General features: G+C 38.1%; 6 protein-coding genes and 1 long non-coding RNA gene across 7 annotated transcripts in view; 3 read left to right on the top strand and 4 right to left on the bottom strand.

Moving 5' to 3' along the window:
• The window catches only part of LOC110904202 (aspartic proteinase-like protein 2), a 3,076-nt gene extending 1,071 nt beyond the window's left edge, over window positions 1–2,005 (top strand). Inside the window, exons 4-10 of the mRNA XM_022150030.2 lie at window positions 17–244; window positions 354–525; window positions 675–748; window positions 1,061–1,157; window positions 1,232–1,298; window positions 1,386–1,457; window positions 1,721–2,005. Of these exons, the coding sequence (XP_022005722.1) occupies window positions 17–244; window positions 354–525; window positions 675–748; window positions 1,061–1,157; window positions 1,232–1,298; window positions 1,386–1,457; window positions 1,721–1,878 (868 nt within the window). The 3' untranslated portion in view covers window positions 1,879–2,005. The remainder of the gene's footprint in view (window positions 1–16; window positions 245–353; window positions 526–674; window positions 749–1,060; window positions 1,158–1,231; window positions 1,299–1,385; window positions 1,458–1,720) is intronic.
• A 9,798-nt stretch (window positions 2,006–11,803) lies between these two features.
• Window positions 11,804–12,352, top strand: LOC110907544. The gene has a single exon (XM_022152509.1). The coding sequence runs from the start codon at window positions 11,804–11,806 to the stop codon at window positions 12,350–12,352; it is 549 nt and encodes a 182-aa protein (XP_022008201.1).
• A 15,086-nt stretch (window positions 12,353–27,438) lies between these two features.
• Window positions 27,439–32,150, top strand: LOC110904204 (serine/threonine-protein kinase SRPK). Its single transcript, XM_022150032.2, has 5 exons — window positions 27,439–27,806; window positions 28,648–29,610; window positions 29,695–29,742; window positions 30,291–30,686; window positions 31,856–32,150. The coding sequence occupies exons 1-4, from the start codon at window positions 27,594–27,596 to the stop codon at window positions 30,675–30,677; spliced, it is 1,611 nt and encodes a 536-aa protein (XP_022005724.1). The 5' UTR covers window positions 27,439–27,593; the 3' UTR covers window positions 30,678–30,686; window positions 31,856–32,150.
• Window positions 32,151–32,699: 549 nt separating this feature from the next.
• Window positions 32,700–36,442, bottom strand: LOC110904206 (magnesium transporter MRS2-11, chloroplastic). Its single transcript, XM_022150034.2, has 13 exons — window positions 35,972–36,442; window positions 35,315–35,387; window positions 35,016–35,086; window positions 34,648–34,733; window positions 34,445–34,535; window positions 34,276–34,344; window positions 34,085–34,165; window positions 33,842–34,004; window positions 33,708–33,753; window positions 33,543–33,623; window positions 33,382–33,464; window positions 33,242–33,285; window positions 32,700–33,160 (listed from the first exon to the last, which is right to left on the bottom strand). The coding sequence occupies exons 1-13, from the start codon at window positions 36,347–36,349 to the stop codon at window positions 33,065–33,067; spliced, it is 1,362 nt and encodes a 453-aa protein (XP_022005726.1). The 5' UTR covers window positions 36,350–36,442; the 3' UTR covers window positions 32,700–33,064.
• Window positions 36,443–38,664: 2,222 nt separating this feature from the next.
• On the bottom strand, window positions 38,665–42,706 carry LOC110904203 (putative phospholipid:diacylglycerol acyltransferase 2). The gene is made up of 5 exons (XM_022150031.2): window positions 41,633–42,706; window positions 40,547–40,769; window positions 39,830–40,456; window positions 39,499–39,752; window positions 38,665–39,399 (listed from the first exon to the last, which is right to left on the bottom strand). Exons 1-5 carry the CDS (start codon window positions 42,058–42,060, stop codon window positions 38,928–38,930), a joined length of 2,004 nt encoding a protein of 667 aa, XP_022005723.1. The 5' UTR covers window positions 42,061–42,706; the 3' UTR covers window positions 38,665–38,927.
• A 1,123-nt stretch (window positions 42,707–43,829) lies between these two features.
• Window positions 43,830–46,816, bottom strand: LOC110906046. Its single transcript, XR_002573612.2, has 3 exons — window positions 46,659–46,816; window positions 45,776–45,864; window positions 43,830–44,026 (listed from the first exon to the last, which is right to left on the bottom strand). It is a non-coding gene; the product is annotated as an uncharacterized LOC110906046 (long non-coding RNA).
• Window positions 46,817–61,274: 14,458 nt separating this feature from the next.
• LOC110907545 lies at window positions 61,275–61,970 on the bottom strand. The gene has a single exon (XM_022152511.1). The coding sequence runs from the start codon at window positions 61,968–61,970 to the stop codon at window positions 61,275–61,277; it is 696 nt and encodes a 231-aa protein (XP_022008203.1).
• Window positions 61,971–72,089: the final 10,119 nt, after the last annotated feature.

Genomic DNA, 72,089 nt, shown 5'->3' with positions numbered 1-72,089 from the left:
CTGATGTATGCAACAGTTGTAGTACAACTCAAACGGGAGATTTGACTAAATCTGACCGAGCCGTTAATGGGATCTTGGGGCTTGGTCAAAACGGGTTGTCGATAATTTCACAACTTTCATCACAAGGAGTTGCTCCTGATGCATTCTCTCATTGTCTTATTGGAAGTGATGATGGTGGTGGTATTTTGGTCATTGGTCAAATAGTGGAGCCGAATATGGTCTATACTCCACTTATCCAATCACAGTAAGCTTTCTTTCGGTTATAATGGCGTTTTTGTAATTAAATTGGAGTATGTAGTTTTGACTTGTTTCATTCCGAATTTTTCAAATGATAGAAATTTGCATGTTTTCAGGCCACATTATAATATTAATCTGCAGAGTATTTCTGTCAATGGTCAATCATTGTCCATTGACCCGTCGACTTTTGCGATATCAGACAACGAAGGTGGAAGTGGAACCATAGTTGATTCAGGAACAACTCTGTCATACCTTGCTGAAGATGCTCTTAACTCGTTTGTCGATGCTGTAAGTATAATAGGTGTCAAAGTTTTGTGAGATTACCTTATTTATTTGTTATTAGTGGTTGCAAAGTACTTATTTTGTCGTCGCTATCACGTTTTTGGATTTTGACTAATGGTCAAACTGTAATGTTGGTATCACTGTTGTTTCCGTAGATCACACAGGCGGTTTCACAATCTGTACAGCCGCTTATTTCAAAGAAAAACAAGTGTTATATAATTACCTCCAGGTTTTTCCTCCACATTTATACAATCTTAGCTATATATAATATGATCATTTAACCAATAAATCCGCTTATAAGTGTATAAGATCAAATATACTTATCATTTTTTAATGTGTTATGAAGCATCTAATAATGGTATCCTAGTCAGAACATATACAAATTTACTGCTATTATATGTCACTATTTTTTAAGCCTTGCAAAATGGGTGGGTCAGGTAATGGGTCAAAGCGGGTTTGGGTCAATGTTAGGTCGGTATTGCAGCATGTTATGCTTTTCTTTTTTGGTACTATAATAAGAAGCTTTTAATGTTATTTTCAGTGTCTCCGACGTATTCCCGCCTGTAAGCTTCAACTTTGCGGGCGGTGCTTCAATGCATTTAAGACCTCAGGACTACCTTATTCAGCAGAATTCTGTGGTATGCTATATGAAAACCATGTTAATTAACTATGATCTTTACTCACTTATTTGTACAAAAAAATGTGTTTGTAGGGTGGAGCTGAGGTGTGGTGCATCGGCTTTCAGTCAATTCCAAATCAAGGAATTACTATTTTAGGAGGTATAATTAACTAATTAGTCATAGAAATTTATAATCTCTTTGAACTTCTGACCATTTTTCGATCTTTGGTTTTACTTGGTGATGTAGACCTTATTCTTAAAGACAAGATTATTGTTTATGATTTGGGTGGTCAACGGATTGGATGGGCGGATTATGACTGTAAGTTCTCTTCTCCGTTTGATTATTTTCTAATTTCGTTCGTCAGGGCGTTTGGATGCGCGTTTTATAATGAATTCCAACTATCTTATAAACAAACACATAAAATGACCAAAAATGACACTCTTGAATATCGACGTGTATCGTGAGATGAGAGTAAGAGTCTCTTAAATTACGCTAAAAGAAAGGGCAATTATGTAACTTTGCTCCGTCCTTTGATGATCAGTTTTGTTGCATATGTTAATCCTCTCAAATGATGTTGTTAGGTTCATTGCCTGTAAACGTGTCTTTAGCCTCAAGTGGCGGCCGAAGTGAAGTGGTAAACGCTGGTCAGGTTGGGGGCAGCACGTCGACTCGTTATGAACTGATTACGATCTTTATTCTTGCTTCTTCTATATTACACTTGGTTGGTGCATACAGCTAGCTAATATTATCATCACTAGTTTCGTTATGACACATAGATTATACACCGTACGAGTATATATAAAGAAAGATATACTAGTGATCAGCTGTTGAAATTCATCTATTTTTGTGAGAACCTTTTCTATGTTTCTCATGGGTGTGATGGATAATGTTGGCACAAACAGGTAAACAACTCGTTGTCCGATTCCAATAAAACATTAGCTAGGATAAGAGAAATATTTATTAATTTATACTCGTAGCTAACTAAAAATATATAATGGCTACTTCAATTAATTTCTCATCCCTAAAAAAATTATTTTTTGAATTACACCAAATTTCCATATTATTATCAATTATCAATTAGCAAGTTTTGTGAGCATAATTGTGTTGTAACTTATGTTTTATGAGTTTTTCAAAAAAGTTTTGTTAGTAGGTCTATGGGACATTATATTTTATTATTATCTTTATTATGTTATGAATATATTTATTATTAATGTGGTTATCAACACCAAAAATAGATTAGCTTTCTCTCCAAGTTTTTTATACCTATATATACCACTATTGTATCTCATTGTAAAAGGACCTAATTAATGAAAAAGCAATCCCTTTCTCCCTTCATCTCTATTATATTGTTTTGCTATTAGGCTAGTTTCACAACACGTTATCAGCACGACAGTGCTCTTTTCAAAACCCTAGTTCCCTAGAGATTATAGCCGCCACCACCCCACCCGATGAATGTAATGCCTCGTTCGTCACACAATGTTCAGCAACTTTAATCCAAGATCTGGATACCAAAGACAAACTGCATCAATGGTATGTCTTCTTTCTTTAATTTATCTCACAGAAACATCATAGTAATTAATATTCCTAAATCTTGGTGCTATCAATTTTTCCTTTAATCCATTTACTTTTTACTCAAGTATATGTGAATGATAACACTTATAATTCCGCAAATTTGAGAAAAGAATTAAAAATTTCATGTGAACCTTAGCATCATGTACTACATTGTATCTTTATTTATGGGTTTTTAAAATTTTATTATAAAAGGTAAATGCGTGTAGATAATGAAAGAAAATATATATTAGAACTAAAAATAATTGGTATTTAGTAAGATTTAATATTGTTCTAATTGAATACTTTTTATAATGTGTGTGATCGTTGGTTGTTTCCTGTGATGTTGATTTTTTTTTTTCAAAATACAATGATGAAATATAAAAGTGAACATCTGACTAAAGAAGATTCCATTATCTCATATTCATAATTTGATTAGGAAGCTCTTTTTACCCATAACTTTGATTTAATTAGTTTTATTAAATAAGATTTTGAATTTGATAAAATTAGAGTGTCGTTCTATTGATAATTTCGATTAAGTTAAGTGCTTAGTTTTATGAGATATTTTATGATTAGTTGATTAGTTAAATGACTTTATGGTATATATAAAGTTCATATTCACTAGATGAATATTTTGATTTCATTAAGTACAAAGCCATGCATTCCCTGTGATTCACTTTCTAATTATTATTGTTATTCAACGAATTCATATATAGATATATATGTTTTGGAGTGATGTCCGTGGCTAGGTTTGTGACTGAAATAAAATAATAATCGAACAAGGATTAAAAGGAAAAAAAATGAATTTATTATAATGAAAGATACTAAAATTGACTTATTTTAGTTATTAAATATTGTCGTCTTAATTTTTCACAATAATCATAGTTATTTATTTGATTCTTTGAAGAATAAACATAACTTGTTTATATTAGGAACTCTAATACTGTTCATATGATCATGATTTTGAAGAATAATCATAACTTGTTTATATTATGAACTCTGATACTGTTGATATGATCATGATTTATTATTAGTTTTCCTGATATTAATTGTAATAAATATTTGTAAAGGTTAACCAGTTACAATATAAGTATTTCTTAAACTATAAAACGTTATAATAAAATTTGGTGATAGTGTATTTGGCTCTAAATAATGTATAGATTAAAATTGATGGTAATTGGTCCATCATTTTGCAACTAATTAATAGAAAGCTGCAAAAACAGTTTAAGTTTATGAGCTTATCTTATGTTTTTTATATTGATTTATTATATAATTTATTTAGTATGTAAGTTATATTGTTGATATTATCATGTGAAATTTGTTCATATCTAAATTGTAGCATCGTCAAGAACAATGAGTTTGTATGGTGACATGTTATAACGTTAAATTTTCAAGTATTAATTGTATTTAATATGCTATATATTTGTATAGATAGTATTCAATAGAATTTAAACCAAAGTTGTGGTTTATTGTCACTCTAAAGAAAGAGTATAAATATGGTTAGATATGCCACTCAAATTGTCATACTCTCTAAATCTCATTATCAGTTTGTAGAATGTTATATGATTTTAGACCAGGAACGCATATGGTTCGGTCATGTAAATATATATATATATATATATATATATATAGATTAGTTTATATTATATGGAAAGAGAGTTGTTTATAATGAAAACTAGACAAAAGATTTCCATTTGTCATACCTAAGATATGCTACTGAAGTAGGAATATTATTAAGAGAGTATGATAGATTGAAATGATTTCATACTCATGGGACTGAGTAAAGGATGAAAATTCATGAAAGTTTTTAGATTCTATCTCGTTCCTTGAAGTGAATGTGATTACATATTAATCATTGTAAAGTTAGTGATCATAGACATAATTGAGAAAGTTGTGATAATGAGATGGCCATTAGAATTGTAAATGGTCATGTTAATAATGAGATGGACCACTAAAAGTGGCAAACTAAGGAGTGACAATATAACATAATAGTTGAATTATAAAGTTACAAGACACTTTCTCGTATCTAAAGTTTTGTATTACATACGTGTAAGTAATACATATATGTTCATAAACCAGAATTTATGGATCATGTTTATTTACTTTATTGGCATGACCGGTTAGACCACACCGAGTCAATGATGATGTGAAACATAATGAAGAACTTGAAGATTCTTCTAGCTGATAGCATATTATGTTTGCTCTTAAGGGAAATTGCTTATTTGCCAATTAAGGGTGTGTGTCCCTAAATATTCTGGAAAGGATTAAGAGATATGCATATCTCAACATGATACCATTTAGTGTTTTAAATCGATGCATCGTCTAAATGGTTATCAAATTCACAACTTGATGTTTGTGTAATTTATGGTTTAGCTAATAAGATAGCAAGCATAATATTCCAGATTGCATGTATTTATTAGTAGTGATGATAAGTTTATATCCCTAGCTATTAATGATCCGACGGAATAAATGTTGAACTTCGTGTAGATTATGTTCATACACGAATTGCTTTTGTTAAGACGATCACTGAACATCTACGATTGATAGCAAAGCCAATAATCATGAGAGCAAGTTCATGTTTATATATGAGTACATGTAATTTTACATGAAATAAAATTAATTCACATCAAGCCAATATTTTGTAATAGTTTCTCCCCAATTATAGTTGGTTTTTGGTCAGGAACCAAATATGTCCTTTCTAAGATTTTGGTTGTGCGGTATATATTGAAATTGATCCACTGCTACGCACAAAAAAAATGGGCCCTTAAAATGTGGTTGGGAATATATGATAACGAATAGAGCCTTTCACGAGATATTTATTTATGGCTTAATTAATTGATATCCATCTAAATGGATTAACATTCCCAACATCAAGGGGAGATAAAAAGCAGTTGGAAAAGAAATGAGTTGGTATGAATTATCATTGATCCTAAAAAAATAAAAGTGTGAACAAGAAGTTCAAAGAACAACTCATTTACAAATATTAGCAAATATATTACCAGACGCATTCACTGACCTTAAAAAGATGACTATGTCACATATATCAACTGCTAATGCTCCAATTAAGATGAGTGTCCAAGAAGGACAATCACCAGATTTTTGTAATGAGTCTATTGCACATCTGAAGCGTGGTAGACCAGTTAATTCCAACAGTAAAATTCCTCGAAAGTTGGAGCAACTAATTAAGATGGTCAAGTCGAGGTTATATTAAAAAGGTCTCCTGAAGAGACAATAGACATGATGGTTCAAGAAGAACCTCAGGTACCTGTAAATAATGAGATCTCGATAAGGTGTATCATGTCTAAGATATGTATGGAATCGAAATAAAAATCGACGTCGTTATACTTTTGTATATAATCTAGCGCTCGAAATTATTAAATGATGAGGATCAAGATATGAGATTTACCTATGAACGTAAACATAGAAAAGATTGGCCAAAAATAGAAAGACGCAAATAAGGCAAAGTTGAATTCTCTAATGACATGGAAAGTACTTGGATCAACAGTCCATACAACTGAAATTGTAAAATATGTTGGATATAAATGGGTGTTTTATGTGAATTATGTGAAAATCAAATTGAGCGATATAAGGAAAAATTGGTGGCACAAGAATTTTCGCAAATACCTATGATTGATTATGAGGAGACATATTCTCCAGTGGTACATGCACTGACTTTCCAATATTTTATTAGTCTGGTAATATAAAGAGAGAATTGATATGCGTCTTATGAATGTTATGTATCACTTGATACTGAAAGTTTACATGAAAGTCCTGAAGGATTAAATAAGTCATGTAAAGTAAGTTCTCGAGAACAATGTGATAATTTATACATATTCGGATTTGTGCAGGTTATGATTATTTTAAATCTTGGATATAATTGGAACTCCTCATAAGTTTCTAAAGCAATTGAGTGCTTAAAAGATTAATTGAAACATCTTAACGATGTAATACTTGTGCACTAAGAAACATACATAGAAAACTTGTACCCGATGATTGTGGTATCTCAATAAATAGTGTACACGCATGGTACAATATGGATTTCAGAGATAAAAGCAAGTTTCATGACATTTTTGCATATGATATAGATATCTATGTGTTAAATGGGCAAATTTTATGTAGCAAAACTTCTAAAGAGTGAAAGCACGTGCATATTTGGATAAGATGAAACAAATTCACTCATGGATTGATAATGCTAGAAGCATTGATGTCAAAACCTCAAGAACATACCATATGAAGTTGACAAAATATGTATGGACTAAAATAATCGAGTCGAGTGTTGTACAACTCGACATATTCGCATAAAGAGAGATATAAGTTTGATTAAATTAGCCATGTTTTATCAACATTTTACTTTTAAAAGTTCACTATAATCGCAGTTTACAGTGATGATGTTTAGGCATCATCGAGAGAAACTGTCGAGCTTTTAGAGGGAGAATTTTTTTAATGACCTTGGCACGATCTAATTATTACTCGAACTGCAGTTCGAGTATATATGTACTTATATTTTATCAATCCCTCAAGTACATCTAGAAGATGATGTTGGGATATTTTCGTATGGACATAGTTGAACCTTAAAGTATATTAAAGGTTATTAAGTCATTTGTTATAAGAAATGCCTATTATCACTTGAAATGTTTTGCTAGCTATGTATGGTTATAATATCTTTCACTTGAGCTTATTGTCATGATATAACATTTGTCAAGCGAAGAGACATTGGAATTAGTTCAACGAAATATTTCAGGTATAAACGATATTTGATTATATTTTACTAATCCATCAAAACAAGTTTGGTTAGTTTTGTAGATGCAGGAATGTAACTAAACACAGTCCTGGACATATGATATTTTTGGAAGGAGACACCTAAAGTCTTGTTAGAAGATTATACAACATTGCTCAACATAAAGGATTGCACATTAAGGGATCAAGAGACAAATCATTGACCACAAAAGCTTTGATCAACTTAAAGGATACATGTTAAAATGAGGGGGAGACTTATTTAAGTTGCACTCTTTTTCCCTTGACTAAGTTTTGTCCCATTGGGTTTTCTTAGTAAGGTTTTTAATGAGGCAACATACCTGATCTAGAAGTATCAGGGGGAACTAATGTGCATTACATGCTGCACTCTTTTTCCCTTAGCTATGGTTTTGTCCCACTGGGTTTTCCTAGCAAGGTTTTTAACGAGGTAGCATCAAGCGTATTATGTTGATAACCAAGGGGGAGTGTTATGAATATATTTATTATTAATGTGGTTATCAACACCAAAAATAGATTAGCTTTCTCTCCAAGTTTTTTATACCTATATATACCACTATTGTATCTCATTGTAAAAGGACCTAATTAATGAAAAAGCAATCCCTTTCTCCCTTCATCTCTATTATATTGTTTTGCTATTAGGCTAGTTTCACAACATATTATTATTTTTTTATGATTTCTTTGTATTAGTTTTATTATTTACTAGGTTAAAACCTCGTGTATTACACGGGTTGTATAAGTGTAAATTTATATAATAAATAGTAAAAACGATATATCTTTAAAAAACCCGTGTATTGAACGTATATTTTTAAAAATGATGTTCTTTCTAAATGTTGATGCAATGTGCGATGAATGATGGGTGTAAACCAATTATAACACCACGTTTAACATTACAAAGGTGAAACTAATTTGTCTATTTGACATTTGAAAGAATTGTGTGACTATAATGGTGAGTCCAAACCATTATAGTGATGCATCTAAAAACACTTATAGTTTGATAAAAGCATATGCCGTGGACCTAGAATTATTTAATTCTAGCGAAAGGAAAAACAATAATGTAATCTAATCTAATCTAATCTAATCTAATTTTAATAAAAAATTCCAAATAATGTCACATGACGCTCTCTCCTTTAATTTAATAATAATATTATTAATAATGATATATCAGATTATTATTATTGTTATATCAAACTAATATTGTTAATATATAATCTTTATCTTTTATCTTTATTATTGTTATTTAATGTTATTTATTTATATATTTAATTATATTGTTAATGATAAGCCGTAAAAAGTTTTTTAGTATTGTTTACTTTTTATTATTGTTGTTATTATTATTAACATTATTATTATTTTTATTATATCTTTTATATAGTAAATGAAAATCTTTTATAAAAAAGGTGTATCCTTATCTAAATTTTTGTTTAAAATTATTTATAGAAAAACAATTATTTATTCTTATCTAATTTTTAGTTTAAAATTATTATTGTTATTTAACATAGATAAATAGGAAAGTAAGGTGAGAAAACATAAGGAAGTGACACGTGTCAAAAAAGATTTTTTTTTATTAGTATAGGAAGATTTAAATCATGTATGTATTTGGGTAATACACATTAATTGATTTTTTTAAATTTATTCGTCCCCAGACACGACGTAAAGTGCGTATGTGGTTCAATGTTTTTACATCTATATTTATCATATGATAGGTTCGTGACATTCGTCGCAACTCGCATGTCCTATATCGACTTAGTTATTCTTTTCTATGTTTTACATTTCGGTCTAATTTCTTCGTATTAACACGCTGCAAGGGGTGTGTGTGGGTGAATGATTTTACGTCCACGTTTCGCTCAATATTACTTTTTCCATTTTTATTTATTTTGATTTACGAGTTTTCCCGGTGTTGATGGTCGTTGGCGGTGGTATAGCATTGGTGCAACTTGGCACAGTTTTATGTTCCCCACTGCAACGCGGGGCTTAGTATATATATATAGTAACAAAGTGTACTACAAAATGTTTCTAACTTTTCTCAAAATGGTTGCAACTTCTCTTATACTTAAGGTACGTGCATGATTATGGGGTAACAACTTTTATTAATGCGTCATTTTCTACACGTTGTTACGGACGTGGGTGGTCTAACGTTTTTACGTCTTCTTTTTCAGTGTTGCTTGTCGTTGGTGATGGTGTGTTATTAATGTTGTTGGTACGGTTGTGCCCCCGCCGCAACGCGAAGGTACTTCCATCTAGTTATAATTTATTTTTATGAGAAATAAATGTTTATGGACAGTCATCTTGAAACGAATAAGGAAGGCTTGATCTCGTTTTCGAGCAAACCAATAATTTTTAAGCAGGTAATTATATATTCAAATAATTGCTTGATAAACTTTATGTATAAAATTAATAATTTTTGAAACAATTCAAATAATTGCTTGATAAACTTTATGAATAAAATTAATAATTTTTGAAACAATTCAAATAATTGCTTGATAAACTTTATGTATAAAATTAATAACTTTTGAAACAAAATATCACTTGCAATATATTTTATTTGACGATATTGAAAGAAGTATTTATCTGAAATTATATCCATCATTTACTTTCAACCTTTAACTAGAATTAAGCACCCGCGCGTTGCGACAGGGGGTAAGACCATGCTAAATAATACTAATGTCACACCACCACTAGCGAACACCAACATTGACTCGACCGGACCTACGTGTTGCAACAAACCTATAAAGTAGGAAAAAATAGATGTAAAAATGTTGAACTACACATGTACGTTGCGCCATGTTAACTTACAAAATTTTGAACAAAACATAAAAATGTTGAACCACACACGTACATTGCGCCGTATTAACCCGAAAAATTTAGAATGAAACGTAAAACGAAAATTTGCGAAAGATTAAAAGTATAGGGACAAAAGTTGAAAGTAAAAAGTTGGAAAGTTAAATTGCAAATAATGAAAAGTTTTGGATTAAAATTAAAAAAAATTCAATTATGTGAGGTTAAAATTACAAAAGGTAAAAACCTTTGAATTAAAAGTAAAAGTGTCATGTTTTTTAGAAAAAAACCCCTCTCCGAACATAAGGTATAACCCCAAACAACATGATTTCTTTACCATGCTAGATTAATTATTCTTGTATTAAAAAAATATATATTACGATTTTAGAAACAATACATCATACAGGTAACTTCTTTCATCAAGTGCTAATTTCATATATCAACTCTGAATTTTTAAATCCACCTCAATTTAGAATTTTGGGATGTGATTTATAGATATTGAAATTAGAGTAAAGTCCTTTTTGAGTTCTTGTGGTTTGTGTATTTTAACTATTTGAATTTAAAAACCAAACTCGTCTTGGTTTGAGTCTCTGTGATTTATATTTTTAACTATTTGAATCCAAAGTGTGTTGGAAGTTTTGGTGTAAATGGAAAGTCTCAAGTGGTAAAACCACTTTGTCCCACATTGGAGTGGGAACAAAAGGATAGGCAATTTATAAGGTGAAACCTTATCCAAGCCTTTGAAGTCTTATGACATGTTTTACCACAAGTCCTACCCGCGTGTGCACAGGGCGGGGTGCAAAAAAAAAAAGGAACCGGAATTAGTTGAACTCGCGTGTGCCCGCACGTCCTACGAACACGAATGCAGCTCCGAAAACCTGGGACCGCATGAGGTGGTTTTTGCACTCAAGACTCATAACCGTTTTTGTTTTTAATGAGTTTTAAAACTGAAACTGAAATGATTATTCAAGATTGATGGTCATTAAAATGTTATTATTATTATCAATTTCAAAACTGATGTAGTAATGACAATCATCCAGTTTTAATTCTCTGCAATGATGGCTAGAATTCGGTTATGCTTTTGTGACTATAAAACCAGATCAGTTTAGACACACCAACACGCAGCTTCTTCTCTTCTATATTAATCTCTGCAAACAGCATCTCTTCGGCTTCTTTTCAGGCAAGTGCTCAAGTCCGGCAGTGCGCGGTGCTGCTTCGAACCGACGTACCCTGGGAACAGACGACGAATCTGTTTAAGGGAATTGTGTTAAACACAAGCCTGGTTCACTCGTTAACTGTTTCTTTATTTCGGTTTCTAATTATTTTGCAGTTCTTTCAGTTGCAGTTTTTCTTACAAACTTAAACATATTTATTTTACTAATTGTTTCTGCAATTTTCTTTTCAGAATGGCATCCCAGTTGATGACTACTGCTGTTTCTGCTGTCATGACCAGTGCCGTTTCTGCGGTCATGACTTCCGCTGTTGCTGTCACTACCGGTCTAGTGACACCACTGCCTAATGCAGTGTCGCATGCTGAGAAACCATAGAAATTCAGTGGTCTGAATTTCAAACAGTGGCAGCAAAAGATGTTCTTTTATCTAACCACGCTGAACTTGGCAAGGCTCTTGACTAAACCCAAACCCCATGTTGATGAAGGGGATGTGGATGTTCAATCTGTGAGCGCGATGCATGCTTGGAATCATTCGGATTTCCTGTGCCGCAACTTTATTTTGAATGGTTTGGTGGACACATTGTATAATATGTATTGCAAAGCAAAGACTGCCAAAGAATTGTGGGAGTGTTTGGATCACAAATACAAAACAGAAGATGTGGGCACTAAGAAATTCGTGGTGGCTAAGTTCTTGGACTTTAAAATGATAGACTCCAAAACGGTCATAAGCCAAGTCCAAGAATTGCAGGTTATCCTTCATGATATTCATGCGGAAGGAATGATGCTCAGTGAAACATTCCAAGTTGCTGCAATGATCGAAAAACTGCCACCAAGTTGGGTTGATTTCAAGAACTATCTCAAGCATAAGCAAAAGGAGATGACCATTGAAGATCTTGTTGTTCGTCTTCGGATTGAAGAAGACAACAAAGTGGCCCTAAAAAGGTTGATGGTCCTGAAACAGTGAAGGCCAATCTTGTTGAACATGGCCAATCTTCAAAGGGAAAAAACAGTGGAAAAGGTGGAAAGAAAAGTCATGGGAAAAGCTCCAACCTTGGTCCTAAGGGAGGAGTTGGGAAAAAGAAGTTCCAAGGAACTTGTTATAATTGTCAAAAGCAAGGCCAGTGAATGCACGCTTCCCAAGGAGGAAAATGCTCGACAAGTGAACATGGTTGATGACCTGACATTCATTCGTTTCGAATGAAGAGTGGAAGTCGACAACCTGTTTGCTATGGTCACGGATCTCTTGATTTTGGTGATTGAAATTAATTTGGTCGGGCAAAATAACAAGGATTGGTGGGTTGATACGGGGGCTACCCGTCATGTGTGTTTCGACAAGAGTCTTTTCAACACCTTCAAAGAGATGACCAATGGCGAAAAGGTTTTTATGGGAAACTCCGCCACGACCGAAATTAAAGGTGAGGGGAACGTGGTTCTAAAAATGACTTCTGGAAAGGAACTCACCTTGTCAAACGTGTTGTATGTTCCAGAAATTCGTAAGAACCTTGTGTCGGGGTGGCAGTTGAACAAATTTGGGTTCAAAATGGTGATTGGGTTGGACAAGGTCGTGTTGACCAAAAATGGTGTGTATGTTGGTAAGGGCTATGCCCTTAATTGAATGTTTAAACTAAATGTAATTGTCGTGAATGCAATGAAAGAAAAAGCTACTAGTTCTACTTACTTTATTGAGTCTTCTAATCTTTGGCATGGTAGACTAGGTCACGCAAATTATAATTCCATTCGTCGTTTAATCAAACTTGATTGTATACCAACATTCGGTATCGACTCAATTAATAAATGTGAAACTTGCGTAGAAGCAAAACAAACGAAATCGTCATTCAAAAAGGTGGAACGAATCACCGAACCCCTCGAGATGATCCACACTGATGTATGTGATCTAAAGGCAATTCCTACTCGTGGTGGGAATAAGTACTTCATCACGTTCATTGATGATAGTACTAGGTATTGCTATGTGTACTTACTTAAGAGTAAGGACGAGGCTATTGACAAGTTTATCTTGTTCAAAGCCGAAGTTGAGAATCAACTAAATCGGAAAATCAAAATCGTAAGGAGCGACCGAGGAGGTGAATATGTTTCACCTTTTATTGACGTATGTGCAAAAAGTGGAATCATCCACGAACTCACGGCTCCTTACTCCTCTCAATCAAATGGCATAACGGAACGGAAAAATCGTACTTTGAAAGAAATGATGAATGCCATGATGATCAGTTCTGGTGTAAACCAAAACATGTGGGGGGAAGCAATCTTATCGGCAAATTATGTGTTGAACATGATACCCAATAAGAAAAAGGATGTAACGCCTTACGAATTATGGACCGGAAAGAAACCACCATATAAATCCTTGAAAGTGTGGGGGTGTTTAGCTAAGGTGGTGGTCACACCACCTAAGCGCCTACTAATAGGACCCAAAACGGTGGATTGTGTATTTATAGGATATACCTGTCTTTATGGTCCTTATCGTTTTCTTGTGCATGATTCTAAGAATCCTGGAATATGCAAAGGCACCATAATGGAATCTAAGGATGCATCATGGTTTGAACATATGTTCCCATGCTTAGATAAAAGTGAACCTAGTTCTTCTAGACCGGTTGAGGAAATTGTTCCCGAGGGTGAAGTTGAAAACGATGAACCTCGAGAACAATCTAATACTGAGGAAGTTGAAATCAGGAAAAGTAAACGGCAAAGTACTGAAAAATCCTTTAGCCCTGAGTTTCTTACCTATATGGTAGAAGATGAACCTCAAACGTACCAACAAGCGGTGCATTCCTCAGAAGGACCTCAGTGGAGAGAGGCAATCAAAAGTGAGATAGACTCTATGTTACAAAACCATACTTGGGAACTAGTGGATCTTCCTCAAGGATGTAAACCACTAGGATATCGATGGATCTTCAAGAAGAAGATGAAACCAGATGGGACCATCGATAAGTACAAAGCAAGGTTGGTGATCAAAGGATATAAACAACGAGAAGGCTTAGATTACTTTGATACATATTCGTCAGTTACGCGAATAACATCCATCAGGATGGTGCTTGCCATTGCCGCCATTAGAGATTTGGAAGTTCACCAAATGGATGTGAAAACAGCTTTCTTGAATGGAAATTTAGAGGAAGAAATCTACATGGAACAACCCGAAGGCTTCATGTCACACCCCCAAAATCCACACGCGGAGTATCACCGCTTGGAGGCGTGACATGACCAGGATCAAACCACCAATCATATTGAACAATGTATTTAAGATTGATAAAATCCAACCACACAATATAATTGGTGATCAAAAGTTAGTTAACCAAGTTCAAATTAAACAGCGAAAGCATAAGACGTGAAACCAAAACATAAGTTTAATAAGTTCATAAAGTTCAAATATTAAGCACGGGACATAATAGTCCATATCCCACAACGACCTCCTCCTCGTGCAAGCTCCATAAGCATCTAACGACCTGTAAGGCATGTAACAACGAGTCAACAACTAGTTGAGTGAGTTCACAGTTGGTTGTATAGTTTTAAGTTGTTTTCGAAAACATGGTTTGTCTTTTGCTGGCTTACTTGCCGTGGGGGTTACCCCATAGTTGAAAATATGATTAACTAGTTCCTTCTTTATTACCCAAACCATATCCATAATCAGTGGAGGCTTCCCCATGTGAACCACTAGACCGTTACCATATCGACAACTGACGAACAATAGTTGTGCCCTACGTCAATGTCTATCATCATTGACAGTTTGCCATAGTCCATTAGTACACGCCCGTCCGACTGGCACGGTGTGAGGTTTGTTAAACCTAATAGCGCTATTAACTAATGACCCGCTCGCCATTGGCCTCGGCGATTAAGTCGATATAAAATGAGGGACTTCATGATAGAGTTTTGTCTAGTAAGTTTTAAGGTTGTTGTCCTACCCAAGGAGGACGAACGTACGTATTCTACCCAAAGAGAATACGCATGATTTATATTGGCATCCTACCCATGGAGGATGGCGGGACATATCCTACCAAAGGAGGATATGTAGGTTCCGTTTTAATTCTTTAACCCATTCCTAACCACCGGGAATCCCATGCCTTAGAAAGTGTGTGAACTCACCTCGGTTTGCTCGGTTAGATTAATTACTCTAAAAATCAGGAAATCAAGCACGTCCTAATAAGGTACAGATAACAATCAGTTTCCCATGTATAACACGTATCATACGTACGATTTATCTACTCATTACTTCTATCACGTACCACACAATTCTAATGTCAAGGTACTTTGTTAAGTTATATTATTTTACCCTAAAATAATATAACTATCTCACAGAATAAGCAAATATCCACACAAGTGTTCTATATATTCTAAATATATATATATATATATATATTTAACCATTTTACTTGTAAAAATCAACCTCCGATACTTTGTATTTTTGTAACAAAACACATGGCGAAGTTCATTTTGAAAAACAAAGTTAAAACGTATATGTGAACACTTGTTAGAAATATAATTTCTAAGTGTTGGAATTTTTAGAAAATTTCGCCAGAGTTTCCTTTGTAAATGGAGGTGTCCATGCTAATAAGCATATCGTTTTCTTTTCCAAAAATCATTCAACAATCAACAATCATTCACTAAACAATATTACATTCACCAAGTGTAAAAACAATGCACTCTACGTAGTAACATGAACTTGAGTTTTCGTAAAAACGCGTAGTAACTTGGTAAGGTATTTAGTGGTCTTAGTTACCTCCCGAAGTGTATTTACTTTTTTGAAAATCTCTTTCTCGTGGTTTCTAGATGTTTACAACTTGTAGGTACTTTTTACAAAAATATTTATCTAGCACATCTTCTTGTTCCAAAAATATTACGCTTATTTTGTTACTAAAAATAGTGTAGGGTTACTAAAAATCATGATCTTTCAAGAATCACCTTTTCAAACTTGGTTCCTTTAGGAAGATCATTCACAAGTCTTGGATCTACAAGATTACTAGTTCACTTTGTTTGTTTTTTTACAAGAAATCATTTTATGTTCAAGTTCATGTCTAAATGTGAAGGTGATCATTTTATGTAAACCCTTAATCACCTCCTAACTTGTTAACACATGTTTTTAATCATGATTTAACAAGTTCCATGTGATGATCAACCTCATATTTCTAGTAATCATCAAGCAAGCCTCAACATATACCAAACAACATCATACTAGCAATATTTCATTATGTTTATGTAAAGCTTTATGTTCATGTTTCTTGTTTAAACCTTTTAGTGTTCTTGTGATATTCCTCATACTACATCTTTTACCTACTCAAACTAGAAGTGAACGAAGGTTAAATAAGGACTTACAACTAGCTCAAAGGCTAGGGAAGAACTCTAGTGAAAAAGAGAAGAGAATGGTGTGTAAAAGCAAGTAATGGAAGCTCCTTGATGATCTACAAACTCCAAGCTCCAAGAATCACCTTTTAGCACTTGAATGAAGCTTAAAAATGGAAAGATGAGGGTTGTAAGGTGGTGGTGGTGGCGGTTCTTGATGGAGCCGAGAGGGGAAAGAGAGGGATGAGGGAATGGAGTGAGTTTGTGAAGTGTTGAAATGAATATGATCTTGTAAGATCACACCATACTTATAAGATCTTATCTCGTATATTTTGGCAAGATACTAAAGCAAACATCTAATATAATAATCAACAAAATCTTGAGAGGTATGGTGATGATGATGGCCGATTATGGGCTGGGGGGGGGGGCTAAGTGTAATATTTGTAACTAGTTGGTTAGTTAATAGTTCAAAATCAAGTGTATGTTTAGTTAAGTTTGTTACTTGAGATTTTTGTGGGTGTTAAGGTGTTCGGGGATCATAACTAGCCAAGAAATAATTAAACAATGTTTCTTGCAATATTTTGGTGTCCCGGGTAATGTCCGGTTGTTCGGTTAGATACCGTTTCGTTAAAGTGCTAAGTTGTTCCGTTTAGTGTCTTTTATGTATCATTTTGTAACATTTTTAATTCCCAACACTTAGGAAAGCATACATGACTATTTAGTCAATTTTCTGCACAAGACTACTATGTTAACAAGCACATGTAAGTATGACGCAATAATTAGAAAGGAGTTAAGTAATTCAACACAATCATCAAGCACTTTAATTAACATTAATAAATCGTACGGATACATGAAATCATGAGGGTTGTCATATACTTCACAGCTATTGGGCAAGAAAAGAAAGTGTGTAAACTTGTAAAATCCTTGTATGGATTGAAACAGGCTCCAAAACAATGGCACCAAAGGTTTGATCATGTCATGCTTGATGCTGGGTTCAAAATCAATGAATGTGACAAGTGTGTGTATGTGAAAGACACATCTGATGGATATGTCATTTTGTGTCTATATGTGGATGACATGCTCATTGCTGGAAGTGATGACAAAATCATAAAATCTACAAAGAGCATGCTAAAAGCAAGGTTTGACATGAAAGACATGGGTCTTGCGGATGTGATTTTGGGGGTCAAGATCATGAGAACCCAAAGTGGACTTGTTTTAAGTCAATCCCGTTATGTGGACAAAATTCTTGAGAAGTTCAATGCAAATGACTCTAATGAAGCTAGAACTCCACTTGAGACGAATCAACATCTAGCCAAGAATAGAGGTGAACCTGTAAACCAATTGGAATACCCAAGAATTATTGGTAGCTTGATGTATCTTATGAGTTGTACTAGACCAGACATAGCATATGATGTAAGCAAGCTAAGCAGGTACACGAGCAACCCAAGTTCAATGCATTGGAACTGTATCGCTCGGTTGCTTTGCTACTTAAGATACATCCGGGAATACGGGTTGCATTACAACATATATCCAACAGTTATAGAAGGACATTGCGATGCAAATTGGATATCTGACACGAATGATTCCAGAGCAACAAGTGGGTATGTATTCACACTTAGAGGTGCTGCTATATCGTGGAAATCGTCAAAACAAATGGTTATCGCTAGATCCACGATGGAATCAGAGTTCGTCGCTTTAGATAAAGCAGGTGAAGAGGCAGAATGGCTACGTCAATTTGTTGAGGATATACCAAGATGGCCTAAGCCGGCATCGGCCATTTGTATACATTGTGATAGCCAATCGACACTTGGCAGAGCTCGTAGCACAATGTATAATGGTAGGAACAGACATATTAGACGTAGACATAATACGATACGACAACTACAGGAATTATCACTGTTAACTACGTGAGGTCAAAGGATAATATTGCGGACCCGCTAACAAAAGGCCTAAGTAGAGAGTTAGTGCAGAAGTCGTCCATGGGAATGGGACTGAAGCCCTTGAAAATATAAGTTCATATGATGAAAACCTAACTCAGTAGACTGGAGATCCCAAGAGCTGAGTTCAATAGGAAAACCTAATTGTATGAATTAGTAAGGTCACTGTGGGGGATAACCATACGTATATATATAAGGGAGTTTATTGCAAAGCTTAGTAAACTTCCTAGTCTATTCCTAAAAGTGACAAGTGTGAGGCTAAGCCTATGGCTTTTAATGATTCGACTAAGGTAACCATACATAGTGAATCACCTATGTGAGAGAGAAGTGGGGTCGCTTCGAAGGGTATTGTTGGGGCACAATACCTAATGGCTCTCACAGAACCAGGCATCATGTTCATGACCATAACGAACATAACTATGAGGACTTGACTTTGTCAGGGAGAGTCTTGTGTGAAGTGCATTGTCGTCTACACAAACGGCAGACGAGTTCAAAGACATCAAGTTCTACTCAGAGCTAGTGGGCTAAGTGCATTTCATGAGCGAAGGTTCAAAGGGTGACACCTACCTATCGTATGCAAAACTCAACTGCTAAAATCTAATTGGAATAATGTTGTTTCTGAGATCGACCTCCATTCATGTGGGGGATTGTTGGAAGTTTTGGTGTGAATAGAAAGTCTCAAGTGGTAAAACCATTTTGTCCCGCATTGGAGTGGGAACAAAAGGATATGCAATTTTTAAGGTGAAACTTTATCCAAGCTTTTGAAGTCTTATGACATGTTTTACCACAAGTCCTACCCGCGCGCGCGCAGGGGGGTGCAAAAAAAAAATGGAACCGGAATTAGTTGAACTCGCGTGTGCCCGCACGTCCTGCGGACACGAATGCAGCTCCGAAAACCCGGGCCCATGTGAGGCAGTTTTTGCACTCAAGACTCATAACCGTGTTTGTTTTTAGTGAGTTTTAAAACTGAAACTGAAATGATTATTCAAGATTGATGGTCATTAAAAGGTTATTATTATCAGTTTCAAAACTGATGTAGTAATGACAATTATTCAGTTTTAATTCTCTGCAATGATGGCTAGAATTCGGTTATGCTTTTGTGACTATAAAACTAGATCAATCTGATCAGTTTAGACACACCAACAACTAGGCATGAGCAAATGGTATAAAATACCGATCCCATCCCGATCCCGATACCGATAATCCCGATCCCGACATGTTTCGGTATCCGAAACGGTATCCACATTTTGTTTTTTCGGTATCGGTACGGTACGGTATCGGTAAAATACCGACTTTTACCCTCAAAATACCGATACCGTACCGAACCGACATGTTTCGGTATCGGTATCAAGTATTCATGAAATTTCGGGATCGGGACGGGATTGGTATTTACTCATCCCTACAACACACAGCTTCTTCTCTTCTATCTCAATCTCTGCAAACAACATCTCTCCTGCTTCTTTTCAGGCAAGTGTTCAAGTCCGGCAGTGCGTGGTACTGATTCGAACCGGCGTACCCTGGGAACAGACGACGAATCTCTTTAAGGGAATTGTGTTAAACACAAGCCCGGTTCACTCGTTAACTGTTTCTTTATTTCGGTTTCTAATTATTTTGCTGTTCTTTCAGTTGCAGTTTTTCTAACAAAGTGAAGCCTCATCCAACCCTTTGAATCCCTGTGGTTTGTATTTTTAACCCTTTGAATTCAACCTTTTTAGTCCATGATTTGGATGAGGTTTCTGTTTTGGATTAAATGGGTTAAAAATACAAACCACATGGATTCAAATCAAGACAAATTTGATTTTTGAATTCAAATAGTTAAAATGCACAAACCACAGTGACTCAAAAACGACTTTAATCTTGAAATTACTTTGCTCACATTGTAATACACACACATGTTTTAATAACATATGAATTTTCGATGTAAATTACATCCACTGAATTTATTATAGATTTTTCGTCTAATTTTCAATATGGTCCTACACATAATCTCGACCAATAATTCAAAATGCCGACACTGACTCTAACGGTTGCTATTTCGTAGCACCAATACATTGAAAAACGAATTAGGTATCAAGTCAATCATTAGATTGCGCTATTGCTTCACTCAACCTTAAAGTCGATTTGAAAAAGATATATAATTATATTGATTAATTTTTAAATTAAAATAAAACATACTTAAGTCCAGTGGCAGACCCAGGAATTTTTTTATGGGGTGTGGAACATTTTTAAAAATTTTAGGCCCCTAGTTATATAAGTAAAAAAATCGGTTCGTTTCAGGTCGGTTCAGGTCGTGTCGGGTCGGGTCATGTAAAACAAAAGAAATCGCGTCATAACGTCCCTACTCATGGTTCCTATCACAAACAAATTGATCCATAAGTTCATCGCTCCATAACATAATGTTTCAATTTTAATTTTCAACCCCTAGAAATCGTGTGTAATCACCCTAAAAATCATATATACAACCATAAACAACGTCCCAAGAGAGGGAGGGTGGAGGAATTCTAAGGGACTACTCATGGTGTCGGACGGCGGTGATTCGCGGAATCGCGGCTGCTGATGACGTGCTGTTGTGTTCGATGATCGCTGGCAGGAGACGATCCAAGAGAGGGAGGGCGGGAGGAATTCCAAGGGACTACTAGGCTAATTTTAATTATTATAGTTTGAACTTAGGTTGAGTTTGGTTAATGGGCTAATTATGTTTAATGAAATAGTGGATTAACGTATTGGGTATTTGGGTTAAGTTGGGTAGTATAAGTTTATATAATTTAGGTAGTTTTTTTAATTAGAGTTTACTAAAAAAAATTTAAAATATAAATCGGTAACATTTTTTACCTAAGGTGTGTGGACGAAAAATTCCAAGGGGTGCGGATGAAAATTCAAGAGGTGCGGACGAAAAAATCCAAGGCGTGCGGACGGGATTTTCAACGGAAAATAGCACTAAATTTTTTTTTCCCGGGGGTGCGCCCGCCCACCTTGGGCTAGGGGTAAGTCCGCCCTTGCTTAAGTCTCTAATCTCTATTTATAACTTTGTAAAATAGTAACCAAGTTTTAAAAGTGTTTCAATTAGGTCACTCAAGTTTTAAAAGTATTACAATCAGGCCACTCAACATTCATTTTCATTAAAATTAAGGGTTTTTCATCCATTTCAGAAGTAACCATGGTGATGTGGATTTTTGTTCGTTTTTTCTCTTTTATTCGATGCTAACTTCGAGTGATGACGTGGATTGTGTAGGAACCGTTCGCGTAATTAAATAAAATAAAACAAATTTTATTAAACGATTACAATACAGAAATAAGAAAGCTAAAATTCTAGTATAATTACAACTGAAATAAACCAAAATACAAGAAAGAGTAGAAACAGAATTGACTGAGGCACGTGTTCAACACGCTTCCCTTAAAACAAATTCCGAGTCTCCCAGGAGTACTCGTTTTGTTTCCCAGGGTACAACAACCGGAGCAGTAGTACTGCCGGAATTCGCCTACAACCCGAAGGTTACCTTGAGAACTGCAAGAAAAGAATCAGAAGTAGGAAGAAAGTTGTTTGCATAAGCTGTTGTCTCGCTGGGTTTTCGTAGTGTACTCTACAGCAAGGTATGGAGCTGTATTTATACAGCTCCCGGTTTGAAACAGCCAAAAACGAATTAAATGAGAGGTTTAAATTGCATTAAACGTCTTCAATGCAATTTAATACGTCATTTAATTCTCAGTCAAAGCCTATTAACTCGTCAGTTACGAAGCTGGACTGAAACTGCACTGTCATTCAATGCTGGAAGCTTCTGCGCGCGCGTGCGCGCACAAGTCACCCTGATGCGCGCGCGCCCAGGTCTGCAGGCCCATACGCGGTGCGTCCTCTTGGCTCACTGCCATGCGCGCATGCGCCACACTGGCTCAAGTCCATGCGCGCGTGCGCCACGTCACCTGTGAGCCTATACGAGCGCGCCACACAGTCGCGCCGTATTGGCTCACTCTGGTGCGCCGCGCACGACACAGCAGGACCTATGCACCATGCGCGCAACCGCGCGCCTCCATGCCACCTGTACTCGCGCGCGAAGTGAAAAGTGCGCCATCAAAGCGCCACATTGCGCCTCATCGCCCACGCCACGCGCGCGCGAGTACGTGCGGGTGCGAGTGCGAGTGCAAGTTAGGGCGCACCCTTCGCGAGGACACTGGTGTGTGCTTCCATGAAACAATAAGGATGAAGAGTTTCACCTTAAATACCTATTTAAGTTCCATCTCTCATTCGATGTGGGACAAGGTGCTACTTTCCCTTTTGTTTCAGCATTCAATGTTTCAAACACCCAACTTTGAGCATCGATATCTCATTCATCTTAGCTCGGTTTTAGACGTGGTTTAGTTCGTTGCGAAGCTCTTCCAACATAGAACACAAACCCACAAATAAATATATAAAACCCGCTCATTTTATTATATTTATTTCTAGTCCAAAATAGGAAAAAAAATCATTTTCCTGTATTTGTGAAAAATGCTATTTTCACCTATTTTTCCAACAGATTATAACTTGTTTTTTTAATTTTAATGTAATTAAAGTGTTTTTATTTTTAATTAATATAATTTTATATATTAAAATAATCCGACCCCAACATCTTATGCTTCATTTTTTCTTTTCACATAGAAAAAAGGACATGACTTGATTTGAATGTTAATGTATCTAACTGGGACAAAAACAATACGAGTGACCTAATTAGAACATTTTTAAAACTTGGTTACTATTCTGTGACATTTTCCCTTTATATAATTATAAACTTTAGTTGAACATATAATTAGATAATCAAACGTTTATATGTAAAGTTATATTTTGTTTTCACTGTTCTGTAACATTTGACAAATCCATAGAACGTGAAAAAAATGCATGTAATCATGTATTGTTGAAGGGAAAAGGAATCGCATATCATCAAGTAGAAAACTAGAAATACTCTGTAAACAAGCCGTGACGTTGAAGAAATATTTTCTCACATATTCCTTTTAACCGTGTTGATTAGTTCCGTCTAAACTCTAAATGATTTAGTAAAGACATGATTAATTGATTACTCATATGGTTTGCAGTTTAATAGGTTTTACTCGTATGGTTTGCAGTTTAATAGGTTTGAGTAACAAGTATGGTTTATTATTATTTTGACACGATAAGAGTGATATGAGTGCTCATCATTTCGTATTTGTATGATTCTTGTGCCTTTTATACAATTAATATATTTTTGTAGTTTTAGTAGCATGTTTGAATAGTTAAATTAAATTAATTTAATTCAAGTTTAATGTATATTATTACTATATTATTAAATAATTTATATATATTATGAATAATAACTTTATTATAACCTACTTTTGTTTTAAGTTTGAATTTCACTATTTATACTTAAACTAGTAAAGGAACCCCGCGCTTCGCGGCGGGTTAGCTATATCCACCTCACGAACACAACGTGGAAATTAGGTACATAGTGTAAAAATAAGTGCTCAATTTTAAAGCAAAACTACATCAGCCTTTCGAGGCAGACATACATATTCAAGTTTATACAAATGATGATACATTCAATGATTTCAAAACGTATTGTTGGAGGACATTTATATGCATGACAATGAAAGGAGGTGAAGCAAAAAAGTGATAGTGATTCACATGGATTGCATCCCGAAAAAACCATTACTTGAAAAGTAGACCATTGTTATGTAGTTGGCAAAAAGGTTAGCGCTAGTGACGTGCGTTCTGCATCATTGTTGCTTGGGTCTTGGGGCAGCGACCTTGTTGGGTTCTTCGCCTGCACATTACCAAAAGAATGAAAAGACGCTTTGTTAAAATGTTACTTTGAAGATAAATTTTAACAAAATATGTGGCACTAAACTAAATAAAATATGTTTGATGGCTATTATTTAAACAATAAAAAAGCCAACATCAACTCTAAATTAGAGGCCATCAATTAGACTAAGCGGTATGGGGCCAGCTAAGGCCCGGCGAGCTCCGGCGTCGGTCCCCCACACCGCCCCCCTCATCCCGTTCCGGCTAACCAGCAGCCCACAGACGATCTCGCCGGGCCTCCCTTCTCCTTCCTTCTCTCACATATACCTATACATACATACATATATATATATATATAAAGGGGTTCATCCCCCACCCCCCTAGGTCCATCCTCTCCAAGCCACTCCTACGTGGCGGCCCATCCCCTTGGGATGAGGCTCTCCATACCCACTAGTCTTATGTGTTTTCAAGACAATTGCTTCATAGCTTCATTTTCTATGATCAACTGCTCCTTGCACACTGAAAATTACAGAAAGAAATATATTAACTCTAATTCAAAAAATTAGTAAAAAACGTACAAAATTACTGCCAAGTAAGAATAATTGGATTTAAATAGTGAAATACTTCATTAATAATGTTAACGTTATTGAGCTTCATTGATTAATGCTTCTTTCTTCAACTGCTCGTTTTTATTTTTAAAAAATACAAGATCAAAAGTGACTCTTTCGCTAGTTGGTCAAAACATGAGCCAATTCCTCCAGCAATCGAATGGATATTTAGTTTTTAAATACACTTTTGTATCAATCTAAGACATACACTCTTTTTATGTTAAATTATGAGGTTGTTGATAAACCTGGGAACAACTTGCGAACTCATACATATTGAAACATATCACATAATGTATCAAAAAAAAAACATAGGTGATTAAGTATTTTTATATAGTTTTTTTTTTCTTTTAGGTTTTGGAGTATCTGTCTTAAACAAAGATTCTTACATTGAAGAATATCTTAGAATCTTCCAAACAATTTATTTATTTCGTAATTATGATGTTTTAATTCAGTATGATAACTCTGTCCTCTTTATGTTTGTTACCTAACTATTGTTTACATCTTTAGTGTAGTAGGTTCAACATTTGGCCCCTTATAAAACATTCTTTTATAGTATAGTATACTTAGGCATGGGCAATTTTGACTCGATTTGGGTTTTCTTTCTAGCTCAACTCAACTGGCCATACAAGAAAGAAAACACTAATTTACAGGAACATGTCAAAGGTGTTTAGTTTTCCAAAGTGTATCTAGGTTTTAATTTAATTTAATTTGCTTTTGGTTATATATAGATAGACATGTACACATAAACATATAATGCTATATCTGCCTTTACTTATATGTTGAAGAAAAACAAATAATTCAAAGGATGTACATCTTCATATTCTCCGCTTTCATGTCTGTAATTTGTTCAACTTCATATTAGTAAGCTAAATAATTCCTGTTTAACCCAATTTTGTCCCACCAAAACCTAGATAAGCCATAACCCCAAGCATCTAACTAATCAACACCCTAACGTGAGCCCTAATTCAAAATAAAAAAAATGTAACAAACGATTCATATGAGTTTCACCAACAAAGTGGAATCGATTACCTTGTATAGTAGCAGCATGTCGAGTCCAGTAAAAAAAACCCAAAAAATTTTAGTAATCAACAACCCAGAAGCCCTAATTCGAATACCGAGAAGTACAACCATAGCTTCATATGAGTTTGATTCAATCCATTACTTATATCGATTCAGGCAGATTTTACCAACTGCTTGAAGTTGATGGATTTGGCCGGAGAAGAAAAGAGATGCGATGCCGGCGGTGGTCTCGAGAGTGATAGAGAGCAGGAGAGAAGTTATTCGTCACCGCCACCGGAATGCCAAGCGGAGGTTTCTCAGCAGCGGTGATGTGAAGGATGCGATGTCCGGTCGGCCTTGTACACCATCCGTACCATGGGAATAGAACCGCCGCCGGTGCACCACTGTGAATCCGCCGTAAGGATTTGTGGCCGGCCTTCTTACTCGTGTTTCTTAGTCGCTCTCTTCCTTATACAAAGTAATGGCATAACTGTAATTAACATACTTTTTTCTGTCCAATCTATTAAGACTGGCATCTGCCAGTCATTAGAAACCTAGAAACGTGAACTGTTGTTAAGACCTTTCATCTTTTGTTATTATATAAATGTATATGTTTTCAACTTTTTTTTTTGAATGTGTAACAAAACTTGGTCACTCGGGTACACTAATTAACAAAAAGGCCACTCATGCTTATGATTGTAGACAACGTTGGTGATCTAGCACGTTACAAATTTCAGAGAAAGCCAACGCCCAAAGGGCCATTGCGGTAAAAGTCTTGGCTCGTACATGACATTTTGTCACAAACAAAACTCTAACGGACAACCTTCCCTAGAGAAAGTTCTTAGGATACCACTAGAGCATTGACCTTTCCGTTGTTTTTAACCCATTTAATTTGATTAATTTATAACAATCAAAGTGTTATACCAAACTTAAATGAACCTAAATCCTTCTACTGAATCGTGTGAGGGTCTACTAGTCTTAAAGTTAATTGAAAACATTTATTCTAAAGTTTATTAATTAAAAACATTTATTGTAAAGTTTATTAATTAAAAACATTTATTGTAAGCCAATAAGATAGTGATGGAGTAATTGAGGAAAAAAAAATAGTATTCCTTGTGAGTCAGGTTCGACTCCCACTCTCCCTATTATTTTGTGCGGCATCCAGGTGAAGGATGAATACGGGTGACGCCGATTCGTCTTGGATGAAAGGCGAGGTTTTACCGATTATTCCACTGTCGTGCCTTTGAGCGGGTGGAGGTCGAGTTTCTGCGCATCTAGGAGAGCCAAGGGGCTGGCGAGTGGCGACGGTCGAGTAGTCGACCTTGTGCACATAGCCCGGTGTCATGGTGTTCCTTGCCGTTAAAAAAAAACATTTATTGTAAAGTTTATTAAAAACATTATTATAAAATAAAACAAAAACAAAAAGATGAATATTTTAAACAAGGCAATCTTCTCTATGAGAACAAAAAGAAAATCCAAGAACAGAGCAGGTAGAAACCCTAATTTGAAGCTTCTGAACACTCTCTTCAATTTAGGGGTTCAGTTCCAGATCCATCGCAATCGGTTTGTATCGAAGCTTCATCTTCGTCTCCTTCTCATCGAGCTTGCAGTCACACAGCTGTATTCTGTTGAATGGCGGAAGACAATAACAGAAGAAACGGAGACGATCGAAGCGAAACGAGTGATTACACATCTGAAGACGAAGGAACAGAGGATTACAGACGCGGAGGTTATCATGCAGTTCGTATTGGTGATAAATTCAAACATTCTAGATACGTTGTTCAGAGCAAGCTCGGTTGGGGCCATTTTTCCACCGTTTGGCTCGCTTGGGACACACAGAAATCGGTATGCCTTATTTCATCATTACCGAATTCAGCTTTGCTTATTTATTCATGTTTCTGTAGATTCCAGAACATTCCTTTGCTAATTACCTGAATTGAGCTTAGGGATTTTAAATTTCGCACCGAAAACCGGTACCGACAATACATTCGGTATGGTATTTGGTTTTGAATTTATCTCAATTTCGATATCATTACTGTTCCGTACTGTACCGGCTCGTGACTTTGACTTTTAACAGTACCTTATCATACTAGTACCGACCGGACATTTACTTTAAATTTAGCTAAATCTCGGTATAGGTATTATACTACCATGTGGTACCGAAGGTACCGAATCAGTTCGGTACCAGTACCGATCTGTTCACCAGTTGGTTGTTTGGGAATGGGTGTTGCTATATGTATAACTTGTATACGGGTCATATACAAGTATACGGGTCATATGCATTCACATCACAAACAAAGCTGGCATTCCCTAACATGTATACGACTCGTATAGGTGTATACTGATCGTATAACTGGCATTCCCTTGAAGAACACGAGTCGCACAAGTATATATGAGTCGTATAAGAGGCTCGTATAAGTGTATATGGGTCGTATACATGTCAGAGTGTCAAAATAAGATTCAAGGTGTGTGAATAGCTTGAGCCTTGGGGGATTGGTTAGGCATAATGATTGTAATTGGCAGGTGATTTGTTTTTTTTATGAATCAACTGGATGAGTTTGCTTTAGTGTAGACTGTAGACAGTCAGCTGGTAATCTATTATGTAACTTTTGATCATTTGAATATTTGATGTTTTGAGAAAAATAGTTAAAGCAACATTTTGTATTTGGTGTGTTACCGTGTGTAGAGATATGTAGCTTTAAAAGTTCAAAAGAGTGCTCAACACTACACTGAGGCAGCAATGGATGAAATTACTATCTTAAAACAGATAGCTGAGGGGGATCCGGATGACAAAAAATGTGTGGTGAAGCTGTTGGATCATTTCAAACATTCTGGACCAAACGGGCAGCACGTTTGTATGGTTTTTGAGTATTTGGGTGATAATCTGTTGACGTTAATAAAGTATTCGAATTACCGAGGGATTCCTCTTCACAAGGTCAAAGAGATCTGCTTGCACGTTTTAGGAGGTTTGGATTACTTGCATCGTCAGCTTTCTATCATTCACACGGATCTTAAGCCGGAAAATATTCTACTTCTGTCCATGATTGATCCAGAAAGAGATAGAACAAAAACAGGTGCACCCGTTATTCTCTCATCAAGCAAATGTAACAATTTGACTGAATCTGGTTCTTCTAAAGAAGTCAAGACTTCGAATGGCGATCTTACCAAGAATCAGAAAAAGAAAATTAAAAAAAAGGCCAAAAAGGCTGCTGCCCAAAATGGTTCGGGCAAGGAAGGCGTTGAGGAGGTTGAAGCAGATAACGAGACAACTGGTTCTGGTGCTGATTCTTGTGTTAATCAGACATCAAACGGGGACTCTCTTGAAGAACGTGCCTCATCATCAGTCGTAAAAGCTGATTCCCGTCAAGGAAATCAGCTTCGGGGAAGAGGCAGCCGCTCAACAAGGCAGCGGCTATTAGCAGAGGTTGATGTAAAATGTAAGCTGGTTGATTTTGGTAATGCGTGTTGGACGTATAAGCAATTTACTAGTGATATCCAAACTAGACAATACAGGTGTCCCGAGGTTTTACTAGGGTCCAAATACTCGACCTCTGCTGATTTATGGTCATTTGCTTGCATATGCTTTGAGCTGGCAACCGGTGATGTTCTCTTTGATCCTCACAGTGGTGACAACTATGACAGAGATGAGGTATTATGGTTCCCAAAAATATAAATCTTTTTTTTCATGTTCGTTATGTGCTAATGCAGTTGGTATTTGGTTATTACTTTACAGGATCACTTGGCCCTAATGATGGAACTTCTTGGAATGATGCCTCGTAAGGTTAGGCATTTTTTATTTTATTTTTACACGTAAAGAAAATGGCATTTTTGTCTCTGAGGTTTGGCTACTTTTGGGGCATTCGTCCAGAGGTTTGTTTTTCCGCATCTAGATCCAAAAGGTTTGAAATCTTGTCATTTTCATCCGACTCGTTAACTCCATCCATTTTTCTCCTTTAATTGAGGGGCATTACCCTCTTTTTAGACATTTTTTATTAAAATAAAAGACACTATAAGAAATAAAAGATCCACCCCAGTTGACTTTCTCCCCACCCAAACCCTTTAATCATCACAAAAAAATGTCGAAAAAGACGAACATACCCCTGACTTAACGGAGAAAAATGAATGGAGTTAACGAGCCGGTTGAAAATGACAAGATTTCAAACCTTTTGGATCCAGATGCGGAAAAACAAACCTTTGGACGAAAGTCGCAAAACTGGCCAAACCTCAGGGACAAAAATGGCATTTTACTTATTTTTTTATGTATTTGATGTTTTGATAATCGCTGGATGTGTTAATATATAACTTGACAACTCTATTAATGTTATGCAGATAGCTTTAGGTGGGCGTTACTCTCGTGAATTGTTTAACAGACATGGCGATTTAAGGCATATCCGTCGATTGCGTTTTTGGCCTCTGCATAAAGTGCTAAAAGAGAAATACGAGTTTAGTGAACAAGATGCAAAGGATTTGGCTGATTTTCTTGTTCCAATACTTGATTTTGTCCCTGAGAAAAGGCCTACAGCTGCGGAATGTCTTAATCACCCATGGTTGACCGGGGGTCCACCTCGGGGTTTGACTTCTGATGCTCCTGAAGGCAGTGATAATAAGACTTGTGAGAAAAGCAGAGAGAAAGATGAGAGGGAAGCTATGGAGGCTGGAGTGGGAAACATTGCTATTGGGGGTGTTTCAAAGCCATCAACAAAACAATCTAGCTGAGTTCCATAGGTAAGATTTTATTGTTCTGTTTCTTGATTAAGGTGCTGTTTGTTTTTTCAGATGTAAAATGTCTGTAGTCTGCGAACCACATCTGCAGACATCTGCAAGAGAAGATGTGGCCTAAATGTCTGCAGTCTGCAAGGAGAAGAGGGTTTGTTTTTTTTTTCTTCAAAAACAATTTCAACCACACAATACACACAAGCTCTCTCTCTTTCTGCTCTCTCTCTCTAGAAACTCTCTCTCTCTCTACAACCACCACCACCACCGCACCACCTCACCACCTCTGCCACCACCACCGCACCACCTCCGTCATCACACCACCGCCATGAAGCACAAAAGCACATCCAGCCACAACATCCACAACATCCAGCTCGATACCCCCTTCCCTCCCTCTGATTAACCACCACCGCACCACCTCCGCACCACCCCCCCACCCACTCGATCTCTTTCTCCCTCGCTCGAAGGTGACCAGCGGCCACCAACAGTGGTGGCGGCGTTTGATGGTGATGACGCAGCAGAAGCGACACGCGGCGGCGGCGGTGCCTTGTTCCGACGGGTCTCTCTCTCTCTCTCTCTCACATGTCTCTCTCTCTACAGGTCTCTCTCTCTCTACGCTCGCTCTCTCTCTCTCACAGATGGGTTTGGTGGTGATGGGTTTGGTGGTGATGGGTTTGGTGGTGGTGGGTTTGGTGGTGGTGGGTTTTGACGATGGTGGTGGTGGAGGTGGTGGCGGTGGTGGTGCGGTGGTGGTGGCGGAGGTGGTGGTGGCGTAGGTGGTGGTGGCAGGGGAGAAGTTTTTGTGGTGTGAGGTGTTTGGATTAGGTTTTGTGAAGATGTTTGAAGCAAAGGTTCTGAGCTTTTTTTTAAGATGAAAGAAGCTATTTGTAGATCTGTTTAAAAAAAAAAAACAAACAGTCTTCAACATCTTATGTATGCCCGCCTGCAGACATAAGCATTTTGCAGATGTTATAAGCAAAAACAAACAGCACCTAAATCGATGCTTTTTGTTAAAACTGATGAAAGCAAGTGAAAAACACACAATTGGCATCTTTTGAGATTAAGTGATAATTTAACGTGTGATCCACCCTCAATACGACTTGTTTTGACTAAAAAGCTGTAATCTTAATATCATGTAACTTATTTTTAGATCACGTATATGTTTTCTTGATACTTTTCAGTGATGAAGTGCCATTTTTGACCGTGGGCTTGTTGCAATAGGGGTATTCGGCCAGTTTTCTTCAAGTCTGCATGCATATTCTTTGTATAATTTTCAAAGTTTATGTTGTGGAAGATTTATGTATTGGCCATTCCATTACCTTTGTAGACGGCCGATAATCCCAATTGTACATTGTGTTGTGTCTGTTACTTTTTATGAAATATTTTTTTTATCTTGCTACCCAACAATTAAGAAAAGGCATGTTATGTATGTTATGGATTTATTTGTTAAGTCTTGCAAGTTTGCTGGATTTTTTTGGTAATATGTATATGTGGTTGGTTATGGTTTATATACTTCACTATAACAGAAACATAGACTTCTAGTACACATTTATTTTGAAACCGAAAGAGTAGCTTTTAGTACAAGTGTAGGTTACTGTGTTGAGTTTATCAATTTTTCAGATTGTCACTGATTGTATGATCATGTACTTATTAGAGGTAATCTAGCTTATTGAATAAAAAGATACATTATTCGCAACAAGTTTTGAGACTCCAAAGTCCCTTTGCTTTTAATTACTTGATAAATATTCATCTATTTGATCCATTGAAAGTTGAAACAAAAGCATTACTCGGACAATCTATTCAAGGATGTTTTGAGACAGACCAAACGAGACCGGTCAAAGGTTTAAAATTGTATCAACTAATAAACGCAGGGTTTCTGGTCAAATCTAGGCATCACTTGGGAGTCCTTTAACCATTGATCGAAGGTGTGCGAGAAGCGTTTGCACTTCTTGGTGCTCCGCTAGCCGGGAGTTGGGGAAACTCCATCGATCTAATCACACTAGTACCACATAAGAGCCAGGCAACTCAAGATGTTAGGCTAAACGTTAACTCAATAGTTTGTCCATGATATAGACTTAAACCTTAAACCTTGATTTGAATACCTAGTAAAATCTATAGAATTGGACCACACTACTTTTAGACTTCCATCAACAACATATAATCCACAAATGGCATATGATCTTACAATATGTCGAGTCGATCAAAACATCCACAATGCCTCGTCTAGAGAGCTCTGTTATCTTGCTAAAATCCTGTATGTTTGACCTCACTCTGTACTTGATCTGATATCTATGCTGAAAAGTATCTGTTTGGTCGGTCTCAAGCAGTAGGGTTCGTGTTCCTTCCTTTAACGTCCATCTATTATCAGTATAATGCTGTCAAGTGGATGTCTAAAGAATTTTCCTTGCTCTGAGGTACGAATACATGAGAAAAAATGCCACCACCGCACCGAAAATAATTCCTCCAGTTGTCAGCCAAAATGCAAACTGCACATTCAATTATTATTATATCATAATCAAGTTATAAAACAAAACAAAACACGATTCGTATTAAAAACGCGAGAGCACCACATGTTCTTCCAGATACGATTTTAGATTCATGCCAAATATACCTAAAAAAACCAAACCAAAACTGAGCTTTATAGGAGAGGATGGTAACTTCATATAAAACTTCAGGATAAACAGGCAAAGAGAAAAAGGAAGTTAACCAGCAACTAGAGCACCAACTGCAACGCAAAAGGTTCCAACCTGAAGAAGTAATTCGAATCGGCTCACCTCAAGCCGCCGAGAACTGATAACAAAACACATCACATTTTTTAAAACATTTAAAATTATTATATCTGGCTTGGTAAAACATTAATATGCAAACCTTAAATTAACAGATATCGAGTCTTCCATTTCCCTCGCTGACTCGAGAAGTCTTTCTGCTTGATTATGACATGATTCACATCTGCAATCATAAACCAGACACAACTTTCAATCCACACACAATCTTCATATGATAATTTTCATATACCTTTAGTGATGAAATTACCTTTGAAGATAATTTTCCAGTAGCATTTCAATTTCTTCCTCTTCTTCTGCAATGATAGCAAGTCCATTATTATCATAAAAGTAAAAATTTACCTTTTAATTATTTTCTCTATTTTATCATATTTAGTTATTTACCCTCAGCAATCTGCTTCTCTTGTGGTACGGAACATTCTAGATCATCGTTTCTACTCAAGATACAGTTTCTACCCACAATACAGAGACGGCGAATTTCATGAGAGTCCTCGAGTATATCAAGCAACATTTGTTTTAGCGCTCCTGCTTTTGATCCTAACTCAACCTATTTAAATTAAAAAAAATAAATTAAGGGGCTACTTATTTTCAGTTTACTCTAGATTGACATAATAAAATGGACGATACCAATGTTTGCTTGCTAATACGGAGTTGTTCCAATATGCCAGCTGTCAATCTGTTTGGCAAAACCTCAAGTAAAGCTTGAACCTGAACATGTGTTTCATACAATACACTCTTAATATTGCAATTAAGGTTCATATGATCATATTATATGGTCCCCTTATATATATACACACTCACTATGTTTCCATACTCACACGTGGTTCTAAATCCATTAGTTTATCCTCAAATCGCTGTACTCGTGATTGAAGGGCAGCTTCAACAACCTGAAATATTTCATTAAAGTTATTGTAAAATTTTGATTTTTGAATATAAATAGAAACGAAGAAATCAGACATTAAATGAATTAGATAGACCAGAACAAACCTCAAGTTCGAAAGGCATTACAGGACCTCCATGCATGTTCTTAGGGTTCAATCGAGGTAATAATGCGTCGATAAAAGCTTTCCCTGCTCTCCTAAGATGCCCAAGAAAAAAACCAGAAATGAACACATCTGTTATTAGTGTTTCCTATGAAATAGAAAGGGTGTGAATAAAAAGAAAAAAGATCTTCAAATACTAATATTTACCGGTTGTAATTAAAAATAAACACACTTTCTAGCATTGCAATCGCGCGTAGTGAGCCTAAATTCAGTAGTATTGCATTCTCACGAACCTGCAAACAAACAAAAATTTATAATTATAGATCCTAATGCTTGTAGAACAAGTAACTTGTTCCCTGAGTATATTCATAGCCAAAATACTTACCTAATTAAAACCCTAATTAAGATGAAACTAGCGATACTGATGATTAAGAGTTATATCAGAATTATACCACCAAGGCACAAATTATGGAAAGGTATGTGCGTTGATCAATGCCAACGAAGGAGTTACAAAATTTTGAACTAACTATACAAGAAATAGAACAGAGAACCAGTAATTTGACTTTGTGCCATACCAGCAATGAGGGCATTGTGTTGGTCAACCACAGTGAAGGATCCACACTCCGAATGTCTCGAGGACGAAGACCTGATATCAAAAACTCAATTAAGAAGTGACAATGCACGTAAAGTAACACACATAATTTAACTCAGTTTTGTGGATGTATATAGAGATTCGAGAAGAGTAAATAGGATTTATGATAAAGTGCTAAGCTGATTACAGAGAAGCAAGTATTATATTAAATTTTCTTCAAGGACTAACAAAAGTAAGCTCCACAAGGAGCAGAAAGTTATATTATCAAAACATTTCGCTCACCACTTGACTTCAGCAAATGTCGTCTACTAATCTTTCTGGTTGACACCATCCCACTTGAGCTCACTTCTACAACCTTTAAAAGATATCAATATACAATAACATATAAGGATCTTCTAACTTTTGGAAGTTGCAAACTATAAACATTTGGAAAGAACATCTGATCAACCAGTGCTGCTTAAACATGCATAAAACAGTGCATATACATGAACAAAGCTCCAATTACATATGTCAACTGAAACTACAAAGATATCTCTTTCTTAAATTGTGTCAACAACTATCGATTTCAGAAAGCATTCTACAACTGTAAATGCCGTCAGAAGTTGCTAATAGTATATGGCCTAAGTCAATCCTTCTCATTAAAATGATCAAATATATGATATATAATAAATTACATTTACTACAAATAATATTCCTCGTCTAATATTTACAACTTCAACTTCTGATCAATATACTCAAATATACTCCAAAAGCAATTACTAGTTGTTTTAATAATCTCATAATAAGGGTTCTAATAGAACTGATATTCACCAAAAGCAGTTTTCTCAACCTATTGGCACATCTGTAATAAAATATGTCCCTGAGATGACCTAATATCAAAAACTTAACCTGCAATCTAACAATTTAAGTGAAACAGGAACCTGCATATTATGATCATACCTCATAAACCGGTTCACGAATCCCTATGTTAAGAGAATCGGACCAATACGTGATATTCCTCCGAGAACCACCGTCCTCCGCCTTATCCTCATCATCATCAGAACTCCGGCGAGTGTCCGTCTCCGTGTCCTCACGGTAGACCTCATCGTTATCACTTGTTAACGTCTCCTCCGTTGATCTCGTACACCATGCCCTAAACCTACCACTCGCCGAGATTTTCGGAAACAAAATATCGTTGGTGTTTCGCAGAGAGATCAGTTGACATTTGGATTGGATCAAAGTGCATCCGGTAAAGTGAAGGTGAGATGGTGGATGAATGAGTGGTAACTGAAATAACTGAGAAGATGAAGAGATCGTTGTTGTTGTTGTTAACGCCATTATTGTTAGTTTGTTGCGATTACAAACATTTGGGAATGGAGTTGCGTGGGTGTGATTGTGGTTGTTTTGATCCAGGAGGAGGATGACAGTTGGCTTCTGGTTATCTTGTGTCCACGTCGATTCTGTTTATCTTTTTAAATTTTGGTTTTAATAATTAAATGACTAATTTACCCTTGTCCAGTCACCCTCATCATAATCCAAAGAAGCTGCTGCATGCATCCTTTTTTTTTTATTCATGTGTTAATTTCGTTATAACCGCGCCCGCGCCCCTCTCAAATGAGTCACTTGTGTGATCTGAGCTAGCTACGGAGAAAGAAGCAAAGTGATTTTTTTCTTTAATATATTATTTTTATAACTTGTGCTTGTTGTTAGGTATTGGATAAGAGTCGGTCACGCGGAAGCAAACAAACACAAACTTTAGTAGAAAATAAAGAACAAGAGAACACAATGTGGTTTGGTCAAGGTGACCTACATTGCAACTAGAGGTTTATCTTTTATTAGGCGCTCATAGAATATGATGTATGTTTATATTGTTGGGGAATTTTCAGATTGCCGGATGATCAGAGAGGCGTGATGTCACTCTCAGATCAAATTATTTCAGTGGTTCATCCTAAGAATTCAATCGGATACAACTCTGATTTCGAGAAATTGAACCAGGGTATCTTTTTTGTGCGTGAATTTTTTAACCCGGAAGAATGATCAAGGAAAAAAACTGTCTACGAAAATTGGGTTGGGGTTCACCAACTGCCACGTAAAACTGCCAATTCTTTATGTTTCGAAAATAAGCCGTTTTTCCAGAAAATTGGGTTGGGGTTCACCAACTGCCATTGCAGCTCGACCGCAGCCAGGGCTCTGCCCCTTGGACCCTGCTCCCAGGGGCACTGCCCCCTTGGAACCCCCATAGAGTACGGGCTCTGCCCGTACACTTCGAATTATCATAACTCAAACAAGCATGCACTCCCGCACCTCCTAACTTGCTTGATGTGTATTATTATTCGCCTTGATCACCAAGTCAATCCCCGATTACACTAAAATATCTAACATATATAAAAGACCTGATTATGGTTAATTACTTAGTCAACAAGAAACAAAATAGTTCCCATTTTAATTAAAGAGAACTGGCCTCTTTGTCTTCGTTCTTAGACCATGTGTAGTGGTAACAACTTATAATGCCCCCACCATGGGGCATTATCCGACACGTGGCGTCCTAGTCAGCAATGGGGCATTATAGCAAAAGTGATGTAGTGGGGATAATGCCCAAATAATGCCCTTCCAATCATTAAAAAAAAAGCAACTTAAATCATATTGGCTGGTCAAACATTGGAATAAATGCCCATTGGCCACATGCAGCACATGGAGCGTTTTCATTATAACGCCAAACATCATTTTCAGAATTTTTTTTTTTGATATAACGCCTAGTGTAATGGTTAGGGGGGCGTTTTGGGCGTTATTTTTCAATTTTTTTAAAAAATCACGTCCTACTACGGATGGTCTTAGTTGACTGCCATTTAGAAAATCTTTACGCTTCACACTTAACTTTTTTTCAAAATCTATATAGATTGTGTTGTTTATATTATTTTAATAAGCATTCCGATATAATTTTTTTTGAAAACCAGGTTGCCAATCACTTTGTATCCCTCTCTCTTTTCTCTCACACCTTCTTCTCTCCTCCATTTGGCAGGCGCTAGGTGCTCTTATGAGTTGACTAGTTAGGTTAGTCAAATTGAGTTATACAAAGTACTATCAAAATCAAACCCCATTCTAGGCGTGATTACATTTCACTAAATTAATGGGTTACAAACTTGTCAAAATCCATCAATCATTCACAAAGTCAGCGCACTTAAAAGTGTCATCCACTAATCCACTGACTAATTATGGATTCGGTACCCTATTTACCCCTGACTAATTATGGATTCGGTACCCTATTTACCCTAGCCAATTAAGGTCAAGCAATCTCATATTCTGTTATTTATCTTCGACCAGGTTTTGGACATTGGTCAATGGTAGTGAAGAGTGGAGACATCGAAAGAGGTGATGATAAACAGAAGACCCAACGTAACGATAAACAGAAGACCCAACGTCGACGACTTACAACAGCGGTGATTCCTCTGACGTTACCCTCAACGGCGTTGCCATCCACGACACTCATGTTTCTTAGAGTAAAGCCATAGTAAATAGACATGTCACATGAACCAAAACCTACTCTAGTCTATTCTGTTCTATTTTGGGGCTTATTGTCTTTCTAAACCTAGTCAAATCTATTTTGGTTATCATCTTGTCTTCTATGTCATACTTGTATTTAAAGATATTTGATATTCCTACAAAAACATCTTTATTTTGAGATACTATACACAGGTACATAGTAGCATACTCAACCACCATTATCCTTAAAAAAAAGGGCATTTACCAACACCCTCCTTGACCAACTACTTGCAACCCAATCTAAAACAACAAAGTCCTAAGATAGTTCAGTTCCACAGCTCCGGTGAACATCCTTCGTCCCTTAGCTCCAGCAAATGTTGAAAACAACATCTCTCCTATCGGTTTGGTTCAGTTCGGTTCGGTTCCAGACTTGGCTTCAAAGCTCGATCTTCACTCTCTCGGACATCTTTAATATATCAGAATAGATCCGATCACCACCTATCTCCTCCCCAGAGGCTCCTGCCGCCACCCTCAAAACATCCTCGATCAACGCAACGTTACCCATTATATCGACATGGCCCCCGCTTTCTAAACCCCTGCCCTCAAGCAAACTTGGTGCTTTGTGTTGGTATTCGCGGATATAAGTAGGACTGCCTGATGGATTAAACCTCGTTTTTCCTCTCCACCCTTTTGCGCACATATAGCCTGCACTTATCACTGGTACACTTTCATCACCGTCGACATAGTAAACCCCTCGACGTAAGCATCCTCCCTCTGCTGAGCTGTCGATCCTGAACGGGATACTGTTACATCTGTCGGCCGGCGAGAGTTTATAAACATATGCTCTTTCTGTCGGGATCCCCACACCGTACAAACTGTAAATCTCCATGTCCGGAGCATCTGGCAACCTGTTACATGAAGTCAAATTTGATCAAAACTTATTTAACAAACGAAGAATTGGGTTGGGTTGGGTTGGGTTGGGCTGGGATGGGCTAGGCTTTACTTACTTGGTTTCTAATGGATTGGACCAGTACTTGTAATGAGCATACTTTGGGTCATCAAGATCAGTTGCTATGCCATGCGACAAGTGGGCCTCGGCCCGTTGCATCAATTTTGGAGCTACAAGTCGTAAAAGGTCTATGGCGCTTTCAGCAGTGTATGCTTTGTTATCTGCTAACATCTGGATATTATTTCGGTTAATTTTACCATACTCGGTCCAAACCTCCCCACATGTAGCATTCGAAATCGCCTGCATAAGTTCCTGTAAATCACAAAGATTCACACACGTTTAACCACGTCAAAACCATATATCTTTCGGAGTTGAAAAGAGTGTGTTACCACTAGAGCAAGTTTATGAAGCTTTGAAGAATGCTGCTCGGAAGCTGTTTTTCCAAACGAGATTATTCTTCCGTACTTCGTTCGCTCATTGATTTCGATCTGAGGTCTCGTAACTTTGTTCCTGCTGTTATTATTTTCTCTCGAAGTCGATTGAAAGTAACTCTTCGTTTCGAAATCACACCGGTGCTCGTCTTCTGGTGCCGAATCTAAATCACCCCAAATGGGCTCACCTCCTTTAGGAAGCAGAGAAATAATCGAATCCCATGTTCGAGATATACGCATCACGTGTTCCAACGTTTTAAGCCCGAGAATCTCGGAATCTAAAAGACCGGGATCCATGGCTCTGATGAAAGCAACTTCTCTGCCTTCAGCAGATAACATGGTACTAACAGCCTTCGGAATACCAAGAAACGCGGGCCCGATGTTCATGATTGATTTGATATACTTGGCACACCACCCTGGACCACCACCACCGCCCATCGGTGGCGGAGCTTCCACCCATTTAAGGAAGTGTATAAAGAAGTTAACGCCCATCGAATGTGGAAGCACCACCACTTTCTTGTTACCATTTGTCGCATACATCAGCTCAATGTTGGCCTTCAATCTACTAAGTGTTTGATCCCTTATCTGCTTTCAAAAACCGATAACAATAATCAGATATAAACATATAAACCAACTATGATATTGAATAAGAAAGAAACAGATATATTAAAGTACCTCTGTGTTTTGAAAAGAAAGTCTCCAATCATAAGAAGCCATATACATATTCTTGCCTTCGTAACCGATATGAGCCAGATTCTCAATGAGAACGGCCCAAACGAAGTAGCCTGGAGCAAAATAATCCGCCCCAACAAGTCCGGGAATGGGCCTGACCCGAATGCCTGGTGGGTCAAGCCCTGTTTCATTGTCCAGTGACAAATGCTCCAACCAACACAATGGCCTAAAATACTCACATTACACAAAATTTAGTAGCCATGGTGTATCTTTACAAACTCATTTAGCAGATTTGATGATGTTGTATGGTACATTATTGTGTTTACTGGATTATAAATCAAAGCCACACTATAATATATATATATATATATATATTCTAATAAATGGCTGTCCTATTAAAATTGGGGTGTTGTTAAAGATGCACCTCCATTAGTGTGCCCATTTGTCACATTATACGGGCCATATGGGTCATACAGGCCATAAGACTGTATGGGTCATACGGGCCATACTGCAAGGCGAAAAAAAGTGCCATATGACATCACATTATACGGGCCATATGGGGTGACGACGGGTCATACGGGTCATATGACAGAGTGAAAAAAGTGTCATATGGCATCACGTTATACGGGCCATATGGGTCACACAAGCCATATGACAGGGCGTCACACAAACCATATGAGTTTTTGAGTGGTCACAATTCACATTACACATTTTTTTATCAGTCAAAAAATCATACGACTCATATGACCATTTTCCATCATGTCATATGGCCTGTATGACACGTCATTTGTGTGAATAAAAAAAAAGTCACACAAGCCGTATGACTTTTTGAGTGGTCACATAAGACATTCATTTTTATTATCAGTAAAAAAATCATACGACTCATATGACCATTTTTCGGCATGTCATATAATATCGTTGGTGTTTAAATAGTGTGTAAGTGGCGTTTTTTTTTATCTGCCCCCACTAATTAAACAATGCTAGCAAAAGTTAAGCTTCCAAATTATAAATTACATCAATTTAATAAAAAAAATGAACCTTTTCTAATTTCTACAACCAAGAAAACAAGATTTCAAGTGCTAGTCAAACCTCTTCAAGGCTTCAGCAAAGCTACCTCCCCAAACACGTTTACGAAAAAGCCCTTGTGAACAAGGCCTCCCTTCCCAAAGCTCAAGCCCACCAGTAACAATCCCAGGGATCAAAACAACAGGGTGCAGTGCAGTCAACCCTTCATTCTTCAGCCGTACACCAGGTGGCTCAGGCCCATTAAGCCCACCCAAATTAACCGGCACACAATGGTACACAAACAACAACAGCCACCACGTTGTACACACACACCCTATGAACCAACAACAAGAATTCACACACCCCCACCTCACTTTCTTGTTTCCAATCACTTGACTTTTTTCTTGTTTTTTGTCAACTTTTGGCTTGTTATCTTTGAGGGTAATTTCAGATGGTTCATAGCTTCTTAATGTAGTTAAACACAACTTCCGGAACCGAAGAACCGAAGCCATGTATGATCACCCACAAGAATAAAGAGAGTTAAAACTAGAAAAAGATTCGATTCTTATAAGAATTTAGCCAAAAGAAGAACTACCCATGATTGGAATTTGCAGATTGTAGCATAAAGATTGAAACTTGGCTTACAAATTACAAAACACACTCCAAATTGATAAATATATTTGTGAATTTGAGGGGAAACGGTAGGCGGTGAAAAGCGGTGATGATCTAGCTGTCATCATATGTATGCATATGTATATATGTGTAGAGAGGAATAGAAGGTGCTACTGAGTGACACTTGTCAAGGTTGTTTTTCAACCTTTTTCAATGCAAAACCTTCCCCAGCTGCCACCACTACATACCCATTTTAGGCTTTTTTTGAAACTTTGTTATAAATTTCTACGTGTATACTTGTAAAATTAAAACACAAAGTAATTAATATGCTCAAACCCATAACAAAGAATCTGTGGGTGATTCCTGACATGGTAAATACAGAGATTCCAAGAGGAAAGAAGAAAAGTAGACACAAAATGATAATAAATTGGAGGAACCAGAAAGAAAGGACATGGACGTGGGTCTGTCTGAGAGTTAGCCACTTAGCGGGATACAACATGAGGTACCAATAAGGGTTTTACACACACAAGAGATACATGTGTGTTTTGCCAGGTGTGTTTTAAGGGCACATTAACCAAGGTAAAATCTATTCTTTCTATGTGAGAATTTTGAGGCTGATTATAGTTTGTGAATTTTTGGTTTTAAAATGTATCCAAGGTGGGTGTTTTGGTGGTTTTCTGAATTTTGTTTACACAAAGGGGAAAAATAAATTTAGGGCATTTGTACTGGTTACACCACATAATATGGTGAGTGTAGGGTTATTTGACAATTATCACATAAACTGCAATGGTGCTGTTGTATAACATTTGAGTGTAGCGGTAACATTATGTTTTTCTACCTGGTATGATTGGTAGTTTAGACCGTTATTAATGTGTTGGTATAATTGTCTAACCGCATGACGAGGTCAACATATACGCGTGACCAAAAAGGACTCACGTTGATTTTAATCGGTTGTCTCACATGACCTTTGGGTTTGGTCAGCCTTCTTTGGTGTCACCGGGTCGTTGAACGACATTAACGTTTACGAGCAATCGTCATTGTTGGAGGGTTACATGTTGTAACACCTCGTAAATTCATGTCCAATATTATATCAACACGTGTCATGAGCTTTAAACGTGTAAAGGATTACTTTAGAGGGACTAAAGTTGACAAACAAAGAAAGTATGTGAATAAAAGGATTAAAAATGTCAACATCGGATAAATATACCTTTCAACGATCCTACACGATGTTTATACCCTTAAACGAATGAATTATGAAGCGTATGAAGCCGTTTGTGAAAGAAAGTGAAAGTTTACAAACCGCAAGGGTTAAAAGTGTCAACATGTTTAATTTATACCTCTGGGTGACCTTTTAGCAAACCCGAAGCTTTGTAACGATTAATTATGCTCACTAGAATAAGTGATAAAAATTTCACAAGGTTTCGTTATCGTATGAGAAAGTTATGCTAACATTCGTATATGAGGGGTTAAAAGCGTCAACATTGAAATTTAAGGCTTTTCGGGTGATCATAAAACTAACCAAGGACTTAACAAAGTTTGGTTATGTCTTGGAGCCCTTAAAAATCAATTTAGAGGGTTAAAAGTGCAAAATAACAAGTTAAAAACACTTTTAGAAGGACCAGGGGCCTAAAATGCAATTATTTTACGGTTTTCGTAGAATTTACGAAAATAAACAGGTAATTATGATTACATATATATTAAAAATACGGTTGAATTAAAACTTTTACAATTTACAAAAATAATACTACATGATGTAATTGAGTTTGTCATTTCAAAATAACGACGACGCAACGTGCGGAAGCTTCTTTTCCATGTGTTTGGTTCTTGCACTTCGCTTGACCTTCATCCGGTACTCCTGACATTCACCTATGATCAAAACCAACTCGTAAGTTAGTTTTGATAGCTTAGAAACAGGTATAAACAAGTTCCATATTCAAATAAACGAAATCAAAAAAAAAATTCAGATCTAAGTCTCTCGCGCCACGCGAGAGATTTCTTTAATTCGTTCGCGGGCCGCGACAGGCCCCGCGTGTCGCGCCAGCATTCACTCATCCCCTCGCGTGCCGCGGGGGAGTCTGTTTTCCAGCGGGTCCATTATCTGGACCGGCATATTTGCCCAGCTCCATTTTTACAAAAATAACAAACTTCAAATTTCCATAACTTTTTATCTACAAGTCCGTTTTTCGTGATTCTTTTTCCTACGCGTCCGTAATTAAACTACGGATCCGTTTATCACCTTGGTTTGCATAAAAATCTGAATTATAAGCTATTGGCTTATAAATCCGTTATATGTTATTCGACCCGTTTGACTATAACATCACACACTTGCTTCTAGTTAATCATAAATCATACACCAAAGTATTTAACTCAAAATCTTATTTCAGATTTGTAACTTTTGTGAATTACGCAACCAATACCCAAGTTATGCGCGTAATTCATTTTGACCCGTTTAGAGAATTTAAACTTTTAAGTTTAAATTTCGCTCATTCTTTTCACCCATCATTTTCCCAAATTTGAATTATCTACTTACATTTCACCACAACTATACTCGTGGTGGATTTAGTATATTTGACCAATTTTTTCGGATTCTACACTTTGGTTGGTTGTTTTACGGAAAAGACCCGTTTATAGGCATTTGATCCAAAAAGGCTTATGTCTAAAATGTATAAAAATTACCAAACATTATTTATGCTGTTAAACAACTTCTTGCCAAATATCATGTCAAAACTCGATAGTTGAGACATCGAAATAATTTATGCAAGTAACGGAACTGTTGCTGTCAACAACTAATTTATTGACAAAACATCCGTGAAAATCTCGTCGAACAACTTTAAAAAAATCTATAAAAATTACTAAACATCCTTTATGTTGTAAACCAACTTCTGGTCAAATATCGTATCAAAACTCGATGGTTAAGACCTCGAAATAATTTCTGCAAGTAACGGAACTGTTGCTGTCAACAACTAATTTATTGACAAAACATCCGCGAAAATCTCGTCAAACAACTTTACAAAAATCTATAAAAATTTCTAAACATCCTTTAGGTTGTAAACCAACTTCTGATCAAATATCGTGTCAAAACTCGATGTTTAAGACCTCGAAATAATGTCTGCAAGTAGCGGAACTGTTGCTGTCAACAACTAATTTATTGACAAAACATCCGCGAAAACCTCGTCATACAACTTTATAAAAATCTATAAAAATTACTAAACATCCTTTATGTTGTAAACCAACTTCTGCTCAAATATTGTGTCAAAAATCGATGGTTAAGACCTCGAAATAATGTCTACAAGTAGCGGAACTGTTGCTGTCAACAAATAATATATTGACAAAACATCCGCGAAAACCTTGTCGAACGACTTTAGAAAATCTATAAAAATTACCAAACATACTTTATGTTGTAATTCTATTCTAATATGTACTTACATTTGTCAACACGTGGCTAATTTGCTATTTTACCCCTTTTTTCACAACCATCATGGTTTTCATCACTTTCACTTATTCCGACCCGTATCAAATTACGTCGGAACATCACATTTAATCATTAACTTATCATATTCATAACCCTTGTAATTAATTAGGCCTTCTACAAAAAATGGTGTAAGCTTTACTTACCTTGCATCCATGCCACGCTTTTCTTTCCGTACTTGGTCCGTTTGACCCGCTTCATCCACAACCTTCCATCTAGCTCATTAGGCGTCAAACTATCATCATATTTCGTAAGGTGGTTAGTTTAGTCATTGTCAATCATGACTATTCCATCTTACGTATTTTCTATCAAAATTATCATTCGATCTTATTAATGGTCGGTTTGACTTTTAAAAAGTCAATTGCCTATTAGTATATATTATGCACATTCAAGTTTATCAACTAGTTTTGGCATTTCTCAAATCACCCGGTAGGCGTTCTTTTAAGCCACCGTTTAACAAATCTTTTAACCCGGTTCCATATATTTCCAATACTTCAACTAGTTCAAATGATTAGTAAATCTAACTTATTTATTCATTTTCACAAGAACTAAGGGTTCCCCTCTATTAGTGAGACCCATTTCATCATACTATTTAGCATTCATCCGAATGCCTAAAAAATCAAGTTTTTCATATGAACAAGTATATGACACAATTTCATACATCTATTTACATGAATCAAAATTACCAAATTTTATCATAACATATTATAACCCATTTCAAGTCATGCATAAGCTTTCATCCGAACTTATAATTTGTTCAAATATCTCGCTTCAACTATGAATTATGATGATTTTTAAACACCAATATATCATCCTCCTCACTATTTAGTCAAAACCCACTTATCTAAGTGTGGCAATCCATTCAAACACCTAGTCATGGCAATTTTACTTCAAATTTCTACTTAGGGTTTGTTCCTAAGCAATTATACTTCACTAATTCGGCCATAGCCTCTACGATTCTTACATAGATCACATCATGCAAAGTTAACTAATTTTTACAACTTCATGAATGTAAAAAATTCGACATACCTTACGATCCCCTTGACTTGGTGATTGTTTATATACATTCAAATCCGAAACTGGCCTTCGATTGATCCTTCAATTTGAAGATTTGGTGGAGCTAAGGTTTTCACCCCTTTTTGTCTCCTGGAGGTCGATCTAGAACACACACCTTTGTGTGTGTGTTTTAATTTTTTTTTATATATGTTTTAATTAAAACATTTTCCTATTTATCCACCTTTAGCCCTCATGTTTTGGTTTGTTATTATGTAGGCCACAACCTACTTATTTCTACTAACATTCTCTCTTATTAACTAGGTTAATTATTCCTAGTTAACTTGGTGGGTTCGTGGAAGTTATAACCTGTTTTATTTTAAGTCCCGTTAACTCAGGCCTTTCACATACTTTGTTTTCTCAAAGTATTTATCCTCCTTTTTAATTAACATCAAGTTTATTTATTCAAATCCTAATATTACCGGGTTAATTTTTACCACTAATGGTATTTTACACGTCATTAATATTAACGTGGTTTGATTACCAAACCCGTTTTTTGGGTGTTACACTTAGTTATCCGATTCATATGCATGTTTCCGTTATATGCCTAAATGTTGACTATTATGCCCTTTTGACATTAAAACGAGATTTTTGAAAATGTGAAAGAATAGAAACCTTAGAGCATTCACATTCAATCCACCATATTTTCACCATAAATTACACTAAAAACACTACATTTTCTCTCTCCTTCTCAATTAAATAATATTTCTTATACCTTTATTATTATCTTTTCTCTCTTTCACTCACAACCACTTTCAAAATATATTAAAAAATTATAGGGGGTGAACAGTGTCCCCCCAAATATACAGATAAGCGGTAACATTTTCTCTCTCCTCCACTCACAACCACTTTTTATACTCTTTATATTTTAAAAACACCACACATATAATTTAGTTATTTGGATGTGAATGCTCTTAGTTACTGATTTATAAACTTGCCCTAAAAAATTGACATCAGTTTGAGGTCTAGATTAGGAGTTATGCTCATTAGCGTAAATAAAAAGCTTTTTATTAATTAAACGACATAGTTAGCATATAGTCTAGTTAAACCCAAATTTTGATATCAAACTTTTTACCCACTGATGTAAAATAATATTTTGGGATTTTTTAAGATTTTTATTTATTTTTAGGCTGAGCATAACATAGGGTTCTAGCTTTGATTCGGTAATTGTCGGTGTGCCCTTTTGGCCTATAAAATGAGTTTTACAAATCATTTTGATACCAAAACTTTTTCTACTAATCCTATATGATAAATAAAATATTTTAAGCCTTCTGGAATGATAAAAATATCAGCTGTCCTTATAAAACCTGGAAATCGCTTAAAACCGTCTTTTTACGCGTTTTAAACGCATAGTATGTATTAAAACAATTTTAAATATATAAGACTTAATACCCACTGATATTTTTAGTAAATTTTCATACTTTAACAGTAAGCAAAAGTTTGAAAATCGATTTCCATATTTGACCTTTAAACCTTATGTGAAATTACCAAAATGCCCATTCAGTGCATAGTTTGGTTATAAACAATAAATTTCACATATATGTAATACCCTACTGATATAACTTATTAAATTAAGTATTTTTACTGATTATATCAGACCTAAATCTCAGATTAATATATAAACTCTTTTATAACCTTTTAAATGACCAAAATACCCCTACGTGACATAATTTGAGTTTAAATTCGTTTTGGGCATAATAGAAGTTTTTTGATGTGGAAAAAGTAGTTCAACTAAATAAACTAAAATAACCCTAAATTAAGACTCAAGTAATAAAAATCTAGACTCTCTAACCTGACTAAACTACTCACCGGCAAGTGAACCGGTCGACTCTAGCACAGAAAAGTAAGTCCGGATGTCGAACCCACAAGGACTCTAGTGAATTATGTTAACGACTCGATTTAGACTAGACACTGACACGATTAAACAATTGTTGTGTTTTAAGGGGGGTTTTACTAAAATCCTAAAATTGCAATTAAAATGAAATTATGACGAAGACACGAACGAAGACTAGGGTTTGATTCAGATGAGATTAACGACTACCTAGACTTGAATCCAGTTTAACTATGAATGGACTTCTAACGGTATTATTGTTGTATGGAGTCGGTGTGACAACCCGAACCATCACGGTTAGTAACGTTTAAATCTTGTGATCTAATTAACTTGGAAATTCGGAATTTGTTAGGGAGTGTGTATTGGGCCAATACTTATATCTTATTAGTATCATTTTACTTGTTAGTTAGTCCAACAAGTTGGGTTGTAATCATATGGTGTACTATTAAACTTGGCCCAATAGCATAAGTAATTAAACTGGGCTACTCATTGTATACGAAATTGGACTGGCCCAATATCATAAGTAATCGAAGTAACCCTTATCCATAGGAGTGCACGTATGCGAGTTATACTCCAATTCGTTCATGATCTGCTTAAAACTTAAACAAACCCCCACTTCTTCTTCCTGGATTTCGATAAACAAACCCTACACCTTACCCCTCTCATACGTTCGGCAGCAGGAGACCTTCCCCCCCCTTCGAGATAACACCTGGTTCGGTCGAATTCTCGGTTAGTGGTTCTTAACTGTGATTTTCATAGTTGTATGATGTTGTTTAGGCGTAATATGGATTTAACGAATTATACATGAATGTTAATGTTGTGATCTTTGGTTCGAAGGGTGGTCAAATATACGTATATGTGTTAATTGATTGTTTAATTGATTGTTGGTTGTATTAATACATGATGATTGTTTTGAGATTATATGCGCACAGGTGATATGCGATAACTATATTATATGAAAGAAGTAGGCTGTTAGAATGAAAAAAAAACAAGTAATCGGTCATGTGGTGCTCAATTGATATGCTAAATAGATTTAGATGTTTGATATTGCTTGTGAACTGTTGGGGGTCATCGGGTAGGAACCGGGTGGAATCATGATTGTTAATGATAAATCGGCCACTTAATTATGATAATAAAGACTGTTTGATTTAACGATTGTGTGTTATCACTGAACTAATGGATTCAATCAAGAGGCCCAGTTAGTTTGTTAACTGCTGCTGCTAATCTCGATCATGTTGGCCCACACTTTTGTGGATATATGAGAGCCCAAAATTATATGATGTGGCTGCCTCCAATAATCGGCCCACCTTTTTCATGTGTGTGTATGATTCACGTGCCCCCTTTCTCTTTGCATGTTAACATGGATCCAAAACGAAAACCCAGTGATGATTCGGTTTGGGCTGGGCCGAACAGTTTAGTTAATGGGTTACTTCATAACAAACGCTTTAGTAAATAATGGGACGTATGAATTATATATTAACCGGATGGACTTGGGCCATCCGGATCGGTTGCATAGTGTAAGGGTAATCCGGTTAGGGTTGGATAACCGGATTGGGAATTGCTTTATGATTCGACTTTGTAACTTGATTGAGCTACGCAATACTGTGTGCTATCGGATCAACTGTGTGCGTAATCATTGTTCTTGCCTGAATTGTGGTTTTACTGTTATACATGCCATACGTGACAACCATTGATGTGATCTATGTGTAAACGAACTGTAAAACTAACCACTATCAAATACTCATCTAGGTCGTGAGTATTGAACGTATTTAACAAGTAATTTGTCTAACCGAGCAAACCTAAGGTGAGTTCACTGCACTTTTCTCAAGCATGCGTCCCGGTGGTTTGGGACAACTGGTAAACATTTGGAAGGGGAACATTGGGTAAATAACTTAATCGGTTTTGGTTATTGCCTGGAGGGCAATGGGGGTGATTAGTTGATAGCGCTATTAGGTACTAATTATCTGGGTTGCACTATGGTTGTTTAGAGGCACACTCCTCGGTTACGTAAGGGCGGTTCCCCTAGGGTAACTAACTGGACAACATAGTGGGTTGCTAAGAGGCACACTCCTCGGTTACGTAAGGGCATAGTCCCTAGGGTAACTAACTTGAGCAACATCGTAACGTATCATTGAATCGCATTAACACATATCTGGTAACACAACACGTTAACGAAACCTTGAACTCACCAGCGTAGTCTGACACACTTGTTGCATGCTTGTAGGTGATTAATGAAGGAACTTGGGAGCTTGCTGTCTGATGCTGCTGGAGTGGTTGTGGTCATAATAAACAGTTACTTTGATTTGGTTTCGATACATTATACATTTAAACTTTTATGCTTCCGCTCAATACTTTGGTTTTGGTTTAACCTTCAAACGATACATTTCTTTTAATTGGGTATTTTATTACATTATAACTTGTGTTTGATATGATTGGTGGCTCTCTGGTGAATCGTTACACCTCCATTAGGGACACGCCCTAGGTGGTAAATTGGGGGTGTGACAGTTTGGTATCAGAGCCACTGGTTATAGAGAACTCGGTTTTAAAAATGTTTTCATAAAACCAGACTATAACCGAATTGATCCAAACGATGACCATGACACTCAGCTTCAGACTGCAAGGTTCGTTCCTCCTTAGCCTATGCATTATATGCCTAGTAAACGTAATTATATTTATAGCATGTACGATATGACATGGTAGGCATCATGACACATTGAAAGTGTAACATAACACTTGCATCTAGTAAATTTTAATCTTGTTGGTAGTGCTTATTTTGTGTTGATTAGGGGCGGGAGAAACTTCAAGCATAAGTTAAGAAGCATTGAGAGGAGCATGCAAACCGCCTTATTATCATGGGTGCACACATAATAATAACGTGTGGTGCATGCAAATCCCAATGAGGCTTAACGAGTGTAAGAGGGGTTCTTCCCTGTTTGTGTATGAACCTGGTAGTTAATCGTTCTCAACGTGATAAACCTGAACACTTTCCTCGTTTTCGACCCCTGAATCAGTTCATTTCCATATATAGAAACATGAGTGGACGAGGAAACGGACGTAGCAACTATTGATTGAAACCTTGTGTGCTTACTCCTTCTGTCATTTTTTTTTTCTTTCCTTTCTGCGCTAATACCCTCTTTTGGAACGTTGTGAGTGTGCATCCTTTCGTTTAACTTGCGTTACGTCATCAACTCGACAGGTATGTCTACACCGTCCGCATCTTTCGACCAATCCCGGGCGCCAGGGAAGGCACCCGCTGATACCCACTCACCCCCGCGTCAGATGGAGACGCGTGCTGCTTATAGGAAGAGACTCGCACAGGGCGGGGAGTCGTCCTCCCGACCTACGCATGCACTACCAGTTAACTCCCTCAGCGCTCAGGCCGAGTCGGCTGTGAGTAAGGCCCTCCGAGATTATAACCAGATTCTAATAGAACAAAACCAAGTCTTAATGGAGCAAAATCAGAAATTACTAAGAAAGGTTGATACCCAAGGAGGGCGATTGGAAGCTCAAGAGAAGCAGATACAGGAACTTATTAGGAGGACTACTGACTTGAAGGCAGAAGCCCTAAAAGGGCGTGAGGTACAAGGTCTGATACTGAGAGACGCTCGAGTGGATTATGAAAGGCTTAACTCGCTTGCTGAAAAGGTAGGTATGATAGATTGGAGGGTCCATCACTTGGAGGAAGCCCGCTTCGCACCTGAACCCGAGCCAGCCCCAGTCCCGGCACCTCTCGAACCAGAGGCGGAAGGGTCTGATGAAGAACCCGAAGAGGAAGAAGAAGATCCGGAAGAGGAGGAAGAAGAGCCAGAGGAGGTCTCGGATAATGACGAAGACGATGATGATGGTAGTGACCTCGGGGATGGTGACGTGGACGACTGACTCGTCTTTCAATCGTTTATCTAGTTATTTTTCTTTCAGTTGTTTTCGTACAAGCAATCATGGTGATTAAAACTTTTGCGGATATTCGATGTAGTGACTTATATGGTTTAATTTGAATGGGTTTCTTATTTTATCGTTTAAAGGATACTTCTTGTACTGAGTCGCCACTTTACCTCTTTTTATCCTTGCACCACAAGGGTCACATCTTTGACTCTACGACCGTTACCTTAATTATGGTAAACCTCTCGCTGGCCTTTGTACTATCCGGTGCCTATGGGTTGATGCAATGCCGCTATCGGTTGATGCGACACTTTTGTAAGTTTTGACATGGTCGTTGACATGGACTTGGTTATCTAGGTATCAAGCGGAAAATTCTCTGCAAACAGAAAATCGTGCGTCCCCTCTCCCCAGTGGGGAATCCTTATCAGTTTAAGATCATCGTAGTGGTGCCGTTGTTGGCATTGTCACAGTCGTGAAAGCCCAGAAGTGTCTACGGAAGGGCTACCCTGCCATACTAGCTCTTGTCACCGATTTGCCACTTTAAGAAAGGAAGATCGAGTGTCTTCCACTTATCCATGAATTTTTTGACGTGTCTTCTGAGGAGTTACCTGGTCTACTTCCACATCGTTAGGTTGAATTCCAGAATTGACCTTATGCCATTCCTGATTTCCTCTTGGGATACAGCAATCCCTTGGATTCGCTAGATACTGTCACAGCTTCATCATAGGATTTTCGCAGGTTTCGCAACTTCAACCTCCTTAGCATAGCGGGGAGCTGTGAATTCTTGAGAAATAAAATCGGAGAACGTCCTTACAGCTTTTGAAACCCAACCCTACAACACGCGAAGCATCGCTTCTATCCGAGGGTGCCGACGATCCAGCGATATACCATGATGGTGTTACGGAGAGGAACTGCACGACCTACAACCTCCGGTGGGAACCGTGGTCATTGGATTTAAGTGGGAGGCGTTACTTGGATGGTACCGAATGCACCAATTAGACCGATCACAAGGGCCTCCAGAGCACCTTTGTTCCAATAGAGCTAACCACGTGATGGCATCGCTAGAGGGAACTTCCGAACAAACACGGGATTAGGAGAACTATACCCACGCATCCCTGTAGACGAACCTTATCACTTTCACTTGTCATCGCCGCTAGAAGAGAAGCAGTCACAGTTACACGCGTATGTCTTTTTGCAACACTAACCTTTACCCACCAAACTCTGTTTTGGGCAAATGATACACTCGCGCGACCGCAATGTGACGAACCTCCCTGTTGTGCCATGCCGCCATGCACCACTACTGGAAATTACTTCTTGACAACAAATTTGCTGGCCAAATCCTTCGGATGTTTAATGGACCCCTGTTTCGCTCGAATCTTCGTACGAACCTCATTACTTCCCTGTTCCCTTGATTGGCAACTGATATAACAAAACGCTAACCACCATACCATGATTTTCACCGATCACAAGATGAGCCCCAGGCGTTGTAAAGTATCTATAGATCGAGTTCGTCGGAACTCACTTCAAGCCATTGTTTTAGATCAATTTTCGGGATGAAAATTCTTTCAAGTAGGAGATGTTGTGACACCCCGCGAAAACGCTTAACAAAACTAGCTTCCTCAGCGACTGTTTGCTAAATTTTGGGACGAAATTTCCTTCAAGTTGGGGATGATGTCACACCTGAGCAAAATCCGTAGCAATCTTGATTTCCTCACTTCACTCCTCAATGCTTACTTGCCAAATTTCGGGACGAAATTTCTTTCAAGTTGGGGATGATGTGACAACCCGAACCATCACGGTTAGTAACGTTTAAATCTTGTGATCTAATTAACTTGGAAATTCGGAATTTGTTAGGGAGTGTGTATTGGGCCAATACTTATATCTTATTAGTATCATTTTACTTGTTAGTTAGTCCAACAAGTTGGGTTGTAATCATATGGTGTACTATTAAACTTGGCCCAATAGCATAAGTAATTAAACTGGGCTACTCATTGTATACGAAATTGGACTGGCCCAATATCATAAGTAATCGAAGTAACCCTTATCCATAGGAGTGCACGTATGCGAGTTATACTCCAATTCGTTCATGATCTGCTTAAAACTTAAACAAACCCCCACTTCTTCTTCCTGGATTTCGATAAACAAACCCTACACCTTACCCCTCTCATACGTTCGGCAGCAGGAGACCTTCCCCCCCCTTCGAGATAACACCTGGTTCGGTCGAATTCTCGGTTAGTGGTTCTTAACTGTGATTTTCATAGTTGTATGATGTTGTTTAGGCGTAATATGGATTTAACGAATTATACATGAATGTTAATGTTGTGATCTTTGGTTCGAAGGGTGGTCAAATATACGTATATGTGTTAATTGATTGTTTAATTGATTGTTGGTTGTATTAATACATGATGATTGTTTTGAGATTATATGCGCACAGGTGATATGCGATAACTATATTATATGAAAGAAGTAGGCTGTTAGAATGAAAAAAAAACAAGTAATCGGTCATGTGGTGCTCAATTGATATGCTAAATAGATTTAGATGTTTGATATTGCTTGTGAACTGTTGGGGGTCATCGGGTAGGAACCGGGTGGAATCATGATTGTTAATGATAAATCGGCCACTTAATTATGATAATAAAGACTGTTTGATTTAACGATTGTGTGTTATCACTGAACTAATGGATTCAATCAAGAGGCCCAGTTAGTTTGTTAACTGCTGCTGCTAATCTCGATCATGTTGGCCCACACTTTTGTGGATATATGAGAGCCCAAAATTATATGATGTGGCTGCCTCCAATAATCGGCCCACCTTTTTCATGTGTGTGTATGATTCACGTGCCCCCTTTCTCTTTGCATGTTAACATGGATCCAAAACGAAAACCCAGTGATGATTCGGTTTGGGCTGGGCCGAACAGTTTAGTTAATGGGTTACTTCATAACAAACGCTTTAGTAAATAATGGGACGTATGAATTATATATTAACCGGATGGACTTGGGCCATCCGGATCGGTTGCATAGTGTAAGGGTAATCCGGTTAGGGTTGGATAACCGGATTGGGAATTGCTTTATGATTCGACTTTGTAACTTGATTGAGCTACGCAATACTGTGTGCTATCGGATCAACTGTGTGCGTAATCATTGTTCTTGCCTGAATTGTGGTTTTACTGTTATACATGCCATACGTGACAACCATTGATGTGATCTATGTGTAAACGAACTGTAAAACTAACCACTATCAAATACTCATCTAGGTCGTGAGTATTGAACGTATTTAACAAGTAATTTGTCTAACCGAGCAAACCTAAGGTGAGTTCACTGCAATTTTTTCTCAAGCATGCGTCCCGGTGGTTTGGGACAACTGGTAAACATTTGGAAGGGGAACATTGGGTAAATAACTTAACCGGTTTTGGTTATTGCCTGGAGGGCAATGGGGGTGATTAGTTGATAGCGCTATTAGGTACTAATTATCTGGGTTGCACTATGGTTGTTTAGAGGCACACTCCTCGGTTACGTAAGGGCGGTTCCCCTAGGGTAACTAACTGGACAACATAGTGGGTTGCTAAGAGGCACACTCCTCGGTTACGTAAGGGCATAGTCCCTAGGGTAACTAACTTGAGCAACATCGTAACGTATCATTGAATCGCATTAACACATATCTGGTAACACAACACGTTAACGAAACCTTGAACTCACCAGCGTAGTCTGACACACTTGTTGCATGCTTGTAGGTGATTAATGAAGGAACTTGGGAGCTTGCTGTCTGATGCTGCTGGAGTGGTTGTGGTCATAATAAACAGTTACTTTGATTTGGTTTCGATACATTATACATTTAAACTTTTATGCTTCCGCTCAATACTTTGGTTTTGGTTTAACCTTCAAACGATACATTTCTTTTAATTGGGTATTTTATTACATTATAACTTGTGTTTGATATGATTGGTGGCTCTCTGGTGAATCGTTACACCTCCATTAGGGACACGCCCTAGGTGGTAAATTGGGGGTGTGACAGTCGGGATAGTAAAATACTAAACCTTAAGGTATTTCAATGCTAAGACTTCCCGACCCTTCTCAGGAAGAAACCTAGGAAACCCTACAAGGCTGTTGCGTATACCGACTGTTAGACTTCCTCTCAGTCCTCTAACGACTCTAAAAGTGCCCTAATACGACTATCTACCTCTCAGCGCGACAATCTAAGGCAATTCTAGGTTCTGACTTGGTTTACTAGACACAAATGCAATTAGGGAACTAAAACCGACTTCTCTCAAAATCTATTTTAGATATATACTGCACCGAGACCTAATAACTAACTCGAGCCTCTTAGCGACAAGTTAAGCAGAATATTTACTTCTAATTGTATTTCAATTACTGTTTCTAAGGCTATCGGCCGATTTACCCAAAGATCACCCGAACCCGCAAAGAATCGAATAATCAACACAAATTTATTATGTGAAAGACATTCACCAAAATCTATGTTAAACAGTAAACAATCAACAACCAAAAGTAAATACGCACACGCACCAAATCAGAAATACTAGAACACTTTACTTTCAGAAATCAATCCATAATCAATCAATAAAAACCGTTAAAAGATCCAAACATTAATTAAACCATCATCTAATCTAGGTAGTATCTAGGGTTTAGCCAAGAAACATGATGTCTAAAATAAACAAAGCAAGTTCAAAACAAGAATTCATCAGAAAGTAGTGAAAACACGAAATTAAAGAACACCGGGAGATAAAACCCGAACAATCTTCACTTTCACGCTCCAAGCTTCAACCGAATGATTCCCGAGAGCTAAAGCACTCCAAAATACTCAAAACCTCCTCCAAAATTCGCCCTAGGGTTTCTTGATTCGTAATTAGAGTTGTATTAAGTTTCTTGGGAAATAATCTTCAAAACCCTAGCTTGAGAAACATTTTTCCCGGAAATCTAGGCCGTCGCGCGACGCCAAGGGGGTGTCGCGTCACGCGGCGCCTCCTTGCTTGATTTTTATTGTTTTTTTTATTCCTTTTCGACTTTCAGCTTCTCCGACGCGCGTATGAATCCCGGTTTTCTTCTAAACTGCTCGGTTTTACTCGTTTTTCATCACTTTAAGCTACGGGACTTGAAATCAAAGCTTAACGTTAGCAGTATCGAAATTCTAACCTAAACTAGACTCTAAACGACTGAAAACTGACCAAAATATACACTATAAACATATGTACTTTGCAGTACATCAAACATCCCCACACTTACTCTTTTTTCGTCCTCGAAAAAGAGTTATGTAACGGAATCATAGACAAATAATCACTTGGACCGAAAACATAGATTACTTAATTAAAACCAAAGCTTGCGCTAGCTGCGATTTCGAATATATTTGTCCATTTTAAACCCGAATCCAATCCTAAGCCCTTATCATGTGATTTTAATTTAAGTGCGGTCAGTCTACCTAGGGTCTCACACTAAAATCTACAGTCTACCTACTCCTGCCTCAAGCTTATAGGACTAAGAGAACGATCATTTGACCAATTCCCAACCGCCTTATATCAAAACCAAGAGAGTTTATAATCAAATTTTTTCTTTTTCCAATTTTTTTTCGCTTTTCTTTTTTTTTTTTTTATAATTAAGACTCGATTATTTACATGTATTCCCATCCCCACACTTAGAGATTGCATTGTCCCTAATGCAAGAACGAAAACACGACTCGACAACTACCTCAAAATAAAAACTACCAACGAAATAAATAAAAATATACAACAACAACAACAAGGAAACCGACTTAACTGAATATGTGAGACTGTCAAAGTGCCAGTCGTTTCCACATAAGCCCTCCAATACCGAACGTGCTCAGCAAACAATACCAAACTCTCTCTCACACGAACGGAAAGCGGCTCCACATCATCAACCTAAAACATAAATACCATACCAAACATACGAGTACCACATGTCCAACATACCATCATCCGAAATTCAAACAGAAAATAAAATATATGTCCTACGGATACAACCACATCGAACTACTGAAACAGCATAAATAAAATAAAACATGAAAGGATATATATGCTGCTGCAGTCTGCTACATCACTCCTCCTCTGAATCTTCCTCCATCTGCTGGGTCCCCGAACCTCCAGCATGCTGCCACCCGAACTGACCACTATACGCATAACCACTTTGACCCCCCCACTGGTCATACCCCGGATACTGACCATAAACATATGGGGTCTGCTGCTTGCCTCCATAAACTGGTGGAGGTAATAATCCCGCAAAGGGTGGAGGTATCTGAGCATCTAGTGACATACCCGACATCATGTACCTGAGCATGTCGTCCTGTCGGTGGTGGCTCTGCATGGTCCACTGGTGGTCAACCCGCATCCTGTTTTCAATCTGATCAAACCTCTGCTGTGTGTAGTCAAAAGCAGCCTCAGGAGTGAACGGGTCGGGTCTCGGCTGTCTAACGGGCTGCTATGGCGTTGGGATCGCACGCCTCTGTCGAGGTGCCGGCTGTCGTTGCAGAGGAGCACCAACCTCGAAGTTCCACTCTGGCGGGTCCGAATGTGTAAGAATACCTGCCAACTGTAGATCCGCAACATCCCAATGAACCGTTGGCATACCCTCATTCATCTGCTCAAGCTTGTATTTTGTAAGGGCCCGAATATTCTTTGCCAATCGAGCTATGTAAGGCCCAAGATCCATTGCAGCCCGTTTTCCTCCCCGACGAGGTCTATTGCACGACCATGCAAAGAAGCTTGCCAAGTTCCAATTTCGCTTTTCAACCATACACATCAACGCGAAAATCTCCAACCAATTTGCTTTATTCTCGCCCGACTTCCTCGCCACAACCGTAGTCGCCAACGCCTTCAAAATATACCTATATATCGGATCACGAACCGAGGTGATAAGGTTCGTGTGGGAGAACGGTTGGGTCGAAATTGTATCCCAAAATTCAGCCAAGTCCGCCGGGCCTAAACATTTCGGCCGAGCATGATTATACACACCCCTTAAACCAATGACAAACTCCTCTGTCCCCACTTCTTCCGGTGTGTAAAAACCCAGAGCCACTCCAAACTGAGCGATATTCATTTCATAAATATTTCTACCCAATGAGAACGATACCGCGCCTTTTTCGGCAAAAGTACCTTCGTTGTGACGAAAGGTACAATGGAACTCAATTGTAAGTTCAGTGTACTGCGGCCCATCACAATAATCCATTGCCGTTCTCAACCTCGGCCCCAATAATTCTGCCACCCGCTCACTCGCTCCCATGCCTTGTAACCACTCCCAATCAATTACACGATGCTCCAATGTTTGCGTTACCACATATTTCTTGAGCTTTACCCTCTCTTCGGTATCCTCTTCAAAATCCAATACCGGGTGATCGACCAACCTCTCAATTCGGGCATACACTCTCCTATCGTTCCCGCGATACTTGATCCTCCTTTTCCTTGGGTTTGACGACGAACCTTCATCCGACATGTTCTGCAAAACAAGAAAGATTTGACAAGAAAAACAATGCAGACTGTTAGTAATCACAAGCTATTTTTGGTGTTTTAATTTTTTTTTAATTTTTTTTTAGAAGAAAATAGCCGTATAGCATTCCATTCGCGGCTAGTTTCAAAAATATGGGTTACCGTTTACAAAAGCTTAAGTTACACATCATTCTACCCGAATGGAGATTGAGTACGGGTAAAATGTTATGAACTTGTACGTGCATATAAGTAAACCCGACACTAGTCTCAAAACACTACACTAAAGAAACTACTAGACTCAATGACTCGAACGACCTAAGACTCAATGTACACTATGTCCTCCCGGCACTTTAATTGTCCTCAATTAAGCGCAAGTGCCAAAATATCCCCACACTTGAGGCGAAACACCTGAGAGTTTGACTTTTTAAACCTTAACGCAATGTTTGTGGCAACAAAATCCATTTAGAAAACTAATCACATTTGCAAAAATCAGTTCAAAAACCTATTTTTTTAGCAAAAATTCTGTAGTTGTCCAAAATACCCCACAAGTCTCAAACAACCTCAAGCAAACCAACCCGAACCATCCGCAAGCCCCATTATATGTAAATATCCCAAACATAACCACCCGCATACCACTAACATGACTAAAGGCTCAAAAATCCCAACTTTGTGAACCTACACAAACCCTAGATCTAAGACATGACTGACCCGACACTACAACTAAGCAATAAAGTTACCTACTAGCGAGAAATTACAGAAATCATACCTTGGATTCGGATTTAGCAAGAAAAATGAAGTCTTGAACTTTTGGTGCACGAATTTGTCCAAAAACACGAGGATGGAGCGCAAATTCGGGTGAAATTGATGGTTAAGATTGTGGGGAATGTGATTGTGGTGATTTAGGAAGAAGAATGGAGTGATTTGGTGGAAAAATGAGTGAGTTATGGTGATTTGTGTGAAATTCGCGAGTTAGGGTTTGTAAATGGGGAAAGGAAAGTATTTCAGCAAACAGGTTCACGTTAAACACTTTAAGCTGGTTCATGGGGGCGTCGCGTGACGCGGTGGGTCCAGTGGGGGGCCTCGCGTAACGCGGCGGGGTCGATTTTTTTTGTTTTTGAACCTTTACCCTTCGCGTGACGTGAAGGCCCTTGGCGTCACGCCAAGGGTCGTTTTTCACAGAAGGTTTCGTGGATTTGCTTGTTTCATGCCTTAGAAATTTTTTAACTTTTCCCAAACCATCCAAAACCCCCAAACTTTTTTCTAAGTGTCCAAGACACATACCTGGGACCTCTTTTCTCATTCTTTTTCCGTTCCGTAGCGGTGATGAAACCTGCAAAATTCTCAACGACACAAAACAAACACCGAAAAACCATGAAAAATACAAAAAATTAAGAAATTTACAAACGGTACATACTCTACAAACGACGCTTTTCACACTCACTGCTCGGTGAAGGTAGGTGGGTCCTCTAGAGGAATTTCTTCCTCTTCGGTGGTATCAATGGGACCTCCCAAGTAATGTTTCAATCTATGACCGTTTACCTTCCATACTCCTTTGTCGAGTTCATCGTATAATTCAACCGTGCCGTATGGAAACACTTCTTTCACCACATACGGTCCACTCCATCTCGATTTTAGCTTCCCTGCTATCAATTTCAACCTCGAATTGAACAAAAGCACCTTATCACCTACCTTAAACTCTTTCAAGCCTCGCAACCTCCTATCATGCAACGCCTTAGTTTTTTCCTTGATACTCCAAGATCGTTCATAGGCGGCATCCCTCAAGGCTTCCAACTCGTGAATTTGGAAGAACCTCCTTCTAGCGGCCTCGGTAAGGTCAAGATTAACGGTTTTCAATGCCCACAACGCTCTATGCTCTAACTCTACCGGAAGATGGCAAGCTTTGCCATACACAATCATAAAGGGTGTAGTTCCTAACGGTGTCTTATAGGCGGTACGGAATGCCCACAAAGCGTCGTCGAGCTTTTCCGACCAATCCTTTCTACTTTTTCCTACCGTTTTCTCTAAGATTCTCTTCACCCCTTGGTTAGCATTCTCTACTTGGCCACTAGTTTGCGGGTGGTATGCGGTAGAAAGACGGTGAGTGACACCGTAGTGTGCAAGTGCTTTTTCCATGGAGGAATTGCAAAAATGCGTACCACGGTCACTTATTATAGCTTTAGGGACTCCGAAACGCGTGAATAACTTTTTAAGAAATCTCACCACCACTCGGGCATCATTGGTAGGCAAAGCTTGAGCTTCGACCCACTTTGAAACGTAATCAATGGCCACGAGGATGTACCTATTCCCACTTGAAGATGGGAAAGGTCCCATGAAGTCAATGCCCCAAACGTCAAAGATTTCAAGAACTTGGATGGGATTTTGAGGCATTTCATCCTTGGATGAGATGTTGCCGGTACGTTGGCAACGGTCACATGTCCTAACAAACTCTATGGCATCCTTAACTACCGTTGGCCAATAAAACCCACTATCAAATACCTTTTGTGTCGTCACATTCGCTCCGTGATGGCCTCCTGTTAAGCCCTCGTGCACATGTCTAAGGATGTCTAAACCATCCTCCTTTGAAACGCATCTCCTAAGCACTCTATCTCCACCTATCCTAAATAGGTACGGGTCGTCCCAAATATACTTCCTAGCCTCCCTAAGAAGTTTTTTCTTTTGTTGGTAGGACATACCCCTCATAAGATCTCCGGTCGCTAAATAGTTTGCCAAATCCGAGAACCATGGCAAACCCTCTACCTCAGCACTAACAAAATCTATGGTTTCGTGGGGGGAAGTGTCTCCTATGGAATCCTCATGAACCTCTTCTCTCTTTGGATCCTCTAAACGTGACAAGTGGTCGGCGGCCACGTTTTCCACTCCCTTTTTATCCTTAATTTCTATATCGAACTCGGAGAGCAAAAGAATCCATCTAATGAGACGCGGATTCGCGTCTTTCTTTTGGAATAGAAATCGCAAAGCGGCGTGATCGGTGAACACGGTGGTTTTGGAAAGCACGAGATATGAGTGAAACTTATCAAACGCAAACACTACGGCTAAGAGTTCCTTTTCCGTGGTGGTATAGTTCTCTTGAGCATCATTTAGAGTTTTGCTCGCGTAGTAGATTGGATGAAAGTGTTTATCGACTCTTTGACCTAAGACCGCACCTACGGCATAATCGCTTGCATCACACATGAGCTCAAAAGGTAAGCTCCAATCGGGCGAAACAAGTATCGGGGCACTCATGAGTTCTTCCTTCAAGAAGTCAAACGCTTTGATGCACTCATCGTCGAAGACGAAAGGTACATCCTTCTCTAAAAGTCGGGTCATCGGGCGTGTGATTTTCGAAAAATCCTTTATGAAACGCCTATAAAAACCCGCATGACCTAGGAAGCTCCTAATGGACTTGACACTAGTAGGTGGAGGCAATCTACTTATGGTATCTATCTTGGCCCTATCCACCTCTATACCCTCTCTCGACACCTTGTGTCCTAAAACTATCTCCTCTGTCACCATGAAGTGACACTTCTCCCAATTTAACATAAGATTTGTCTCTATGCACCTCTTAAGCATCCTATCAAGATTTAAAAGACATTGTTCAAAAGTGGTGCCATAAACCGAGAAGTCATCCATGAAAACCTCCATGGAAGTCTCAAGCATGTCTTGGAATATTGCAACCATGCATCTTTGGAAAGTAGCCGGAGCGTTGCATAACCCGAAAGGCATGCGGCGATACGCATAAGGGCATGTGAACGTCATTTTATCTTGATCCTCCGGGGCGATGGGGATCTGAAAATAACCCGAAAATCCATCGAGAAAACAATAAAATTGTTGACCCGCTAGACGCTCCAACATTTGGTCAATGAATGGCAAGGGGAAGTGGTCTTTCCGGGTGGCGTCGTTTAACTTTCGGTAGTCTATGCACTCACGCCATCCGTTAACGGTACGGGAAGGGATCAACTTGTTCTTTTCGTTCATGATCACTGTCATCCCACCCTTCTTTGGGACAACTTAAGCACTTCTTTCTTAACGACCTCTTGCATGTTCGGATTTAGACGCCTTTGAGGTTGCACCACCAGCTTATAGTCATCTTCCATGTGTATCCGGTGGGTACAATAGGCGGGGCTTATGCCCTTGATATCCGAAAGACACCATGCAATGGCTTCCCTATTTTCTTGCAACACCTCTAATAACCTACCCTTCTCTCCCTCCTCTAACTTAGACGAAATAATGACGGGAAACTCGGAACCCTCACCTAAGAAAGCGTACTCTAAGTGGGACGGGAGGACTTTGAGTTCTAATGGGGCGGGTTTCTCTATAGGTGTACTCTCACTCTCAGTATTGATCTCACTCAATTCTAGCACTTCAGGGATCCACTCATTCTCTTCTACCTCCTCACTCTCATTAACAACCTCCTCTACCTTCTCAACTACCTCATCTATCCTATTCTCAACTAGGTCGGCTCCACTAATATAGTCAAAGCAATGGTCAACACAAGATAAGAAAGACTCTATGAAATAGACCGAATGACAAGGACTACTAAGATCATCGGAACCACTAGGGTGTTCCATGGAGCGTGCTATCTCGAAAGTGACTCTCTCCTCACCGACTTGAGGTGTGATTTTCCCGTCAAAGACATCAATGATGGCCTTGGCGGTACACAAGAATGGGCGTCCTAGAATGATAGGAACCTTTTCGTCGGCTTCCTTATCAAGAACGACAAAGTCTACGTGAAAGACAAATTTATCCACTTTGACTAGAAGGTTTTCGATAATGCCACGTGGATACTTAATGGATCTATCGGCTAGAGACAACGACATGCGTGTAGGGATAACTCTCCTAGACCTAACCTCTCGTACATGGAATATGGCATTAAGTTTATACTCGCTCCTAGATCGGCTAGGGCCCTACACTCGGTATCACTCCCAAACAAGCACGGGATGGTAAAAAGGCCCAGATCCGTCAATTTTTCCGGGCCTTGTTCAACACTACGGCGGAACACCCTCCACTAAGGGGGCTGTTAGAAACCTCTCCTAACCTATCCTTGCGTTTTAGACGGTCTTTTAAGAATTTTGCATATTTGGGCATTGATTGGAGAGCTTCTATGAAAGGAAGGTTGATCCTAAGCTGCTTAAAGATCTCTAAAAATTTCTCGTACTCTTTGGAATAAGTTTGTTTTTTAAGGCGGGAAGGAAACGGAGCACGGGAAATATCAACATTGGGTGATGGAACAAGTTGAATGGGTCTCTTTCCTACACTCTTCTCACTCAAAGGCGCCCCGGTGTGTGCGGTACTTGCTGGGATTAACCTAGGTAGCACTTTACCGGGCGCCTGCATTTCAATCTCTTCATCTACGGGGTCCTCCTCTTCTATCTCGACACTCCCGGGTCTCACTACCTCTCCTAGAGTCCTACCACTACGGGTCGAAATTGCCTTCAAAGAGCCAGATGGGTTCGGCCTTGTGTTGCCCGAAAATCGACCGGGGGGTCGTTCTTGCAACTGGCGTGCAATATCCCCAACTTGCCTTTGAAGGTCTAAGAAACTTGAATGATTATTCTTTAGGAGCGTAGCGTGGTCCTCTAAAGTACGTTGGGTAGCCTGATCCTTAACCAACAATTGGGAAAGAAGGTCCTCTATCCTAGACAAACTACCATTTGACCCCTCACTCTTAGGTTGAACCTCTTGGGTTAACCCCTCACCTCTGAACTGCCCACCTGACCCTGAACTAGCAAATGGAGCTGTTTGACCCGACCCTCCCACTAGAATAAAAACCTGGCCCCCTGCTTTGATATTGACCTGATGAAAAACCAGGGGTGTTACCTGAGGAGCGATAATTGTTAGCACGCCAATTAGAGTTACTATTGTTGAACGGGTTAGTTGGACCCCTATTTTGACCTGCTATATACTCGACCTGTTCTAGGGTAAGGGTTGGGCAATCTATGGTGTCATGTCCACCTCTACAAACCTCGCATCTATCGACCTTTTTCTTAATTTCTAGCAACTCTTTGGTGATAAAATCAAGCTGAGATACTACCTTTGAGTCTGAAACGACTTGGTTCACTCCTCGAGAAGATGAGGAAGTAATCACATGATTGGAATTCCTGCCGGTAGCACTATGATCTATATCAGCATGAGCGATGCTCTCAAAGAGGTCATTGCAGTCAGCCACAGTTTTCTTTCCCATTAGGTGGCCTCCTGCGGATGTGTCGAATCGGGCTTTGCACTCAAGGGTAAGACCATTATAAAATTTTTTCTACTAAGGCCCAATCCGACAGTCCATGTTGGGAGCAACGTGAGAGCAATGTTTGAAACCTCTCCCAAGCTAAGTGATATGGTTCGTCAGGCTCCATTCTAAAGGAATGGATCTGATCTCAAAGGCGAGAGGCCTTCGCAGGTGGAAAATACTTAGCAAGGAATGCATCTCTAAGTCCAGCCCAAGTAGTGTAAGTACCTGCTGGTTGCGAATCGAGCCATGTGGCTGCGCGGCCAGCAAGTGAAAAGGGAAAGACTTGGAGAAAGCGGGCATCAAGATTAACACCTTCGATGCCGAAGGTGCTACACAGGCGGGTGAGGCGATTGATATGTGCTGGCACGTCCTCATCATCACGACCATGAAACTGACAAGAGTTGTTAATGGCAGTCATGATGTATGAAGGAATTTGCCAAGACTTATTGTCACACCCCCGGTTTTCCACGTGTCACCGGTGGGCCCGGTGTGGGGTACAGTGACGTAGTTGGCATCGTCATAGACAATCAACACAATATAATAATGCACAGCGGAAGCAGAATAGATACATTTCAACTTTAAATAAAGTGCAATAATAAATATCACAGTAGTTGAAATGGATCCACAGGCGGATCAAATAAAATAAGATAAAAATAGTTCAACAGATATTTGTCGTCCGAGCTTGCGAGACTATAGTGGACGCTCTTAGGAAACAGCCAGCCTATTTCCGTATAGTACCTGCACTTAATCTTTTGGGAAAAATACGTCAGTTTACACTGGTAAATACAAATCAACCGACTCATTTTGAAAATGATTGAAAATTTATTTAAATGCACAAGGCATAAATATTTTTATTAACTTGGGATATTTATAAGATATAAACTTGTGAACGAATTACATGCACTTATATCTCTGGTGGCCCGGGATCTACTGTCCGGGCTAGAGATTTAATTGACACACCACATTAAAGAGTTATACACGACGGGTGTACGCCTACACCCCGTGCTCTGGTCGTGGCCATCTCGTAAGATAATGCCAAGGATATCCGGGACACGGTCAATAACCCCCCAAAGCCTTTAAGTAAGACAAAACTGTTTAAACGAAGTCGCACAAGCTATTCAAGACTGTACACCTATAAGGCGCAGGACTTGTGCGCCCGATCAAGCGGTATTTTAAATACCGTACCCCAAGCCCGTATAGGGAAAATAAGTCAAAATGTATTTACCTGAGCAAGTATAAGTCACAAATGCTAAGTGTTGGTAGCTTTTACCGGGCTTCCTAATCTGGAACAAAGGTTTATAATTAACCTATTAGATTCCTAACGGCCTTTTATTTAAGCTTAAGCTTTGACCGGTTAGTTTTAAGAATGATACGGTTTACGCACGATTAAGCGAAAGACCGGATAGAATGTGATTTAGACCCGACAAGTTTGAATACTTGTATATCATGGGTATACTAAATACATTCTGGATTTTGAGATAAAAATGATGACGTTTGACCCGGTTCGGTCAATTTACGCAAACTAGTTACGTAAACCGAACCGAACGCAATACGGGCGATACGGGTAGCCAAATGATTCAAATGCAAGTTCCCTGAAGTAATATGCTTAGAATATGATATTATATCAGTAAGTTATGTTCTATATTGCCCGGAATAATTTTAAACCCAATTTATGCCTTAGAAGGGCATTTTGGTCATTTAAAAGATAATAAAAGGGTAAAATTAGAAATCTGAGTTTCGGGTCTGGTTCATACAGTAAATATACTTAATATAACATATTATATCAGTAGGGTATGACCCATATATCAAATTTATCATTTAAAACCAAACTATGCACCGTAGGGGCAATTTAGTAATTTCACAAGGGCTAAAAGTGCCAAAACTGGAAATCTGAGTTCATATACTTATACTTACTGTTTTTATATGAAAATATGCTAAACACATCAGTAGGTATAGGTCTTATATGTTTAAAACAAGTATAACGCTCACTATGCGCGTAAAACGCTAAATATGCGATTTAAGGGCGTTTTCGGGTTTTCAAATTAAATCTGAGATTTTTATACTTCCAGAATACTTAAAATAATTTATTCATCATATAAAATCAGTAGAAAAAGGTTTCGGGTCAAAAGGATGTGTAAAACTCATTTTATGGCTAAAACGGTCAAAACCGACATAAGCCGAAATGACTAGGCGATCTAGGATCCGTTCAGCCAAAAATTAATTAAAAATCATCAAAATTCCCAGAATATTATATTACTTCTGTTGGTAAAAAGTTTTGTATCAAAACGTGGCCAGAAACGGGTTCTACGCGAAAGGACCGTTTATGTAAATTTATAATATAGTTTCACGCTAATGGCCATAACTCACAATCTGGACCACCAACTGATCCGAAATTTTTGGTGCAAGTTCATATATCAAAAATAAAGATTTCTATCCTTTCACTTTTCCAAAAATCCCGTTTTAAATCAAAAAGGGCAAAATAGTCAACTTTATGCATAAACCGGAAACATGCATTCGAATAGGCTAAGCATAGACTCAATCAAAGAAAATTCCAGAAAGTTTAACTAAAATAAAAATAGTCAAAAATACTCTCCAATACAGATCTCGAACATGCATGCACGAATTCGAATCGATAGTCTACGAAATAATCGTTTTACAAGACTTTCGGTTCCGATTCGTGGCTATACTATAGATCGTCGAGTTGATGATGATTAAAACACATTCTTATATGTATTACAAGTTATTTTTAATGATCAATCAGGTTGCATGTCATCTATATCATTAATCATGTCATTTTTCACAAAAATCGCTTCTGTTGACTTTTTAGAAATAGGTTTGACTCGACATTTAGCATGCATGTAGTGGGAATCAGTTAGTACCCTTTAGAGGGTTTGTTTCCCACATAAATACCAATCTATAACAAGTTTCAATTCGAGAAATGACTGATAGGAATCCGTTTAATCGGAAAGTCAAAGGTTATGAACACCCAGTTTGACTTTTATCAATAAACACAACAAGAACGGATTAAAGAACGAATTGAAAGCTTACAAAGGTCCTAAAGATGTTTAGTGGACACTAGAAGTCGGCCTTGATGATCAGCTTAGCTCCAGAAGTCTGCCTTGAAGTTCTTGAATGTTGAGAGCACTTGGTTACTATGAAAAATGATCAAGAAATGGCCTTTCAATCTGATTTAAAGAGTGAAATTCGTGGGTTACTGTTGCCTAGCCATGCATGGCTTCTAATTGGTGCAAAATGAGGCAAGAACCAGCTGTATCCAACCCAAAATCGGACCCAAACCAACCCAAAACGAATTTCTGGTCGCTGGGCAACCCACGCGGCCCGCTTGGGCCTTCCCAGGCGGGTCGCCTGACCCTGGTTCAGCCAAAACAAGTTTCAAACTTGACAGCTTTGACCCCTGAACTTGTACGCGATGTTTCGGCTACTTTTCTCGACCCGTAAACCCCCAATCTTGGTTTCTAAGAACCTTAGGACTTTTACCAACATGGTAATGTCCTCGGATAACTTTGCGCTCAACCGAAAAGCCCTGAAATTCGACGTTGACGCTTTTAGTCCCTTAAGTACGGTTTTGGCCATAACTTTCTCATACTTTAACGAAACTACATGAAATTTTTACCACATATTCTAGTGAGTATATTTTAGCTATACAAAGCTTCGGGTCTGCCAAAAGTTCACTCAGAGGTATAAATTAAACATGTTGACACTTTTGGCCCCTATAGTTTACAATACTTCACTTTTGTGCAATTTCCGCGTCGTATGATCCATGAACCATCCGTTAAAGGTTATAAACATTATGTGGGGTTATCATAGAGTCTATTTATCCATTGTTGACACTTTGGACCCTTACGTTCCATAGTTTCCACTGTTTGTCACTTTTAGTCCCTCTAAAGTATGTTTTCACATAACGGAACCTTATGACACGTGTCAAGACATTATTGGACGAAATTTTTCGAGGTGTTACATCCTCACCCCCTTAAAAGAAATCTCGACCCCGAGATTTATTCAAACAAATGGGGATATTTCTCTTGCATCGTGGACTCCACTTCCCACGTGTATTCGGGACCTCTACGGGCATCCCACTTGACCTTAACAATAGGTACGTGCTTCCTTCGAAGCTTCTTTACCTGTCGATCCTCAATCGACAAAGGTTTTTCCACAAATTTTAGACTTTCGTCTATGTGTATATCTGTATGCGGTATAACCAGTGAATCGTCAGCGAAACACTTCTTCAAATTACAGATGTGGAACACATTATGAATAGCACTAAGCTCTTCAGGCAAGTTTAACTTATAAGCGACTGACCCGACACGTTCGATAATCTCGAAAGGTCCTATGTCTCGGGCTTAGCTTGCCTTTCCTTCCAAATCGCATTACACCTTTCCAAGGTGATACCTTAAGCAACACTTTTTCACCCACATCGAAGTGAAAATCTTTGCGCTTAGGATCCGCATAACTTTTCTGCCTATCCCTGGCAGCTTTCAAACGATCACGGATCTGAACGATCTTGTCTGTCGTCTCAAAGACGATATCTGGTCCAGACAACTGGACATCTCCAACTTCTGCCCAACAAATGGGCGATCTACACCTTCTACCGTATAGGGCCTCAAAAGGCGCAGCCTTTATGCTGGAATGGTAGCTATTGTTGTAGGAGAATTCAATCAGTGGTAGGTTCTTATCCCAGCTACCACCTAAGTCGATCGCACATGCACGAAGCATGTCTTCCAGAGTTTGAATAGTACGCTCACTCTGACCATCGGTCTGAGGATGATAAGCCGTACTAAAATTCAAACGAGTGCCCAACGATTGTTGGAAACTCTTCCAAAAATGTGACGTATATCTAGTATCTCTATCAGAGATAATAGATATAGGTATACCATGTAGCGCTACTATCTTATCGACGTATAATTGAGCTAACATATCTGAGCTATACGTCTCTTTGATGGGTAGAAAATGAGCTGACTTAGTCAGTCTGTCTACTATGACCCATATGGTATCATTTCCCTTTTTCGTCTTCGGCAACTTGGTGATAAAATCCATTGTCACCATTTCCCATTTCCACTTGGGAATTTCAGGTTGCTGAAGCAAACCTGACGGCTTCTGATGCTCAGCCTTGACTTGCGCACAAGTCAAACATTTGGCCACATACTCGGCCACGGACTTTTTCAAACCAATCCACCAGTAGTTTGATTTCAAATCCTGGTACATCTTATCAGCTCCAGGATGAACGGAATATTTAGAGCTGTGGGCCTCCTGGAGGATAACATCCCGAAGTCCTCCATAAACTGGAACCCATATTCGTCCGTTTAGTCGTAGCATTCCATCTTTGTCGTGGGATAACTGCTCCTCAGTTACTCCCAACTTTTCTGCAGGATAGTTAGCTTCCAGCACAGCTTCCTTCTGTGCAGCTAACACCCTTTCATTCAAGTTATTTCTTATTTCAATGCGCTTGGCATTGATTCTGATCGGTTTAACCCTTTCCTTTCTACTTAAGGCGTCGGCAACCACATTTGCCTTGCCTGGATGGTATCGTATCTCGCAATCATAGTCATTTAATGTTTCCATCCATCGCCTTTGACGCATGTTCAATTCCTTCTGATTGAACAAGTGCTGAAGACTCTTGTGATCCGAATAAATGATACACTTGGTTCCATACAAGTAGTGTCTCCATAGCTTCAAAGCAAATACAACCGCACCCAATTCCAAATCGTGGGTGGTGTAGTTCTTCTCGTGCACCTTGAGCTGTCGAGAAGCGTAGGCAATGACTTTGCCTTTCTGCATGAGTACGCAGCCCATGCCAGTGTGTGATGCGTCACAATACACCACAAATTCATCTATACCATCGGGCAACGTCAATACTGGCGCATTGCTCAGCTTCTGCTTCAGAATGTCAAAGGATTCCTGCTGCTTAGGGCCCCATTCAAACTTAATCTTCTTACGGGTCAACGAAGTTAGGGGCGCAGCAATCCTTGAGAAGTTCTCGATGAATCTCCTATAATATCCTGCCAATCCGA

This window comes from Helianthus annuus, chromosome 14 (genome assembly GCF_002127325.2).
Source record: "Helianthus annuus cultivar XRQ/B chromosome 14, HanXRQr2.0-SUNRISE, whole genome shotgun sequence".
Taxonomy (NCBI): domain Eukaryota; kingdom Viridiplantae; phylum Streptophyta; class Magnoliopsida; order Asterales; family Asteraceae; genus Helianthus; species Helianthus annuus.
This window is presented reverse-complemented; position numbering and strand designations above follow the sequence as displayed.

Excerpts from the sequence above, each read along its gene's own strand:
- LOC110904203 (XM_022150031.2), bottom strand. The coding sequence starts at position 42,060 with ATGGCTTCGGTTCTTCGGTTCCGGAAGTTGTGTTTAACTACATTAAGA. Across the intron at positions 40,770-41,632 it reads TTTGCTGAAGCCTTGAAGAG|GCCATTGTGTTGGTTGGAGC; the intron begins GTTTGACTAGCA and ends TGAGTATTTTAG. Across the intron at positions 39,753-39,829 it reads TTCATAAACTTGCTCTAGTG|GAACTTATGCAGGCGATTTC; the intron begins GTAACACACTCT and ends TGTGATTTACAG.
- LOC110904204 (XM_022150032.2), top strand. The coding sequence starts at position 27,594 with ATGGCGGAAGACAATAACAGAAGAAACGGAGACGATCGAAGCGAAACG. Across the intron at positions 27,807-28,647 it reads CTTGGGACACACAGAAATCG|AGATATGTAGCTTTAAAAGT; the intron begins GTATGCCTTATT and ends TACCGTGTGTAG. Across the intron at positions 29,611-29,694 it reads ACAACTATGACAGAGATGAG|GATCACTTGGCCCTAATGAT; the intron begins GTATTATGGTTC and ends ATTACTTTACAG.
- LOC110904206 (XM_022150034.2), bottom strand. The coding sequence starts at position 36,349 with ATGGCGTTAACAACAACAACAACGATCTCTTCATCTTCTCAGTTATTT. Across the intron at positions 35,388-35,971 it reads TTCGTGAACCGGTTTATGAG|GTTGTAGAAGTGAGCTCAAG; the intron begins GTATGATCATAA and ends TATCTTTTAAAG. Across the intron at positions 35,087-35,314 it reads ACATTTGCTGAAGTCAAGTG|GTCTTCGTCCTCGAGACATT; the intron begins GTGAGCGAAATG and ends TTTTGATATCAG.
- LOC110907544 (XM_022152509.1), top strand. The coding sequence starts at position 11,804 with ATGTTCTTTTATCTAACCACGCTGAACTTGGCAAGGCTCTTGACTAAA.
- LOC110907545 (XM_022152511.1), bottom strand. The coding sequence starts at position 61,970 with ATGGAAAAAGCACTTGCACACTACGGTGTCACTCACCGTCTTTCTACC.